Here is a 72089-nt window from a genome sequence, read left to right on the forward strand (position 1 = left end):
CGAACACACCTGATATTTCTTGCTCTATTTGTGACCCAGTTAGAGGGTGGGAGGGTAGATGTTTAGGGGCAGAAGTTGGGCAAAGCAATATTTAGAGTTGAAGTTGTTTAATGCTTGTTGATTTATTGGTATCTACTGGTTCTTATTCTCCTGCTACAATTGCTAGGCTGTGTCAAAACCAAAGGAATTATGTAAAGATACTTTCTATGTATTGTTATCTATTGAAATGCCAATAAAAACAATTTAAAAAAAAACCTGGACAAACCGGTCCTTGGTTCCCTGTGTTCTGGCTCAGGCAGAACTTGGCTGGGCAGTTCAGGCTGGACTGTTCTGATTTGCGCATTGTGAAGATTGGTTTGCATATCGCTGGGTCCAAACTGAGATGACCTGTGTGCAAAATTACAATGGATTGGGGTGCAGCCTGAATAATTACCAGTGGCTGAAATTAATTCAAGCGTTCCATCTATCACATTTTCATACTTCTGTAATGGATTTAAGCATCAACGTTTGACAATTGTGTGCACACATACCCATGTGCAGATCACCCTCTGAATTATAGGGTATGCACTCCATGTTTGTAGAATGGTTGCAATCTGTGAGGGCCAAGCAAGATATTCTTTTCTATCAGGATCCAGAGTGGGGACTCTGGGGCGTGTTGTTGCATGTAGTTGAGTTGTGCCAGGTGCAGAACAAGACTATAATGTTCCACCCAGGGGAGTTCCAGGCCTCCACATCTCCTGTGAGCAATTATTTTGGACCCCACCAGTCGTGGTTTCACAGTTCCCCAAATAATACTTTTGATGACCCTGTCTATGGAGCGTATGAGCAAAATAGGGGCCAAAAGAGAAAGCATGCCCAAAACCTAGCAAAAGCAGCTTGCTTCATGCCCCATAGCGACAGACTGAGCTTCGTCCATGTGGCATATTCTGCCTTGGCTCAGGCTATGAGTGGCTCAAGATTATTAGATACCATGCGTTGTGATCCTCTGTTAATGTACACCCCAAGATAATTAAGATGGGGTGGTGTACATTCAAACTGACAGCCCAGAATGACTGTCCTTGTCATGGTCTGCGACATGGGCACAGCCTAATTTTGTCCCAGTTGACCCTGTACCCAGCAATTGCCAAAAAGCCAGTAATGAGCCAGATGAGAGCTACAGAAGGAGGTAGTAAGGTCAGTAAGCATGAGCAGGATGTAATCTGCATAGAGGTTATATTATCACTGAGTCCGAAACTCAGAAGTGTCACAAAGAAGTATACCGACTTGATGTGGTCAAATGGCTTTTAATGGTCGAGTGGCAATGCTAGCATGTCCTCTGGCATATAAATGAGGAGCTATAGTAAGTTGGTCACAGTGTGGAGGTTATTTCAGAATGCCCATATGTGGATGAAGAATACCGGCGTATGGCAGATTAGGGTGGGGGTGTTCTGCTTAAATCAGGCTGCCAGTATTCCAACCCAGATTTTTACATTTCCGTTGAAGATAGGGAGTAAAGCCGGTAGCTGCTGCAGGTTTTTACCTAGTCCGGGGAGCCCTGTTATCAGAGCCCTGCAGTAGATCAAATCCAGACCACACCTGTCTGGTCTGCCTCTTAGTAAGCAACATATAGGCTATTGTGAGAAAACAGGGCTGATTGCAGAGGCCCCCTAACTTTTTGCCCCCATTTTCCACTTTTTGCTGGTGTTTTCCTGACTCTGATGGTGCCCTTGGTACTGCTAACCAGTCCCAGGGCCTGTGCTCTGTGTAAAATGGATATGCAAATTAGGCTAATTATAATTGGCTAAGTTAACCTACCTATAAGTCCCTAGTATATGGTAGGGCATGTAGGTTTAGGGACCACAGCATAGGTGATGCACTCATAGGTGCACTGCTGAGGTGCCCAGTGTCATTTTAAAGGCAGGCCTGCCTTGCTGGCTGCTTTTAAATTAAAGTTATATGCAAATTCGACCTTGGAATTAAAAGTAGTTCCAAAGTCTTAAACTACCTTATTTTTACATATAGGTCACCCCTAAGGTGTGCCCTATGTGCCCCTAGGGCTGGGTGCCATGTAACTATAAGCAGGGACTTTATAAAAATAGTTTTATAAGCCCTGGTGAGGTAAAAACAGCCAAATTCGTTTTTCCCTCATTGTAGTAAATGGCCTTCATAGGCTACAATGGGGAGACTTTATTTAAATTTTTAAAGTCTCCTTAAATGATGCATACCAAGAGTTTGGTATCAAATTAATTGTTGTAATAAATCCCACAACTTCCAGTTGTGGGATTTAATATAACTTGTTCAGGTAAAGAGTTTTAAACTTTACCTGAAAAGTTGCCAATTTCAGCCCTGCATTGTTTTTGCTGCTGTGCTCTGATTGGCCAGCCTCTAGCAAGCTTGGCCAAGCTGCCTTGATGAGGTGTGAAGTGGCCTGGCTTCACACAAAGGAATGTGCCTGTGGGAAGGAATCTCCCCTTAGCAGATGGTGAGGCAGGAAGGGGGAGGGCTGCCAAACTGGTCTTCAAAGGCAGAGAAGGACATTTGGAGCAACCAGCAACACCCCCACATCCTGCAACCCCAGACAACTAGGTGCCCCCTTGATTAGATTAGGAGAGGGCAGGAGAGGGGTGTGTTTATGATTTTTAGCCACACCAGTGGGTGGGCTCAGCCAGATGTAACCTCCAAAAATCAGATTCAGCCATGATGGATTTTAAGAGAATGTTGCCTCCTGGGACTGATTTTTGCCACACTTCCCAGGAAGTGGTCATCACAGGGGGAAGGACCCTGCACCTGATTGGAGAACCAGGACCCCCCTGCTTTTCACCCAGGAGCAAGGATAAAACTGGCAGACCTGCACCCACACCTCAGTTCCCTACCACATCCAACAAGGAAGAACAACAGAAGAAAAAGGACTGCCCTGCTGGACCCCTGGCCTGCACCTGGAACCTGCACTCAGAACGACTGCACCCGCTGCACACTTGGGCTTCACCACAAGAAGGACTTTGCCTGGCTTCAACTGGTTCAAGGAGGGACTCCCTGTTTGCTACAGGTGAAAAATTGCTATCCAGAGTCCCCTGCACCAACTCCTGAAGAAAGCGACCAGCTGACCACTGTCCAGTGGCCAAAAAGGAGTTTGCGCCAGGTGCTTTCTGGGAGTTGTAGTTCGCTACCCCCAAGGACCATCTCAGAACTTCTGGACCCTTGGGGTGAGCTGTGGACCCCAAAAGAACCTTAAAAGGACATCTGGGAGAAGCCCCAGAAGTTTGGACAACTTTTGTAAAAAAGCTCCATAGAGGGACCGACCCGCCGCGGCAACTCTAGCCGGCTTGCCTCAACCGCGACCCGGCCTGATTTGCTGGTTCGTCCCGGTAAAGAAAAATCTCCGAAAAAGAGACTAAGTCCGAAGGTAAAAAGTTGACCGGGACCTCCCAGCCAGCGTATCCGAGAAGGGCTCCATGGACGTCGGATCAAGATCCAGGTTTACCCCGGTCGAAGGATTTTCACCTCGAAAAAACGACTAAGTCCGAAGGTAAAAATCTCCACCGAGGATTCCAGCATTGCGTATCCGGAGAAGGGCTCCAGGAGGTCGGATTGGACTGTCAGGTTCGTCCCGCTGAAGAAAATCTTTGAAAAAAAGACTAAGGCCCTCATTCCAACCCTGGCGGTGTATGACCGCCAGGGTGGAGGGCAACGGAAGCACCGCCAACAGGCTGGCAGTCCTTCCAGGGCCATACTGACCGCGGCGGTAAAGCCGCGGTCAGAAAAGGGGAACCGGTGGTTTCCCGCCGGTTTTCCCCTGGCCCAGGGAATCCTCCATGGCGGCGCGCCACCATGGGGATTCCAACCCCCTTCCCGCCAGCCTGTTTCTGGCGGTTTTCACCGCCAGAAACAGGATGGCGGGAACGGGTGTCGTGGGGCCCATGGGGGCCCCTGCACTGCCCATGCCACTGGCATGGGCAGTGCAGGGGCCCACTAACAGGGCCCCATAAAGATTTTCACTGTCTGCTTTGCAGACAGTGAAAATCGCGACGGGTGCCACTGCGCCCGTCGCACCCCTGAAACTCCTCCGGCTCCATTCGGAGCCGGCTTCCTTGTTGCAGGGTCTTTCCCGCCGGGCCGGCGGGCGCCCTTTTGGCGGTCGCCCCCCGGCCCAGCGGGAAAGCCAGAATGGCATCCGCGGTCTTCTGACCGCTGAGCGGCCATTTGGCGGTTCCCGTTTGGCTGGCGGCGCCCGCCGCCAGCCAGACTTACAATGAGGCCCTAAGTGTGAAGGTAAACTTTTAACCGAGGCCTCCCACTGCCAGTAGCCTAGCAGGGCTCCATCGCGGTCGGCCTTAAACTTTGACTTTGCCCCGGTCGAGGTGCAACCAGATGACCCGATTGGCGCTTTTTGTTTCTAGGCGCTAAAAAAAAAAAAATTCTTTAAAAATTCATATCTCCGGTTCCCCTTATCTGATTTTATTCGTTTTGGTGTCATTTTAAAGATAAAAATATAATCTATTTTTATAAATTGGTTTTGGATTTTTAAACTGTTTCCTGTGTTTTATTTAATTACTGTTTTGTGATATTTGAATGCTTTACACTCTGTCTCCTAAGTTAAGCCTTGACGCTCGTTGCCAAGCTACCAAGGGTTGAGCTGGGTTTAATTTACTGAGACCTAACTGGACCTTAGTGGAGGTTGGTGGCCTATTGCTAAGTGTAGGTACCTACCTGCCCTTACCAATAACCCATTTTCCAACATTTTTGGTGAGCAGTGGTGGGATCCTGTACTTGTGTTCAGTATCACGTTACAGTTTTAAGTAAAACAAATTAAAAATCCTTTAAATTGTCCTAGTGCAAAAATTGTTTTTACATTTTAATTTGGATTAATTTCAATTATTGAAGTTTTGTGATTTTTCTAAATTCTTGTTTCCAATTTTTGCAAAAAGTTTTTGTTGACACAAAACTAGGGAACCATGGAGCTTGATCTGGCTAGCCTACCCACACTGACAGTAGTCCAGCTTAGGGGGTTGTGTACTGAAAGAGGGTTGCCTGCAACCACTGACCTCAGGAAGCATGTCCTGATCAAATCCCTGACAGCATGGGCTGAGGCCCAAGAGGTAGACCCAGAGGAAGCACCAGAGGAGGGAGAAGTAGGGGAGGATGCTAGCTCTCACCACTCAGGGGAGGGAGGGCATCTGAGCCTAAGTGAGGATGAGGAAGACCGGTCCTCATTACATACAGTCACTAGCGGCAGTCCCAAAGCTAGTTGGGGGAAGGGGGTCCCTTCAGGAGGAGAGAACCTGTCCCTCAGAGAAAGAGAGCTGGAAGCCCAGCTAGCATTCATAGCTTTGGAGGCAGAGAAGCTGGCCCTAGAAAAGAAAAAGTGGGCAAAGAGAGAGAAAAGAGATGGTGGCAGCGACAAAGAAGTTGAGGTGGCCCTGGGTGGGGGTTTTTGCCCCAGATTACCCAAAGGGGTGGTTCCTGCTTATGTAGAGGGGGTTGACATAGACAAGTGGTTGGAGGCCTTTGAGAGGGCACTCCAAATGAGAAGGGTTAGGCCTCAATACTGGGGTTCCCTTTTGTGGGAGTTGGTCCCCAACTCAGGGAGGGATAGGCTTCTGACCTTAAGGGGGGAGGAGGCAGATTCATACCCTAGTATGAAGAGGTGCTTAGCCAAGAAGTTTGGTCTGACCCCAGAGCAGTATAGAATGAAGTTCAGGGACACCCAGAAGGTCAGTACCCAGTCTTGGGTTGACTTTGTAGACACCTCACTTAAGGCACTAGAGGGCTGGATTATTGGTAACAAAATAAATACTTATGAGGGGTTATACAATCTGATCATGAGAGAGCACATCTTGACCAATTGTACCCAAGAAAGGTTACGCCAGCATCTAGTGGACTCTAAGCTGACCAACCCTAGAGAGCTAGGGGAGGCAGCTGATGAGTGGTTGAGAACCAGAGTGGTTGTCAAGTCCCAGGGGGGAGACTCCAAGAAGGGGGGTTCAGGTCCCCAAAAACCTAATGAGGGAGGTGGTAAGCCCACCACAGAGACTCCCTCTGTACCCCAGAACCCTAAGAAGGAGGAGAGTAAATCCCACTCCCACTCTGACAAGCAGAGACAGGGAGACCCAGGGATAAAAAAGCTCTTGGACAGTAAGGCTTGCTTTGACTGTCAGCAGACAGGTCACTTCAGAGGAGATACAGCCTGTCCAAAGAAGGTGGTTAGCACTGGGCTGTCCAGTGTAGCCATAGAGGAGGACTCCTCAGATGATGAAGTCCTCCTAGCATTGAGCTGGGAGACAGGACCAGATGGTAAGCTGGTGATTCCCGAGGGTGGGATTAGGCACTTCCACCCCATTCAGGTGAATGGGATCCCTACCACTGGCCTGAGAGACACCTGTGCCAGTCACACTATGGTGAGTGACCGGTTAGTGACCCCAGACATGTATGTCCCAGGAGAGACCAGGAAAGTCAGGATAGCCACAGGGGAGGTCACCTCCAAACCTGTAGCCATAGTGCCCCTAGAGAGGGAGGGTACCCTTGACTGGTTTAGGGTGGTAGTCAGTGCTGACCTCCCCTAGATTGCATCCTGGGCAATGACCTCCCAGAGGTGAGTCTGGTCCCAGATAGGGCGGTCGCCCAGGGCGCCCCCCCAACCCAAAGTCCTGGGGAGTCAGTCCCTACAGTTAGGAGACAGGGGTCCCCAAGAAAAGGAAAGAAGAAAAGGATGGGTAGGCCACTCTTAAAGAGAGCTCCAGGAAGCCAAAGGCCTTCTGCCCCAGTAGGGGGGGAGCCCAGAGTTGGCACTGGTGAGGCCTCCCCTGACCCCAAGGAAGTCCTGAGTAGTCAGGCAGCTGTCCAGATGCAGGGTGTTGCCCCTGCACTGACAGAAGGGAGAGTGGAAGGAGGGTGTCTGCCACAGGAGGTGGTAGCCCCCCACTCTAGACAGCAAGAGGGGTGCCAGGACCCCACAGTTGCCCCTAAAGCAGCTCAGCCACCTGTCAGTGGAGAGCTTAGGGTGTGGTTCTGGGTACTGACAGCTGTCAGTAGCCTCTGCTGGGTGCTAGCCTTCCTGGCAGCACTGTACTTGGCCTGGGAGGCAGACCCCAGGGCCAAAAGCAAAGTAGGCCCCCTGACCCTGTTGGTCATGGTGGGGTTGCTCAAGTGTTGGGTGACCTCTTTGGGTAAGCTAGGTGTTGCCCTAGCAAAGTTAGGAGTAGGGGAGGTGGGCACCTCACTACCCAAGTTGGCAGAGAGAGAGGAGGAAGACCCTCCTAGATGGAAGTTTCAGTTTGAGATGGGTCCTTTCACTGTTGGGGTGGGTTCACTACCCAGAGGGAGTGACCCTGACAGGAGGATGTAAGGCAGAGTAGGCCCTGCAAAGGGACAGCCAGTTTCTTTCACTGTCTTCCTCGCCTAACAAGCCAGGAAGACTCTCCCAGGGTTGGGCTGAGTCTCCTGGGCGTGTGGGCTGGGGGGGGGGCTTGTGTGAGAAAACAGGGCTGATTGCAGAGGCCCCCTAACTTTTTGCCCCCATTTTCCACTTTTTGCTGGTGTTTTCCTGACTCTGATGGTGCCCTGGGTACTGCTAACCAGTCCCAGGGCCTGTGCTCTGTGTAAAATGGATATGCAAATTAGGCTAATTATAATTGGCTAAGTTAACCTACCTATAAGTCCCTAGTATATGGTAGGGCATGTAGGTTTAGGGACCACAGCATAGGTGGTGCACCCATAGGTGCCCTGCTGAGGTGCCCAGTGTCATTTTAAAGGCAGGCCTGCCTTGCTGGCTGCTTTTAAATTAAAGTTATATGCAAATTCGACCTTGGAATTAAAAGTAGTTCCAAAGTCTTAAACTACCCTATTTTTACATATAAGTCACCCCTAAGGTGTGCCCTATGTGCCCCTAGGGCTGGGTGCCATGTAACTATAAGCAGGGACTTTATAAAAATAGTTTTATAAGCCCTGGTGAGGTAAAAACAGCCAAATTAGTTTTTCCCTCATTGTAGTAAATGGCCTTCATAGGCTACAATGGGGAGACTTTATTTTAATTTTTAAAGTCTCCTTAAATGATGCATACCAAGAGTTTGGTATCAAATTAATTGTTGTAATAAATCCCACAACTTCCAGCTGTTGGATTTAATATAACTTGTTCAGGTAAAGAGTTTTAAACTTTACCTGAAAAGTTGCCAATTTCAGCCCTGCATTGTTTTTGCTGCTGTGCTCTGATTGGCCAGCCTCTAGCAAGCTTGGCCAAGCTGCCTTGATGAGGTGTGAAGTGGCCTGGCTTCACACAAAGGAATGTGCCTGTGGGAAGGAATCTCCCCTCAGCAGATGGTGAGGCAGGAAGGGGGAGGGCTGCCAAACTGGTCTTCAAAGGCAGAGAAGGACATTTGGAGCAACCAGTAACACCCCCACATCCTGCAACCCCAGACAACTAGGTGCCCCCTTGATTAGATTAGGAGAGGGCAGGAGAGGGGTATGTTTATGATTTTTAGCAACACCAGTGGGTGGGCTCAGCCAGATGTAGCCTCCAAAAATCAGATTCAGCCATGATGGATTTTTAGAGAATGTTGCCTCCTGGGATTGATTTTTGCCACACTTCCCAGGAAGTGGTCATCACATGGGGAAGGACCCTGCACCTGATTGGAGAACCAGGACCCCCCTGCTTTTCACCCAGGAGCAAGGATAAAACTGGCAGACCTGCACCCACACCTCAGTTCCCTACCACATCCAACAAGGAAGAACAACAGAAGAAGAAGGACTGCCCTGCTGGACCCCTGGCCTGCACCTGGAACCTGCACTCAGAAGGACTGCACCCGCTGCACACTTGGGCTTCACCACAAGAAGGACTTTGCCTGGCTTCAACTGGTTCAAGGAGGGACTCCCTGTTTGCTACAGGTGAAAAATTGCTATCCAGAGTCCCCTGCACCAACTCCTGAAGAAAGCGACCAGCTGACCACTGTCCAGTGGCCAAAAAGGAGTTTGCGCCAGGTGCATTCTGGGAGTTGTAGTCCGGACCCCCCAAGGACCATCTCAGAACTTCTGGACCCTTGGGGTGAGCTGTGGACCCCTAAAAGAACCTTAAAAGGACATCTAGGAGAAGCCCCAGAAGTTTGGAGAAGTTTGGACAACTTTTGTAAAAAAGCTCCATAGAGGGACCGACCCGCCGCGGCAACTCTAGCCGGCTTGCCTCAACCGTGACCCGGCCTGATTTGCTGGTTCGTCCCGGTAAAGAAAAATCTCCGAAAAAGAGACTAAGTCCGAAGGTAAAAAGTTGACCGGGACCTACCAGCCAGCGTATCTGAGAAGGGCTCCATGGACGTCGGATCAAGATCCAGGTTTACCCCGGTCAAAGGATAAAGTCCGAAGGTAAAAATCTCCACCGAGGATTCCAGCATCGCGTATCCGGAGAAGGGCTCCAGGAGGTCGGATTGGACTGGCAGGTTCGTCCCGCTGAAGAAAATCTGTGAAAAAAAGACTAAGGGTGAAGGTAAACTTTTAACCGAGGCCTCCCGCGGCCTGTAGCTGAGCAGGGCTCCATCGCGGTCGGCCTTAAACTTTGACTTTGCCCCGGTCGAGGTGCAACCAGATGACCCGATTGGCGCTTTTTGTTTCTAGGCGCTAAAAAAATTATAATTCTTTAAAAATTCATATCTCAGGTTCCCCGTATCTGATTTTATTCGTTTTGGTGTCATTTTAAAGATAAAAATATAATCTATTTTTATAAATTGGTTTTGGATTTTTAAACTGTTTCCTGTGTTTTATTTAATTACTGTTTTGTGATATTTGAATGCTTTACACTCTGTCTCCTAAGTTAAGCCTTGACGCTCGTTGCCAAGCTACCAAGGGTTGAGCTGGGTTTAATTTACTGAGACCTAACTGGACCTTAGTGGAGGTTGGTGGCCTATTGCTAAGTGTAGGTACCTACCTGCCCTTACCAATAACCCATTTTCCAACAGCTATCTATGACTTCGGGCATCATCTGTGGAAACCTCTGGGGTGTAGAGGTCCTTGTACTATGCAGCAAATGTGTCACCATCCTGTACATAGCGCTTATTCTGCTTTGGAAGTCAAAAGTGCATTCAGCTCGATTTTAGTTTTTTTGAGTTGTCACCTGTGGGAATCAAAGGGATGGGCCAAGTATAGTTGTGTCTGTTCCCTTATTGCTGTGTCCGGGGGAACCTGTCATGCTGCTCTACATCTGTTGTTAAAATATCACAAGAGTTGTCCCCAGATGTTGTCACACCATAACTTTTGCCCAGATGCTTTTGACCCTTCATTGGGATTCAGATAGATCTTAAGGTGTGTTTTAAGGAGCTCTTTCTCAGTAGGTGTTTTCTAACAGGACGTATTAAGGAGCCAGGGCTTGCAAATTGGTTTCACCAACCCCAGTTTAATCATTAGACATGTCCGGGAGTGGTCCGAGATGGTACTGTCAAAGATCATGGTGTCCTTGACCAGTGTCGTTAGGGGCTAGGAGATGGGAAAGTAGTCCAATCTAGATTAGACGTTGTGAACGGGAAAAATATAAGAATACTCCTGCTGAGATGATGAAAGAGACGCTCAATATCAAGAAGGTTATGGACAGTCAAGATGTTACATATGATTGCTCTGTCAGGATTGTTGGCCATGTCAGTCAGTCATATGCAGTCTAAGATATCACCAGAGGCCAGATTCCAGTCAGCCCTGATGCTTGAGTCCCAACCGTTGCGTATATGGAGCCCACGCCCCTGCTTCTCCAATTCAGACCACTACAGAAATATGCCAACCTTCTGGGTTAGTCCATGGTATGAGCAGTGTGCAGGGGAGTGTTTTCAGCAGGAGAAGGGCCACCCCGCATTTCCTAGGTATGGGGGTGGCGCAACCCCATCTGTGTTGTGCAGCTGCTGAGAATGACCTTCCCTACCCAATCACGTTTGAGTTTGTCTGCTTCAACACTGGTGAGGTGGGATTACCGCAATAGGCAATGTTAGAATTTAGATTTACAAGTAATTCCTTACACTTACTATAATGTATGAGGATGTGCACCTTCTACGACAGGACGGTTGAAGACTTCGCTGCCATGGTGCAGGAGCATTCGGATTAGCTGGGGTGGAAAGGGCAACTGGTGGTGCCACTGGCAGGCCAAGCAAGACACAGTACAAGAATTAAAGGGGGGGCAGAGTGGTGAGGGGGGGGGAAGGCAAGGGGAGTAGGTATATAGGCCTGGATCTTGAGTATCAGTGGTTATGATGCTGTAGCTCTTGTTAACAGGAGTCAGCAATGCACACTCACCAAAGGGATGGATGTTACCCCCTAGGGTATCAAGAAGTGGATAAAGAGATGGGATTGGATATGTGGGTGTGGTAAGGGGAGTAGAGGGGGTGTATGTGGGGGTGGAGGGAAGAGAGGAAGGGGATAGGCAGGAAATCCAAGTTCTCTCTAATGTTGAGTGTAGAACTTTGATCGGTGGGACTAAACCTCTAGATCATCAAGATCCCAGAAGTCCACAAGACCCCGGGGAGTGAGGGGGATGGGAGGGAGGAGGGAAGGGGAATCAAGAAGTAACCATTATCTGTGAGGTCCGAATGGCGGTTGCCATGGGGATAGAACTGAGATGGTAACTCAACCCACCATGAAGTGTTGTGTCCACATTGGAATCCTGTAAGCTGTCCAGGAAGGATCAGTGGTCTCCCAGATCCAGAAATCTCTTGTATTTGTTGTCAATTATGATCCACATATGCACCAGTTCAAGTAGTCTGTATGTTATTTATCATTTCCTCAGCAAGAGAAAGGTTTTCCATTTCCCAGTTATTTCTCTGGAGAGGTCAGCTGATATGTTAATCCTGTGGCCTTTGCAGTCATACGGTCAGTGCTTGCGGACCGGAATCAAGACCTGGCAGGTCTGATCGTGACGCAGGAAGCATGCGATGATCAGGCAACCTCAATCCATGAAGTCCAGTATGCATGGGTGTATATGATGTGCCCTCTATATTTCAAGAGGTGGTGAGAAGGTGAGGCTCATGAGACGGAGGAGCAGGTTGCAGAGGAAGCCCCTGGCATCACCCCCGGTACACTTTTTCGTGAAGGCCATAGAAACGGACATTGTCCCTGTGGCTCCTGTCCTGTGAGTCAATAACCTTGTTCTGTAGATGCCAAATCTCAGCATCTCAAGGGTCAGAGTAAGCCATCCAACTTTCCAATGTGGTGAGATGATCATCCATGCCATTCAATTTGATGGAAGATCTCCAATCTCTGTTCAAATGGTCTACAGACCAAAGAAGGCTTCCTGGTAAAGGTGACGTGAAGATAATGGGGAGGGAATAATGCATTATGGTTGATTTCCAGAGTCAAAGCTGTGGGCCAGGTGATCATGGTCAGGAAAGCGTGGGTTAAGCATTATCCCCACTGGTTTCAGAATCTCAGCATCAGACAGAAATGAGATGTCCAGGATCCGTGTGTACTATAGGGCTCCCACACAGCAAACAGCAGGAGGCAGGGCTTGATCAGATGTCGTAGACGGCCACCTTCCTGATAGGGCTATGAGCTGAGGCACTCGTGTCCTGAGAGAGGGGGGCAGCTTCCAGTGTCCTCTCCTAGTGGGGAGGAGGGATGCCACAGTTCCATACTGCTTGAAGTGATGCAATGGGGCTGGTATGGGGAGGGAGGCAAAAGGGCTTCTCCCCATGCCCCTCTTCACCCCTGTGGTGTGCAGCAGTGGGGCCGGCTGGCAGCCCTTCCAAAGCTAGGCACGACAGGCCTGGGTTAGTGTGCCATCCATCTCCTCTCCTCAGTGGGGCGGGGCCTGTCTTGCAGTCATGCGGGACCCTGGGTTCTAGGAGCTAGCCCTGGGGGATCACGTCTCCGTCTCCACCAACTGAATAGTCACCTACCATGAGACCACGCTGCCAGCTCCCCCTAGACATCGCAGTGCTCTGGAGCCCTAGCTCTAGGTGGCTATCTTCATCGGCAAACAGACTCTGTCCCTCCTGCAATTAATTTTTAATGTAGGCTTCTTGAGAAGGATTTAATTTGTTCCTAGATATGAATATGAAATTAAATTATGTCTCATACCAAATAATTTTGCCCTACAATAAATATATGATATGCCTTATTTTGTTTTTTTAACGTTCTACTTGTGTTTTTGTACACTAATTAAAATTGGATACATTTAAAGTATACACAATGAAATTTTCTTGATTTTAGGGATATATCCCTTAAATCAATTTACTATGTTTATGATTTTTTATTGATTCATTTCAAACTGCTATTATTTACACATTATTCCATTAAATAAATAGCATCAGTTAAAATACATGCAATTTAAAAATAAAATAGTGTACAATCCAATTGAAAAGTTAAACAGTAAGACTTCACATAACATAAATCTTTAAATGCTACAAAATTAAAAGAAGTCATTCTTCTCCTAAAACATGAACAGAAATGCCACTGTTAATAGACATGAAGAACCACCCAATTGCAAAAACCTTATCAAAAGGCTGCATATAAAGTAATAATTTCAAACTTCCCACTAGTTCAACAACCCACATTTCTTTAAAATAGGTTTTAGGATTCCCTGCCTTCCCATCATAAAATACAACCAGTCCAATTAAATATGGAATTTAGTTAATTTCATCTCCGGTCCCCAATTACTACACCACCATTTTCATTTAAAAACATAGCGATCTTTGCACAAGAACAAAAGGGTTATAGACCAATTCTAAATCTAAGAATGTCCTGCCTCATTTACCGATTAGCCAAGGAAGATAAATACGGAAATGACACGTTATTATGCAAGCGTTCGATTATGGACTTCATGTTTAACAAATGCAAATATTCAGTATTTAGAACATGCTTTTTTAACTCACTGCCCACTTTAACTCACTTTTCACAATCACATTTCTACAATATGACAATATTCACCTGGACCTCAAAGTTAATTTCAAAATTTAAGAATGCCCTCTCGGACAGCCTGATCCAGAATATCAGCCGGTCTCAAACATTATCACTTAGGACACAGCTGATTTAAGGAAATCCAGAAAAAGTTTCAGGATCTGTCCTATATTTTCCCAACTCTGCATGCCACCCCAAAATAGAATTTCGGACACATTCTATATTTTCCTAACTCTGCATAGCACTCAAAAATAGAATTTCAGATCCATTTAAAAATTTAGTCTGAACCATTGCTTTAAATGCCATGAGCACCGGAATAATTTCCGATCCTGTGTTCTCTCCTAAATTTGCATCACCCTTAAATGTCAGGAGAGCATTTAGTTTTACCATTCTACTTTGTGTTTTTCAACTTAGGTTGGAGAAGAAATGCATAGTAAGGTATCTACAAGTGTCCACATTTTCAATCTTTGTTCTACTCAAGGACTACTCACAGTCTTTCTTCTGATGTCCAAACACCACAAATGTTGTTTTCACCACATTTACCACTATCTTCTTTTCTGTGTAGTAGCAAACAAATGCATTCCATATTTTGTGGAGGCATAAAGCAAACAGTATATATGTCTGCCTCCATAGTTCTGTGATAGGATCACAGGTGGATCTTTTAAATAAACTGCAAATACTGTTGGGCAAATAACCATGTATTGTCCTTATCTCAATCTAATCTGAAATATTATCATTGTTGTTTAATTCCTTTCTTGCCGAGTTCCCTTAGTGGAGTTCTCTCAGGATCCCTAGCCAACCCTCTTGAAAATCCAACTTTTTCTAAGGTATTCAACATAATCTCTCAGTTTACTAGGTTGAAGGGCAACCTGAAATCTACAAAACAACAATACAAGTTCACTATTTACTATGTTTATAAGTTTTACCATATGTATTTAATGTTTCTTTATTTTTATTGATTTCTTTTCAGTGGTGAAAGCTGGCCAAGCACAATCACAGCAGGCCACAGGGCACAGACGAACATTCTGCAGAAAAATTATCAACCACCAGTGAGAAGGAGGAAGCCCACACAAGTAGGTAGAGTGCACCCACTCAAAGACAAACAGGATTCATTACCAAAAACATCCAAGCAGAGGCTGCACAGAAAACTGTTAGGATGGAAGCTGTGCATAGCAACAGCCAAGAAGAAGCAGATAGAGAGTCCCCACCTGGCTTTTCTTTGAAGAAGATTGGCTAGTGGTGTCTGAATAGCAGGCCCCACTGCCACCTGAGCCTGAACCCCATCCCTACCTTACTTCAGAAGTCCCCATACCATTGAAACCTCTAGCTGCATGCCCTGCACAACCTTCATCTTCTCCTCAAAGTGACCGCACAGAAGAAGAATAACAGTAGAGATTTGCTTCAGCCACTTGTGTGTTGGCCAGTCCCTTCCCCACAGTACTTCACCTTCTCTGCCCTCTGATAGTTCCTGTGACAAATTGAAGAGGTTCAAGGATTGATCTCTTGGGATATCCAGGACTTATTTGGAGAGGTCTAGATACTCAGAACGTTAGCCACTGAACAGCTCTTAATTTATTGTGGGCTCATGACCTCTTTGATAGCAGGCCTGTCTTGTTTACCTTCCCAACCCACCCAACTCATGTTGTCCCTTCTCCTAGTCTTTCTGTGTTACTATTTTCCACATCTACCAATACGTTTTAATCTTCCGTGGGATGTCCGGACCTGCTAAGCTCAGCCATTAATCTCCATGTCTGAGGAGGATTTTAATACTGTTCTAATGAAGAGCGAGGATTGCCAGGAACTTTTGATGCCAAGCCAGTAAACTTGGCTCCGACACCTCCTCTGGCTTGGGACAATGACTTTATTAGTAACAGTAATATTAAAGTGAATTCTAGTGAAGTTCCCCATCAAGCATATTAAAACATTAAAACTATATTACAGTTGTACATATACTATTTACTAAGTTACACTAAGGCCCATATTTATACTTTTTGACGCAAATCAGCGCCAGGGAAGATTTGCGCTAAAAAGTTTACCGCCGCCTAATGCCATTCCAACGCGCCTGCTGGGCGCCTTATTTATGGAATGACGTTAGCTGGTGCTGCGGCCTGGTTTGCATCAAAATAAATGACGGTAACCGGGCAGCAGAGGTGAAGGGAAGAATGGGGGTTGTGCGGCAAAGAATGGTGCAAGTCAGATTAGAGTAAAAAATATTGGCTCTAACCTGACCAGTACCATTTTTTGAAGCACAACCCCCATGGAAAGGACTCCTATCTTAGCAAAGACATGAGTCATGCCCCCTTGCCCAATGGCCATGCCCAGGGGACTTCTGTCCCCTGGGCATGGCCATTGGGCAAAGTAGCATGTAGGGGGGCCCAAGTTAGCCCCCCTATGCCACTTTAAAAAAAAACAATTATACTTACCTGCACTCACCATGGATGGGTCCCCCCATCCATTGGTGTCCTCCAGGGGTGGGCTAGGGTGGCAGGGGGTGTCGCTGGGTATAGGAAAGGGTCCCGTGTGGCCTGCTTCCATGGTCTCCTACCACGGAAATGAGCCCACAGGTCCCTTAACGCCTGCCCTGACCCAGGCGTTAAAAAACAGCGCAAATCCGGCTGGGTGCCTTGTTTTAAGGCCCACCTCCTACTGTGCATCATTTTGACGCCAGAGGATAAATAAGGTGCACATGCCTTAGAGCCATTTTTTGCACAGGAATGCCTACCTTGCATGTCATTAGTGCAAGGTAGGTTTTCACGTACAGAAAATGACTCAAACTCCATAACTTAGGCGCTGGACGGGTCTAGCGCCACAGTATAACTATGGAGTTAAGTTTGCGCCGGATTTGCGTAAAAAAATATGACGCCAATCAGGTGCAAACAGAGTATAAATATGGGCCTAAGTATATAAAGCCATAGATTTAAAAAAATGTCACACAGTTTCCTGATTTAGAGTACATAATAGCAGTACTAGTTTCCACATTTCTTCTTTCTCAAACACTGTGATAGAAAAGAAACCTGACGACTCTAAACACAATCGAATCACTTGTCATGGTGGAGGAAAATCATCCGGGTAGAGCCACAGCTATTCGGATCACAGGTGCAGCACACCACCCTAGCTAGGAAGATGGAGCTATGGTGCAGAATCATGGAAAGGGTCAACACAGTGGGACAGCACCCAAGAACACAAGGCCCCCACCTCCTCCCCCACAACTAACAACATGGGAGGAGCAGGTGTTGGCTATACTGCATCCCGAGGGCCTCACAGGAGTAGCAGGAGGAATGGACTCTGGTAAGTCAAATCTTAACTATTACATCCCCCACCCTACCTGCATGCTACCACATACCCCCACCCTCGCCCTCACCCCCATCACTCCAACTCCTCACATATGTCCCACTATCACAAACCAACACCAAGCCCTGCATGCAACAACAAAGCATGGACACCCATCACCAATGCATGTCCACTACACATACCCACACAGACCCCTAACAAATTAGCAAACAAGGCCCTACACAGGAATGCAAGCACTGGGGTACAGGGTCACCCACCCATTGCACACGATGGCACACACAGATGCAAAAATCATGCCTTTACACCCCTGCAGGACCCCTACCCAATGTCACCGGACAGGAGGTTCCAGACATGTCCACTCCACCCACAGAAGAGGCCCACAGTGATGGCAGCAGCTTTGTCCAACTGGATCTAGATGACCAGCCCGGCCCATCTGGGACCTCGGGACAGTCGGTTCCCCTCACACTGGCACAAGCCACCACAGATCCTCCCCCCTCAGGAAACACCAGCACAGCACCCACCCAGCAGGCCCATACCTCTGTCCCCAGGACACGTCAAGCAGCAGTGTGTCCACCACTACAGGGAACCCTGGCTAACCCACAAACCCAAGAACAGCAGGGACCTGGGGGCAGTGGTAGTGGGCACATGGTTCAGGGGACAGAGGCCTAGGAACACAGGGGAACTGGGAGGGCTGCTGTGCGACACGGGGAGGACAAGCCCAGGGAACCCACTCTCCACGAGGCCCTCTCCAACATCATGGGAGCCTTCCATCATTCCCAGGAGACGATGGCAACGGTACTGGCCAAGTTTCAGGAGACCCAGCAGCTGCAGGAGGAACAGTATTTGGGGTTCAGGGAGGAACTCAAATCCATCAATACCACCCTGGGCACCATCGTAGGGGTGCTGAAGGAGATACTGAACACCAGGAGGGACACCGTGGCACTCCAAGGGGCCCCTGACACTAGCATGGACGAAGAACTGCCCACCACCTCTGCCGGCGCTAGTGGACAGGAGGCACCGCCACAGGACCACCACACCAGCACCCCACCCCCTGCAGACGGAGAACCACCCCGCAAGCGGTCCCTGAGATCCAGGAACAGGACAGAGCACGATGCCAAGACCCCCGCCAAGAAATGAGACCACCCTGATTGTCATCCTACTGTCCCACTTTGTAACCCTGTCCATATTGGAACTGCCCCAGCTCCACTTCCTATGCCCATATGGGCAGTGCACCTGTGAGACTAATAGACTGGACTCTGCCATGGACATTCCTCCACCATCACCCCTCACCATTTTACAACCCCCCTCCAATATTTAGCACTTCAATAAACACCCTTGAAGCACAAAACAATCTGGAGTCAATCTGTGATTTTGAAAATGTGTATTAGCAATGACAGTGACAAAATCCGTTCTCAAATGTAATGTCACCATACCTATGTCACACATCTCAAGTCCATGAGGAATGTAAGCAGATGACACACGTTGGTAACCACACCTGTGAAACCGTAATGGAAATGTACAACTCAGTTACCATATACTGTTTGAAATCGACAGACAGGATAGAGGTAGAAGTGGGAAAGTACTTGTAGTAGGCAGGAATGTGTACTCACCTGTGTTTCACTCGAAATATTACTGGATAACTGAGTCCCTGTTGTCAATGTCTTCTTCCTCTGCTTCCTCCTCATCACTGTCCACAGGCTCCACAGCTGCCACAACACAGTCATCTGGACCATCCTTCTGCAGAAAAGGTACCTGGTGTCGCAAAGCCAGATTGTGAAGCATACAGCAGGCGATGATGATCTGGCACACCTTCCTTGGTGAGTAGAATAGGGAACCACCTGTCATATGGAGGCACCTGAACCCGGCCTTCAGGAGGCCGAAGGTGCGTTCGATCACCCTCTTAGTCCGCCCATGGGCCTCATTGTAGCGTTCCTCTGCCCTGGTCCTGGGATTCCTCACTGGGGTCAGGAGCCATGACAGGTTGGGCTAACCAGAGTCCCCTAATAGCCACACACGGTGCCGCTGGAGTTGACCCATCACATAAGGGATGCTGCTATTCTGCAGGATGTAGGCGTCATGCACAGAGCCAGGGAACATAGCATTTACCTGGGAGATGTACTGGTCTGCCAAACATACCATCTGTACATTCATGGAATGATAACTCTTCCGGTTCCTGTACACCTGTTCACTCCTGTGGGGGGGGACCAGAGCTACATGGGTCCCATCAATGGCACCTATGATGTTAGGGATATGTGCAAGGGCATAGAAGTCACCTTTAACTGTAGCCAAATCCTCCACCTGAGGGAAAATGATGTAGCTCTGCATGTGTTTCAGCAGGGCAGACAACACTCTGGACAACACGTTGGAAAACATAGGCTGGGACATCCCTGATGCCATGGCCACTGTTGTTTGAAATGACCCACTTGCAAGGAAATGGAGCACTGATAGCACCTGCACTTGAGGGGGGATCCCTGTGGGATGGCGGATTGCTGACATCAGGTCAGGCTCCAACAGGGTACACAGTTCCTGGATTGTGGCACGGTCAAACCTGTAGGTGATGATTAAATGTCGCTCCTCCATTGTCAACAGGTCCACCAGCGGTCGGTACACCGGAGGATTCCACCATCTCCTCACATGTCCCAGCGGACGGTGCCTAGGAAGGACAACACCGACCACAGAGTCAAACAACTCAGAGGTATGTACCCACAGTCTACACAGAACACGAAACATGATCCAAAAAGTTGTCTGTATGTGTGTTGAGTCTAAGCCTAGGTATGTGTGACGCAGTTGAAAATGAAGCCATGTGGGCCCCTGAAATGGCGGCTGCCTGACCTCTAAACTGGGACAATGAGATGTGAGGTAACTGCGCTGGCGTTGTACACCGTTGCGGTAGGCGGACGAAGACCGCGGCGCAATGCTGCATTGGTTAACATTGGACCCTAAGGGTCCCAGGAGCCAATGACGAAGTGCGCCGGCGGTGATGATACGGAGAGGACCTACACTGCAAGTGCTGCTGTGACCTCGGTCTGGAAGAGACAATGGTTTGTGCGTCTGGGGAAAGGGCCCCTGCCTTCACTGCACAGGAGTTGGAGAAGCACGTGGACGGGGTCCTCCCCCAGTACACGCTACTCTACGGTCCTCCAGACCAACAGGTAAGTACACAGGGAGCAAGTTGTATGGGCTATGCCTGTGTGGAGAGGGCTGGTTGTAAGAAGGAAGGGGCCACAGTTCTGCGTGCATGAAGGACTGTGAATGCATGTGCCACATAGCAAGATTAGGGATGTGGGCCACTCACTTTGACGGTGCAGTTGGTAATGACTTCTCTTCCCCTGTACCCAGGGTCAGTGGTGGTAGGTCAGCACCCACCAGAAGAAGGATATTTGGCGTGCCATCGCCAAGGACGTCCGGACCCTGGGGGTCCACCACAGACGGAGCACCCACTGCCGGAAAAGATGGGAGGACATTCGCCGCTGGAGCAAGAAGACGGCGGAGGCTCAGCTGGGGATGGCCTCCCAACGTGGGAGGGGTGCCCGTCGCACCATGACCCCCCTGATCTTCCGGATCCTGGCGGTGGCCTACCCTGAGTTGGATGGGTGCTTGAGGGCATCACAGCAGACACAAGGGGGTGAGTACAACATCATTCTGCGGACTTTGTGCGCAGTGAAGGTGTCTGGGTGGCGGAGGAGGGCTGTGGGTTCCCCTAGGCCAGGGCGAGTTCCGTAGGCTAGGCCCCTCCGTAATGCAGGCCATGTGGCACTCCACCCCACCTCTGTAGAGTGGCAAGTACAGGTATACAATGCCCCTGTGTCATCTATGTGTGCTGATGTCCACCATAGCCATGTAGGCCATATCCCAGGAACTGCATCTGTAGATCCCAACAGTGCAGCGTAGAGCAGGGGGCTGCTGTGTCTGTATTGTCCGCCAACGGTAGTGGTAAGCCATGCACTCAACTTGTCTTTCTTCTGTCGTTCCCCCCCTTTTTGTGGTCTCCCTGTTCTTGTGTGCATCAGCATCATCAGGCGGAGGTACAGTGGCACCGGAGCACGAGGGAGCTGCATCCCACATGGCCATGGAGGGCCACACCACGGACTCGGAATACACCAGTGGGACGGAGGGCGAGGGGAACTTCACGGCGGTCACAGGATCAGCAACCAGTGAGACGGACTAGTCCTCCGATGGGAGCTCCCTTGTGGTGGCGGCAAAATCTGTGCCCCCCACTTCTATAGGTACAGCCGCCACCCCCCCACCAGCACTGCCCTCCCAACAGCCCCTCAGCCTTCGCCCCGTGCCAGCTCACCCAGGAGGGTGGGCATCACCTTTGCCCCAGGCACCTCAGCCCCTGCCCCTGTCACCTCTGCTGCCCTCAGTGAGGAGGCCATTGACCTCCTCAGGTCACTCACTGTTGGGCAGTCTACCATTCTGAATGCCATCCAAGATGTAGAAAGGGAATTGCAACACACAAATGCATTCCTGGAGGGAATTCATTCTGGTCAGGCTGCCCTTCATCGAACCCTGCAAACTCTGGCCTCAGTACTGATGGCAGCCATTGTCCCTGTCTCTAGCCTCCCCCCTCCAACTTCCTCCGCCCAGACCCAATCCCCTGTACCCCAGCCTATCCCAAGCACACCATCAGACCAGTCTGCATACACCTCAACACACAAGGGAAGCTCAGGCAAACATAAGCACCACACATCCCACAGGCACTCACGCAAGCATCACACACATGCAGACACAGCAACATCCACTGCCTCCACTGTGTCCCCCTCCTCGTCGTCTCCCTCCTCTCTCCCAGTGTCGTCTACACTCTCACCTGCATGCACTACAGCCACTAGGTCCAGCACCAGCACACCCACCACCACACCCCGCTCACCTGCACTCACCACCCCCACTACCATTTACACGTCCTCTGTGTCCTCTCCCAGTGTGTCTGTGATGCCCCCTCCCAAAGTACAGAAACGCAGGCACACACCCACCCAACATACATCCACCTCACGACAGCCTCCATCGCATGCACCTGCACCCAAAGCCACAAAAGTTACACCTCCTACAACTATCTCCTCTTCCTCCACTCCCAGACCCCCTCCAGCTACCCGTCCCAGTGTTCCTAAGAAACTTTTCCTGACCAAGCTTGACCTCTTTTCCACCCCCCCTCCAATTCATAGGTCCCGTACTAGCACCTCAGCCAAAAAATCGCCGGGACCAGAGGTGCCTGTTAGAGGTATGTGGAGTGCACCGGGCACCAGGGCAGCCAGTGTGACACGGAGCCACAGCACAGCCAGTCCCCCCCGTGAAGCACCAGAAGTTGGACAGTGCCCGGCGGGATTGGGGTAAGGCTCCAGCCAGCAAAGCCGCTCACAAGGGTCCCGGGGGGAGTGTCTACTCTGTGACTCCTCCCAAGGTGGGGAAGGGGCAGAAGAAATCGCCAAAGTCTGGGAAGAGCAGCATGGCGGAGAAGACCGCCATCATCCCCGCTGCCCAGGAGGCCACCGCCAGCCCCATCGTCACTGGCCAGGAGGCCACCGCCAGAGTCAGTGCCCAGGAGGGCAGCCCGATCGTCACTGGCCAGGAGGCCAGAGTCAGTGCCCAGGAGGGCAGCCCCATCGTCACTGGCCAGGAGGCCACCGCCAGAGTCAGTGCCCAGGAAGGCACCGCCAGCGACAGCCCAGCTGCCCAGGAGGGCCCCGGCAGCCACAGCCCAGCTGCCCAATGAAGGACCGCCAGCCCCAGCCCAGCTGGGCAATGAAGGACCGCCATGGCAAGCACCGCTGAAAAGGGCAAAGACCGCCATGGCAAGCACCGCTGAACAGGGCAAAGACCGCTGAACAGGGCAAGGACCGCCAACTCAAGCACCGCTAGCCCATGTGCGGCAGGGGCAGTGACGGAACTGGGACCGTCACGGGGAGAGTGATGCACTCTGGGCACCAGTCCCCCTCCAGAAACAGTGGAGACATGCATCCACTCCGTCTGTCCTTAACAGGATGAAGCACTCTGGGCACCAGTCCCCCTCCAGAACCAGTGGAGACATGCATCCACTCCGTCTGTCCTTAACAGGATGAAGCACTCTGGGCACCAGTCCCCCTCCAGAACCAGTGGAGACATGCATCCACTCCGTCTGTCCTTAACAGGAGAAAGCACTCTGGGCACCAGTCCCCCTCCAGAACCAGTGGAGACATGCATCCACTCCGTCTGTCCTTAACAGGATGAAGCACTCTGGGCACCAGCCCCCCTCCTGAACCAGTGGAGACTGTTATCCACTTGAGAGACTGTGGCTTTGCACTCCCCAGGAAGGTACAGTGGGCAACCCACCCACTGTAGAGACTTGAGAGACTGTGGCTTTGCACTCCCCAGGATGGTGCAGTGGGCAAACCACCCACTGTAGAGACTTGAGAGACTGTGGCTTTGCACTCCCCAGGATGGTACAGTGGGCAACCCACCCACTGTAGAGACTTGAGAGACTGTGGCTTTGCACTCCCCAGGATGGTACAGTGGGCAACCCACCCACTGTAGAGACTTGAGAGACTGTGGCTTTGCACTCCCCAGGATACATCAGTGGGCATGGAGCCCCCTCGTGGATCTGGCGTGGTGCACTCATCCGGATGAGGTGCCCCCCATTCCCTTACCCCTGAGGTGCCTGTTGTGTTTCTTTATGATGCCCCGGCAGTGTTCTCTCCGTTTTAATCAAGTATGTGATGTGGGCCTTGCCCATGCATTTTGGGCCCAGTGGTCCACGGACAATGAATGGTGCATTACCTGCACTACTAATCGTGATGTATATTTTGTTGAATGTGTATATATATATATATATGTATATTTTTGGTTACTGTATTTTGATATATTACAATGGTTGAACATATTTCCTTTTGTCTTTGCATTCTTCCAAGGGGGTTGGGGGTTGTTACTGTAATGTTTGGATATGCATTGGTGTGTGTTTTGTAGTGGGTGAGGGTCGGGGTGGGGGTGGGGGTGTTGCGTGTGTGTGTCCCTGACTTTTGCCTCCACCTCCCCTATGTCGTAGGTGCAGTACTCACCGTTGTCTTCGGCGCCGGCGTTGATGATGGTCGTATAGGAGCAGGAAGACTATCGTAGGGAGAATTTGGAGTTCCGGTTCCATGGTGTCCTCCTTCCTCGTTGAGTGTGTTGAGGTGAGCGTTTTCTCTTTGAAATGGCTGTTTCCGCCGTGTTTTTATCAACAGTGAATCCGCCCCAGAAAAGGTGGCGGATTGGTAGGTTGTGATACTGTGGGCGGTACATTGTCTTCCACCTGTCTGTTGGCGGTGACCACCTCGCTGTTTGTCTGTACCCCCGTGGCGGTCGGAGTGTTAAAGTGGCTGTCTTTGTTGGCGGTTTCCGCCACGGTCATAATTCCCATTTTTTTACCGCCGGCCTGTTTACGGTCTTACCGCCGCTTTAACAACGTCCGCCAGGGTTCTAATGACCCCCTAAGGCCCTAATTATAACTTGGGCGGTAAGTGCCACCTACCGCCACGGCAACAGCCGCCAACATGCCACCGCTGTGGCTACCAGCCGTCTACGTGTATTATGACCGTCGACAGTATTCTGCCAGAAGGCTGGCAGAATACCGCCGATGGTCATGGATGACGCCAGCAAAACACCGCCGACCGTATCATGACCAATGATAGGGCCTGGCAGTGTTTTGCTGGTGGACGCTGCTGCTGACAGCAGCGCTGCGGCCTGTCTCCAGCCGGAGGGCCCTCTGCAAGCAGGTAAGAGAGAGGGGGATGGGAGGTGTTGTGTGTATGTGGGGGGGGGTGTTGTGTGTAGGTGGAGGTGTGTGTGTGTGTATGTTTCGGTATGTGTGCATGCGGGTGTGAGTCGCATTGAATCAGTGCGTGAATGACTGAATGTGAGTGTATGTTGTGTGTTGGGAATGCATGTGTGCTACAAAGTATGTTGGTGTGTGTTGCGGTGTGTGGGTATGTATGTGGCCATGCGTGGGTGGATGTGGGTATGCATGTGTGCATGTGTGCATATGGATGCGCATGTGGGTGTGTACATGTGCGGTGGCGGGAGAGTGAGGGGGATGCAGGGGGAGGACTCTGGGGAGGGGGGAGACCTCTATCAGTGCCAGGGAAGGGATTCCCTGGCACTGATAGTGCCTACCGCCATGGTATTTGTGGCGATAAGATTGGCACGAAAACCATGGCGGTAGGCCAGGTCGTAATCCTGAGGGTGGGATTGTGATGGCCGCTGGGCTGGAGACCGAAGTCTCCAGCCCAGCGCCCGTTACCACCCTGGCGGTCGATGTGTTAAAGTGGCTGTCTGTGATGGCGGTTACCGCCGGGTTCAAAATCCCATTTTTTTTACTGCAGGCCTGTTGGCGGTATTAACGTCACTTTAACACCGACCAGCAGGGTCGTAATGAGGGCCTAAATTCTTTAGAAATTATAACCTTGCGGTGCAATTGCTTGATCTTGATTCTAAATCTATTTTATCGCTACCACTCACTATTTTTAAAAAGAAATTGAAAGAGGCAACATGGTGTAAAGCTTTTTCCCTGGATTTTGAGTGCTGTCACTTAAAGATGAGACTCATCTTATTAACCAAATCAGTGATCTTTAAACACCCCTAACCATACTTAGCGTGGATTGTCCCTCATGGGGTAAGGTGCTTTTACATTCTGTTGAGATTAGATAGAACGCCACTTAGAGACCTATCCTCCAAATGGGATGGATCCTCTAGTACCTGTGACCTTTGTCAACTGGGGGAGCAGAATCTTAAGCATGTATTATTTGTTTGACCCTCTTTAGCTACATTGTGGAAAAAATGTCTGAAACTCCTCTATTTGAATTTTAATATTCATTCGGCCGGAGAGGTATTGTATAATCCACCTAATGAATTATTCTGCTTTAGGATTTTAAAGTTTTTTAAGACTTTTTAAAAACTTTATTGAGTTTTACATGTACCGGTGGTTGTAAGATGAATTATTTTAAGCAAACGTCTTTTGCACTTTGGAGGCACTTTATACGAATCCTATTGTGAAATAAGTAAGAGGGGTCCTTACAGCATAGCAGCCTAAGATAATGGGGGTCATTCTGACCCTGACGGGCGGCGGAGGCCGCCCGCCAGAGTTCCCCCCTCCGAAATACCGCTCCGCGGTCGAAAGACCGCGGAGGGTATTCTAAGTTTTTCCCTGGGCTGGCGGGCGGTCGCCAAAAGACCGCCCGCCAGCCCAGGGAAAAACTCCCTTCCCACGAGGATGCCGGCTCGTAATCGAGCCGGCGGAGTGGGAAGGTGCGACGGGTGCTGTTGCACCCGTCGCGTATTTCACTGTCTGCCAAGCAGACAGTGAAATACTTGTAGGGGCCCTCTTACGGGGGCCCCTGCAGTGCCCATGCCAGTGGCATGGGCACTGCAGGGGCCCCCAGGGGCCCCGCGACCCCCCCTACCGCCATCCGGTTCCCGGCGGGCGGACCGCCGGGAACTGGATGGCGGTAGGGGGGGGGGCGGAATCCCCTCGGCGGCGCAGCTAGCTGCGCCGCCTTGGAGGATTCCAAAGGGCGGCGGTACACTGGCGGGAGACCGCCAGTGTTGCCGGTCCGACCGCGGCTTTACCGCCGCGGTCGGAATGCCCTTGGGAGCACCGCCGGCCTGTCGGCGGTGCTCCCGCGGTCCTCCAACCCGGCGGTCATTGACCGCCAGGGTTGGAATGACCCCCAATGTGTTTGAATTTATGGTTGATGGGCAGAGGGCTGGCTTTGTTGCACTCTACAGATTATCTATTACTATGGATCTTAAATATGTGTGTTGTCTCTGCTTTTTATGGAGGGAAATAGTATTAAGCGTGGGGAAAGTAATAAGATCGGCTCCTCTTAGGATACCATTCCCTTGCAATATATGATGCACTTTATAGGAAGTACACTGTGAAATGAGTTTATGGGGTTATGTTTTATTATTATTGTATATAGAAGTTAATTCTTCGGGTTAGATCCATTTTATATATTGAAAATATTGTTTGAGACTGACTGTGCAATACATGCTCGGTGGGAAGTATTGCAAATGTATTACATTTTATATATAATCAATGTTTTCAGTCAGCCTTTTGGAGGAATCTTTTGTTTACTGTCTTATGATATTTTATGTTTTATTTAGGCATGTGGATCTCCTATGAGTTCTGATTCATGAAATAAATAAATTGAAATTGAATTATAGAGGTTACCTCCTCCAGAGGCTTGGAAGTCAAATTAAAATCTCTTGCTACTACCGAAATATAATTAGCCGAATTTTATTCCAACCAGGACTCTAATAAATATAATGCAACTAACTCCTCAAGGTACCAACTCCTTAGTAGTTATTAATGCTAATCCTAGAGATCATTTAAATCACTGGGTAATTGCTTGAATTTGCAATCCAATTATATTTCAATCGAGTAGTGGACCTGCAGAGGGTAGACAAGAGCCCTTATGGGTGACCTCAATGGTAAAGTTTGCAAATTCTAGTCATTGTTGTCAACCAGGTCTCTTGAAATGTACAATATGGAAGTCTAAATAAAGTCATCATAGCTTGAATCTGATAATTTAGATGTCAGGTTGGCATAATTACAAGACAAAATACTTAGATTTGAGCTATTGTTTGCTTCATCCATGGAGTTAACATAAACTCCAGGAGTTTGCAGAAGGTAATCAGAAAGGGTCTCATAACAGCCATTATTTTGCACAGCTAAGCTATCTTCTCTCCCAGATGTGTCAGGGACTACATTACAAGTAACTGCTGCTGTATTAACTAACAGACACATGTCATTAATGAATTTAATAACAATTTGGACAGTAGACTTAATTTACTAATTTTTACTTTTGTAGAACTTTATTGATTTATGGACTTTTTATGCTTGTTTTTATTTATTATACCCCAGTGCATACTGAATGATTTATCAACATGTCCTGGTGCATTTTTTATATTTGCCCCCTCCAAGTTTGGATTTCCCAGCTGCAACAAGACTCTATTTTATTTCCTGTTGTCTAATCTCAAGGAGGGTTGTCTTTTTTTGCAAAAGATTATTTTAGGTAATATTGAATTTTTGATTTTATATATTAAAAAGAAAACACTTTTAAAATAATGTGTATTGCATTTCCATTAACACTTTTTTTATTGATGCATTTCATGTTTTGGAACTGACACTATTAAACATATGGCCAGGTTTGGGAAATAGATGAAAAAGGCAGAGTAGTAAAGATTTACAAAATATTTTATTTGCAGGGTTTATCCAATGACTCCACCTACCACAATACCGGTGGCGATGTTGGGTGCAAGTGTGCTTGTTTTGGGGGTGGCTGATATGGACTTGTTTGAACTGGTGGTAGTTGAGACTGTTGTGGCAGAGGTGATGGTAGTGCAGGTGGTTGGCATAGAAGTGGTATGTTTTTAGGAGGTGAGGCTCTCCTAGACAGAGATGGATCTCTATGATCGTGTGAATGTGTTGGCCCTGAAGACTGACAATGACATATTTTGTGTATTGCCTCTATCATTTTCAAGGTCAAGTCAAATTGCCTTGCACTCTCCTTCCTCAAACCACAAAGATTTTCTTGGTGTATTCTTTGCCAGGTCTTGGTAACATTTCACAATGTTATCCCAGGCACTTGTCTGTGTGATGCTCCCTGACGGAGTCCTGTAAGGCAGTCAGTGGAGAGTTGCCTCACTGCATAAATATCACCCCAGAAAAAGGACTTGGTTAGAAAAAATGTTTCTCAGAGGGCAGGGTGAAACCATGCCAACCCCGCACACACGGTTAACTGACATGTCCAGCAGGTTGTCCATCCCAGAAAGGGGTGTCACCTGGGCAGTAGTGTAAATGAGATTGATGAAGGGGGTGAGAGCTGTTCCTCACCCAGGGTGTTCTCTCCCTCAGATCAATGAGAGAAGACTAGAGATGCATCTTCAGGGGAGTGTTTAGGAGTTCTACAGAAGTTGGTTGAGGGCTTTGTGGAAGTGGATCTTGCTTAGGCCGAACAAATATCATGGCTGCTTAGGTATAGACTTGGGACTATCAGAAATGGCTATCATCAGAACTGCTTCTGGGTGATGTCTGCTGCCTGGCCTTCAAAAGTTCCTGCTAGAGATGTATGTGCAAAATACATAAGTATTACAACAGCTTTGCACTGTGAAGTGCTTTGTATGCAAAATGTGGTAGCAGATGTGATGTTCATCCTCCAATTGTGACCATTATGGAGGTTACATGAAGTGTAATCGTTGTCACTCTTGTGTTGCTTGCCATATGTACATACCGACCACTGTGGAGGGTGAGACATGCAGCTGTGTGCCGGCCCCTGGTTGACTTGCAATGATGGAAGAAGGCCACATCATCTCCAACTATCGTCTGAACCGTGCTACAATCAGGGATCTGTGTACCCAGTTGGAGTGTGATCTGTTGCCTGCCATTCAACAACCTACAGGCATTTCTCCAAACTAGCAGGTGCTATCCGTCCTCCACTACTTGGCCACTGCCTCAGTCCAGGGGATGGTGGGAATGGCAACAGGTATGTTTCAACCAATGTTCAGCAATGTGTTGAGGGATGTCTTGTCTTCCATTTATAAAACATGTGGAAAGTTACATTATATTCCCCCATACTATATATTTAGCCAGTGTGAATTCTAAATTCTATGCAATGGGACATATCCCCAATGTGATTGGGGCCATCATGGTACCCACATTGCATTCATACCACCCTGGGATAATGAGCAAGTGTATAGAAGCCATATGAGCTTTCACTCTACTAATGTGCAGATGGTCTTCTTACAGACCAGTACATCTACCAGGTGACTGCAAAGTTTCCTGGGACTCTACATGATTACTACATCCTCAGAAATAGCAGTGTCCCACGATTGATGGCACTTCTACAAAGAGAAAGAGCCCACCTCATCTATGAGTATGATGAGTGTTTGTGAAATTCTGTTACTTAGCCTTCCTACTTAGTTTGTATGTAACAAACTGGATTATAAATGTTTGTCTCCTCTCTCCATAGGTGATTCAGGTTATCCCAATCTCTCCTGGCTACTGACACCAGTGAGGAATCCAAGGACCTGGGCTGGAGAACAGTACAATGAGGCTCATGAGAGGACAAGAAGGGGGATTAAAAGGACATTCGGTCTGATGAAGGCAAGGTTCAGATGTCTGCACATCTCTGGTGGTTACCTGCAGTACACACCACTAAAGGTGTGCCACATTGTGGTGGCCTGCTGCATGCTCCACAATCTGGCACTATGGAGGAATACCCCTATGCTGAAGGAGGAAGAGGTGAGGGACAATCCGGTGGCAGAAGAGGGAGAAAATCTGAGTGACGAAGACATCTCTACATATACCATGTCTCACGCTGGGTACTTTGTTATCCATATCTGATATGAATAGGTTTTGGTCTCATTTGGTTATCAGATGAGAGTTTACAAGAAAGGTCTGTCAAGTAGGTCAGCAGTCCCACTGTGATGTAATCTAGTTCATCTGCTTGTGTTGCATATACTTCCGATATCCTATCTACTTATTTACACATTTGTGACTTCTATATTCTGATATCATATTATCACGTGCATAGGTTACTGCTTACTGTATCTTCGATTGATGCATATACTTGGCATCAAAAGGTGTGAGCTGTGTAGTACAACTACTTTCAGTGTGTATTACTCAGTTCATTACTGTAAGATGCATCAATAAACTTGTCTCATGTTACCTGAAGAGGATTGTGGTCATGTGTTCAATAGCATTGGACTGTCTTTATATGTATAAATCTACTTTGTAATTGGTTTAACCATCATAATTTGTAGGCACATATGGTTGACAACTGCGCTATTGATATGTGATGTACCTTCTTTGCTATCCATTGCAGAAGTGCTGTGGATGTTTTTTGACTACTCTTTCCTGTCTGCTACCTGAGAGCCCAGAGATGTGTGTACACTGACTTTGCTGCAGACAACCAGATGTTAGGATGATACATTTACATCTTCACTGTGTATTATTAGGCACTTTCTTTAACATGTCACAATTGGTTGTACTATTTCAATATTTAAACACAAAACACCATTACTTGTGTCTAAGTGTATTTATTGTGAATAACATAGGGAAGGATAGGGTGCAAAGAAATGGGACCATGGTGTTCGTAGATGTCAGTCTGTTAGGCCAAGCAGTGGGTAGCACAGGTCCAGTATCCAAGTGGCATTAGACAATGAGGCTATGGCAGCAGAGAGTCAACACGGTGTCTCAGTGGCACACAAGGGAGACAGTTCTGGTGAGGCTCATTTCCTGGCAGTGGGGTTGGTTTTGGCTTCAGTCCCTGCAGGATGTCTGGCTCTGCGACCATGTTTGCAATGAGGCTATGGCAGCGGAGAGTCAACACGGTGTCTCAGTGGCACATAAGGGAGACAGTTCTGGTGAGGCTCATTTCCTGGCAGTGGGGTTAGTCTTGGCTTCAGTCACTGCAGGATGTCTGGCTCTGCGGCCATGTTTGCGTGGGGTTTCCTCAGCTACAAAGGATGGCTCAATAGTGGCTTGCGAGTCCTCAGGCATGGCCACCATCCCACTAGCTACAGCAGATGTAGAGGGCTGGTCAGTAGTGTGGCTCATGATAGGGGCCTGGTGGTGGGTGGAGAACTCAAGCAGGACTGTGATGAGCTCCTGCATCAAGCCTTTCATGGAAGCCATGGTGGCATTGAGGGCATGCCACTCCTGCATGGCCTCCTGGTGCTACTCCCTCTGCAGCCTCAGGTTTTCCCCCAATATGTCTAAAATCTGGCCCATCTTGTCCTGGTATATGTTGTATGGTCCCAGGACATGTGCTATTGCCTCATGGGCAGGTGGCTCTCAGGGTTGCCCCACCCTGTTGCCCCTAGATGCCCTCCCACTGGCCATAGCCCCAGGTGCCTGTGTCTCCGGCACAGTGTGCCCACTCCCACTTACACCAGGACCTTCATTGTCTTGTGTGGTGGGTGCTGACTCAGGTCCCTGTACAGGTGGGCACACTACAGATTGAAGTGGCCTGGAGACACTGGTTTGTGGGCGTTGGGCAACAGGTGTTGTGGTGGCTGAGTTTGTGGGGGAGCTCTATGGTTTCCTAGGTGAGGCTGGTTGAGGTGGACTGCCCAGAGAGAGCGGATGGACCAGGAAGATCTTCCCATCCCAGACATCCTGTGGAGCTGTCCTAACTGGGATCTTCATCTGGTGGAGGACTAGCTCTACGTGCCACTGGTTGACTGATGACATTCTCAGTAGCACCTGTGGATAACAGAGATTGTTTTTCACATCTACCTGATGAACTTTACAGGGGCTGCTTGGTAAGTTCTATATATCATGCTTCAGTAATCAGGTGTAGTTATAAGAGGGGAATGTGCATTGTTAGGTGACTAAAGGTTGATGCATTGTGGAGTTGTAGTGCTTCATGCTGTACATGCATTAGGTGCATTTGGGAGTGTAGACTTTGGGATTGGTGTCAGTGGGGTACGGCGGGCATGCAGGGGATGGGGGTGCATGCATTACAGGTATACTTCATACTAGGGGATTATAGGTGACTTATCAGTTTCCAGCCCTCTGGGGATTCCACTGAGACCCTCAGGATGCAGGATCACCAAGACTTTCTCCTTCCATGATGTGATCTCCAGGGGAGGAGGTGTGGGCCCACTGCCAGTCTTCCTGAGGGCGATTTGATGTCTGGACGCCACGGACAGGGCCTTCCCCCTTAGGTCGTTCTACCTCTTCTGTATGTCCTCCCTTGTGTGTGGGTGGCTTCCCACTGCGTTCACCTTGTCAATGATCCTCTGCCATAAGTCCATCTTCTTTGTCATGGACGTTTGCAGGACTTCTGCCCCGAACAGCTGATGATTTCGTCCACCATGGTCCTTAATTCCTCATTGGTGAAACAGGGGTGCTTTTGTCGGGACATGGTGAATGTGATGTGTGTGTGAGTGACAGTTATTTTCAGTGAAGTGAGATGCGTGAGAGGGCTGCAATTGCCTGTGATGTATGTGTGAAGTCTTGCAATGTATGGTAGTTGTTTGTCGTTGCAAAGGATTGTGGGTTGTGTGTGTTGTCTAGTGGTGTGCGTGGGGATGTGCTATGTATGTGTATCAGGTGTGGGGCATTCCGATTGCCCAATGAGGTGTTGTGTTGTAGTAGAGGTTCCATTTCGACCGCTGCGCTGAGGGTTGTAATAAGGAGGGCTGTCTTTCTCTGGCATGGCGGTGTGGGTGGTGAAACCACCTCTCTGCCTTTGTTGTTCAGCCTGCTGGTGTTGGATTTGTGGCGGTATTCTGGCAATTTTGTTTTTGTGAGTCGTCTTTTGGCAGCTGCCAGCATGGCGGTCTTTGGGAAAAGACCGCCAAAGTCGCAATGAGGGCTTAAGTCTCTGGCACAGTAGGGAAGGAACTGAAAGGTAACAGGTACACAATTGCCTTTTAAAGAGGATACAGATCACAACGGAAGGCAGAAAACAGGTGAAGAATGACACTTTTCCGAATTCTTAGGTGGGGGCAGAATAAATTCATGACAGTGCATTGAAGAAATAGTGGTATAAATGCGCTAGAGCGGAAATTAAGTGCCGGGGACAGTCTGAGATTCTAGATAATCAAATTAAGGGGAAACAAAGTGCAATCTCCCACAAAGGGATTAAACAAGTGCCTTGTTAGCTGAAACATGAGTTCACAAACCTAGGTTCAACTCAACTGCAATGACACAAAGCAGCTGTGTTTCTCCAGAGAATTAATGCTATATATTTAAGCATCAACTCAGATAAAACAATAGCATTTGAGTAAGCAGACCCCAATAACACCTAAGATAGTTGCTCCCTGAATGAGCTATACAAGTGAGTATTCTTGTCAGGGTAAAATGAGCTAATTGGGGAGCTGATCTGCAGCAAGATGGGTGACATGGAAAAGGATGTCAATAGAGAACAGCATTATCAAACTGAACAGATCCATAGGGGGCTGAATTGAAAGGCCCACTGTGACCATCACCCATCCCAAGGGAAAGGTCACTAGCATGGTCTCCAGTGCGCAAAGTGTATGGAGGACATGGGTTGATACAGTTCAGTGTAGGAAGACGAGGCTGTCCACACGGAAGGGCTGTGATACGATCCAGACCTCCCATTGGCCAGACCATGCAGCACGTGCACCTATCTATTTAGTGCGTGTCCATTTCACTTGGAGTACCCCACATAGAACAAACTGGAGACACCAAGTTAAATCAACACCAGCCTTTCTCTACTGGAGGGTGCTCAGCTGGATCCTATGCTGACCAAAGTGCACCCTTTGTTCTACTGCTTCTGTGAATGTGTAAGCCTTCTGATTGGAGTGTTACACAAAGAAGTGAGTGCCCTGAGCACATCAGTACATCGAAACAGACAGTCTTAGGTCTCTCTAATGACCCACTGTCTATCTGCATACCTGCTTAACATGCTGCACCTGGCTGCCCCTCCACACCAGTGCAGTTGATCTCAGGAATGGCACATTATCACTGCTGCCCTAGAAACGTATCTAAGTCTGTCAGATGAATTTTAACATTCTTGCCCTCGGTACCTGCCTAATACACCTCATGAAGACTTTGTCTTATAGCCTTTGACTCATTAATCTCCTGATGTCCACGAAAGATTGTGGAGGGGTACTGCTCATTGACTTCCATCTCCGTTTAGAAACTTTCACAATGTCTCTATTCCTGGATGTCCTTGAGGTATAATGATCAATGTTACTTACAATTACTCAGAAGGAAGATATTCCTGGCTCTATGCCCCAGGCTACAGTGAAGAGATGTCAAATAAAGACTGCTGGATCCGAGGGTCAGAATGTTCTAATGGGAAAACTATGGAACATACTGAATCTCTTGAATGATCTGCACATAGACACTGTGATTTCAGTGCCATGCTTCCTGAAGAGAAGGTATTTTTTGCCAATTGCTCCATACACTTAGATTCTCTATCAGCAGGAGTTGTAGGAAATGATCCTGGAGCTGATTTTGACGAGCAAGAAGCTTGTACCACCAAGCTTTCAGGAGTTGGATGCTGACTTAAGAACTGCGGGTTACCTGGCACAACTCTGTACCCCCTGGCTATGGATTTAAAAACTGAAGGAGTAGTAACAGGCTTCTTCCATATCTCCAATGCTGGCTCCGACGATGCCTCATTAAAAGGAAGAGTGGGCTCTGATGACAAGGTAGAGAAATGTAGAACCTCGGTCTAAATATTTGTTTTCAACTCTGAAGCAGGCAGAGGCTGAAGAAAGCATACCTCAAGGTGATAAAAATTCCCACTCAGGGGATGTAGCAAGTCCACTTGCTGTGTCAAGTACTTAATAATCATCAGAAGGCACTGGTATCTCTCCTTCCTCAAGCTGCTGCTGTCCCTTCAAATACTGCTGTTCCTCTAGCAGTCTCAAAGCTTCCCTTCTTCATTTCAGCCTGGATTCCAGGCGCTGCATCAATAACAAATTTATCGACATCGATGAAGCCTGCAATGGCAAAGGCAAAGCTGGAAGCGGCGACTGATTCTTGCTCCATAGTAGATTGAGCCAATGTCTATCAAGGTCTATCTGAAGCCGGAATTGGCACCACTGACGCCGTCATCTCCGATGGAGGTGGCGTCTTCTTCAGCACCGATCCAGTTCATTCATACGAAATCGAGGGGAGGAAAAGCATGAATGGAGCCTGCTTATATGGGGCCGGCATCCCAAGCATGAAAGCCAAAGGACCCGTGGGGCCAGCAGGCGCACCAGAAGGAACCATTGTTCTATGAAAAATGTTAAACATAGCATTTAAGAACATGGACGGATCCACTCCCGGAATCGGGAAGGCTGGATACTCTTGTTTGTCTTGTGGAGGTTGGACTTGATCTAACGCCTGACCTTGAGTGGATGCAGGAGAAAATTGAGCCACAGGACTCAAAGGCGACACTGAAATCTCCACTAAAGATGGCGCTGGAGATGCCTAAGGTGACTTCGGTTAAGGCGATAGAGTTGGACTCACTTCCCAAATCACGCGACGCCGTGATCTCGAAGTCAGATATACTGACCGAGGGCTGTCATCTTGGGAAGAACGACGTCTTGACCCAGGACAATGTTGCTTCTTATGCGATCTTGACAATCTATGCAATGAAGTGTCCTTTCTAGGTCTGGATCTGCGTCGTCCTCTCTTCTCTTTCTTGGTCTTTGAGAGAAAGAGCTTTGCCTTTCTTTCTTTAAGAGCTTTTGGATTTATGCTCTGGCAAGACGAGCAACCTCTGACGTTGTGGTCTGAACATAAACTTAAACTTATGCGAGTAAGTCACCAGCATATGACCCCCACACTCCCTACATGCCTTGAAGCCAGATTTTCTAGGCAGAAGCATCGTACAGTTGCAACACAACGAAGAGGTAGAAAAAACGTTAGCGTCGAAGGCACAGAAAAAAGGGAACTGACATCAGCATGCCGGCGAGGACTTCTTATGGCTCTGATGACGTCAGAGGGAGTTGCATGTGGAGCCGTACTATTGTGACATCTTCATCGATGTAGAGAGCTAGAAAGAAATGTCAGTTGAATGCTACCGCATTGGGAGAACTCAAGAGCTGAGGAGTGCACAGGTAGATGTATCCTTCAGAACTGCACTTTATTCTCTTTCTTCTGCCAGCCAGTAATTAAACTGTAAATGTAAATGTATTTAATTAGCGCTTACAAACCCTGGTGAGGCACTGAACTGCTTTTTCATCTAGTAGCACACTACTCCAGAACCCAACATTAGTAGGTAGTAGGATAGTACAACTTTTTCTTGTGCATTAGTTGTGTTAGGTTTGTGCTTTTTATTTCTTGTGTGTTGAGTTTGGAGTAGGGATAGAATGACAGGAACGGAATGAAACAAGAAGTTTGGAGTAGGGTTAGAATGATAGAAATGGATTTGAAAAGAGGAAGTAGTAAGTTGTTGTTTTGAGTAGTGTTTGTATGTGTTGTCCATAGCATCTGAATAAGCGTGAGTCCAGTGTGACAGGGACTAAAGGCCTTGGATATGGGGTGCTGTTACTGTGCCCTTCCCAAGTGGTCAGTGGGCTAGGCCGAAGAACTTGATAAAACTTCAAAGAGACCAACCCTGTCACAAGTATATTTAGCTAACACAAGCCCTGTACCCTTCTTTTGTCCCCAAATCCAGACCTGCCTGAATCACAGTGGGTATCCTGTTGATGTCACATTGACAGATTCTGCTGGATTTCCAAGACTTTTTGACAGGTCTGCTAGGCTTACATATAATCTTTGGGGTGCACTTCATAAAGAGAGAAAATGAATGCCAAAACAGTTTGTGTATATCCACTGACTTGTTTCTGAAATCTCAGATTTGTTCTACCAGACTTCTGTCCCTGAGTTTGCAGGGGGTACAGGGACTGCCTAAAACTGGAATTTAGTGTTAGATGTGGGAGGAAACAAGGATTACCACAGGAAACTCTCCCAAACAACCCCACTCCTCAGAGACCAGGTTTTGTGGCCAAAAATTTGAGCAATCTTGAAAATGCCCAAAGTGGATAAGGATAGCCCCAGAACCTTTTACACCATTAGTTAGAATATCCCCAGGAATAATACCCACCCAATAGCTTGTGTCAGGCATAAATGTGGCATCGCCAGGCAACCAATTCTTAACACTCAGATGAGGATTGAACCTGCTTTCTGAGACCTGAGAAGAGCCCTAAATAATTGTACCTGCTCTTCCTCTTGTATCCAGGACACAGAAGTGGACTTCATGTTTCATAAGGCGGTCCTCTTGTTAAAGTTAGAGGGACATAACAAGCTAACAGTGGCCTTCTCTTTCAACTGCTCTTCTGGCCAGTGTCAACTTGACCTGTACGGGACTCTCCTGTTAGCCTCTCCTTGCAACCCTGTGAGTCTCTGAGAGCCTTCCCTGAGGTCCTGGGTGGCTGGGGTTTTCATTTTTCTTCTTGTTTGGCAGACAAAAGAAATGTAGAGGGAAAGTCAGTGGCCATCAGAGGGCCTTACCAGATATAATATCTTCTGGAAGACTAGTTCAAAATGAAATACTCCACCTTCTACAAGACTGTTTCTTCCCAATCTTGTGTATACTTCTATCCAATAATTACCTTATTCTTTGCTTACTTTTATCAAACATAAGTGACAACAAACTGGGGCACAAGTTAAATGTTTTTCATCATTTTATCTTTGTTCCTCTTTCCTACCCTGTCTCATTCTTCATTTCTTTCAGCGTTCTGGTAGACACTCTATGTTTGTTTTTTTACTTTTGATTTTTACTGTCAGTTTCTTCTCTAAATTCTCAGCCTCATTTTTTGTGTTGCCAAACATTATTGCAGTTTCCAGTGCCTTTTTTGAAACAGTAACAGAGTTTTAACCCTATTTCCAGTTGGGATACTACTGGTACATGAGGAATTTGAATTATACATCTGGGTCCTCTCATTACTGCTTTACACTGTTATGGTCCCAGATTAAAGGGTCCAAAGTGAACTGAAGGGCATCACACTTTTCAGGTCTGTGAAAAGCTTGCATTAAAAACTGGGCTATGATAGTTGAGAAGTCTCTGATCTAGGTTTGCAAGAAGCTGAAGTGGGTAGGCTTTCCTTTGCACACTCTGCCTGCACTGTTATAGATAGGAATGACAAGGCATTATGCCTAATGGTCTACATCTTCAGATAAAAAAGCAAGCATACTGCACGTGTAAAAGCACAGGTCCAAGTGCTGAAAGCTGCCAGCTGTCCATGGGTTCATTTTCTATTAATGCAATAAACAAGGTATTAGAAATATTATTAGACATAATATTTTGTGTAGTTGGTTCTGAATAGAGGTGGACCAGGACAGTTGCCAAGCCACTTGTTGCTTAGATATACCATGCAGGCTATTATACCTACACTGGAAATGCTTTAGCCGTTTTAATATGTCTATTATTTCTGCTAATATGGTACGAGGGGATCTCTACTCACTCCCTACACAGGCTTGCTCTCTATCAGGCAGGAATAAAAAATATTCCCCTGCTACACTTGTTTGGCCTCCCTGAAAAGAAATCTTTAAAAATTAGAAACTATGTTAATCAATCTCAGAATTACATGGTTTCATCATATCCATATATTTCCATGCATTACACTGTACACAAATACAGATTGTATAATCCAATTGGAAATTTGCTGGTGTTTTTTTATTACATTTTTGCCACCAGTCTAAATACTCTTGAAAAACCCCGTTTTTTTTACTGTTTCATGCAAGTGAAGAAAGAGGTTCATTTTCCAGCCATTGATATAGACCATGATGAAACAAAAATTTTAATATGCATTTACCAGACTGAAAGACAGAACAAGTCTACTGTTGCCTTTGAGTCCACATGCTAAAAGGATTGTAGTAAGCTTTCCATATAATCAACTGTTAAGAATGAATTATTTCTGATGAGTTACAATATTTGATAAGAGAAACATACACTTGTGACAGTTGTTGAGCTCATTGTTACTCTAAAAAAAGCTACTAAAACCGCAGGTAAAAAATCGTCCTGTTGTAAGAAATGACATCTTAAAGAGAATAGCAATATGTGGAGTTATCTGCCACTGCAAGGAATAAGACGTCTTGCTAAAGTCTGGATTTATCTTAAAATGATTTTCCAGGAGAACTTGATGTTTATTTTAAACCTTGCCAACTGTTGTGAACAAGTCATTCATGAACTGTGCAATTTACATTATACAACTAATTATATTCATTAGTTAAATAGGCTCATGTCATGAGACATTAGCCTATCATTTACAGACTTTTATTAGGCTGTGGCACTTACTGAACATTGCATTCTAGGAAACCCTGTACTTTGTACTTTCAGTGTTAACGCTACTAGACCCGTTCAAGTCACTTCAGAAGCAAGCAGTTGAAGAGGTATAATTGGAGACTTGTATTCAATCATTTTTAATTTCCACACAGGTCATAGTTGAGACTGATTTCATGTTTTTCATTGCATTCAGTTTCCAGAAAGAAGAGAACATTTTGTTTATTCCCCATGAAACGCTTTTGCACTTTAATTTAGGTAGCCATCCAGGTCTCAAGCCCCTTTTAATATGCAATACATATTGCATCCAATGAAACAGAATATCTCATTGTCAGGTTTTTATCACATGCGATAATTATTGCCTCCAAAAGTGCCTACTAATACTCCTATCTACTTTCCCTCCTCCTCCATACCAGAGGCACCAATCACAGCTCTCAATGTGAGAGGGGGAGCAAGCTCATCCCATCAGTACAAATAGTATTTCTCTCTCAACACAAGTCTCTGTAGTACTGCAGCAGATAGGATGGATAATAATTAGTGACGCAAAAGGGCATCCACAATGTCCTCCTCGAGTAGTGAAAAAAATGGAAAAGGGGCAGTGAGCGTTGTGAACACATTCTTCAGAGCCCCATGTGAGCATTGTGAGCACATTCTTCAGAGCCCCATGTTTCACTGTTCTGACGTCAGATGAGTGAATAACTTAAGCTCATTTCAAAACTCGTATTCAAACTAATATCGCTTGCAATCAACTGAATTTGGTTATATTCTGTCATAAAAGGAGAGTGAGGGACTTTTCCTAAACATGTAGAATTCTTCCAAGAAATACAACAAAAGCTATATTTATGAGATGTATTATTGGGAAACAATATACATGATTCATTATTCAATCAGGCTGGTAAGATATTATAAGAAGCGTACATTCCTCACCTAATGAATACTCCCATGGCGCCAGCATTTGACGGAAATCTTCTTACTAGTCTCTGCACGTCGACGAGGACGTCACTCTAGCCCACGCGACGCCGTCTGACGTCATACAGGCAATAAGAAGTCCTCGCCGACGTGCCGATGACAGTACCAACATTTTTTACGTGCATGAGAATAATAATAACCCAATGCAATGAAAGAGCAAAGCAACATCTCTTAATATTGTAAATCACACAACATTGCAATAAAATAGCTGTAGATTTAATATAACCTTTTTTTTTTTTTTTTTTTAAACAAATAAATATATTTATACATACGAATCATGTATATACCCAATATATATATAGATTTATATAAAAATATAGACATATATACAAATATCATACATGCAAAATGTATTGCAACTTTGAAGACCAAAAGGAGCACACTCAAGGATTGCTTGGAGAGACCAAAAAGGCAACGGGGAGGCGGGTGGGACCGTGAGGAATCCACAGGTAGCTAATGTATCCACCAGAAAAATCGTTACCGAAGGTAAGTAACTCATTCTTCTGATGGATACAACTACCTGTGGATTCCTCACCTAATGAATAGAGTCCCAAAGCAGTACCACGCCCGGCGGTGGGTGCCTAAATGGTCAAACCAAGAAATCCTGCAGCACTGACCGTGCAAAATGACCGTCCCTTCTGACCTCAGAGTCCAAACAGTAATGTTTCACAAAAGTGTGAAGGGACGACCAAGTTGCGGCCTTGCAGATGTCGACCACAGGAACACCCCTGGCCAATGCCGAAGAGGCCGACTTAGCTCTGGTGGAGTGAGCTCTAATGCCCTCAGGCGGATCCTTCTTTGCCAAAGAGTAACAGATTTTAATGCAAAGAACAACCCACCTGGAGAGTGTTCTCTTGTGGACTGCCTTTCCTCTCCTCTTGCCCACGTATCCGACAAACAGCTGATCCTCCAGCCTGATATCCTTCATTCTGTCGATATAGAAGCTCAACGCCCTTTTTGGGTCCAGGCGATGTAGTCTTTCTTCCTCCTTTGAAGGATGAGGCGGAGGATAAAACGTGGACAAAGTGATTGTCTGAGCCAAATGGAAGGGTGAAACAACCTTCGGAAGGAAAGCAGCCTTGGTCCTCAACACCACCTTATCCCCATAAAACGTTATATAAGGGGGTTTAACCGATAAGGCCTGCAACTCACTCACTCTCCTTGCAGATGTTATAGCTACCAGGAATACTGTTTTAATAACCAAATACCTTAAGGGGCAAGAATGCATAGGCTCAAAAGGGGACCCCATAAGGAAAGTCAGGACCAAGGACAAATCCCATTGAGGCATAACGAATGGTTTTGGAGGATATTGATTCAGAAGACCTTTCAAGAATCTGAGAACAATAGGGGATTTAAATAACGATGGTTGGTCTGGAAGACAAATGAAGGCTGACAAGGCCGACAAATAACCCTTAATGGTAGCTACTGCACAACCTTTCTGCGCTAGAGACAGTGCAAAAGACAAAACATGTGACAGATGAGCATGTAAGGGATCAATCTGTCTCTCTCCACACCACATAACAAATTTAGACCACCTATTAGCGTAGATAGATTTAGTGGAGTGTCGCCTGGCCGCTAAGATAACATCCACTACATCAGGCGGGAGAGAGAAGGAACTCAGGTTGCCCCGTTCAATCTCCAAGCATGTAGGTGCAGACTCTGGAGGTTGGGGTGTAAAACCTGCCCCTGCGACTGCGAGAGGAGGTCTGCCCTGAGAGGGAGACGGAGCGGAGGGCACAGTGAGAGTTGGAGAAGGTCGGAGTACCATACCCTCCTTGGCCAATCCGGAGCTATTAAGATGACTTGGGCCCGGTCTTGGCGAATTTTCCTCAACACTCGAGGAATCAAGGGTATGGGGGGAAACGCGTAAAGCAACTGGTCGCACCAGGTTATCTGAAACGCGTCCCCCAACGCTCCCTGCATCGGATACTGGAGGCTGCAGAATAACGGGCAATGCGCGTTCTCCCGAGTGGCAAACAGATCTATCCGAGGAAACCCCCACATCTGGAAGATTAAACAGACTTGATCTGGATGGAGGCGCCACTCGTGGTCTGCCGAGAATTGGCGACTGAGACTGTCCGCACGTACATTCAAGACCCCGGCCAGATGATTTGCCACCAAGCAAATCTGATGGTCCTTTGCCCAGGACCATAGCCGAAGAGCTTCTCTGCAGAGAAGGTACGACCCTACTCCTCCCTGTTTGTTTATGTACCACATCGTGGTAGTATTGTCCGTCAGGACCTGTACCGACTGACCACGAAGGGATGGGAGGAAGGCCTTGAGAGCCAAACGTACAGCCCGTAACTCCAACAGATTGATATGAAACACCTGTTCCTCTGGAGACCAAAGCCCTTTGATCTCCAGATCCCCCAGATGAGCTCCCCATCCTAGGGTGGAGGCATCCGTTATTACCGTGGCCACTGGTGGCGACTGCGCGAACGGCTTCCCCTGTGAAAGATTGTTGCCCGCAATCCACCACTTCAATTCCACAGCAGCATCTCTGGAGATCTTGACAGTACCTTCTAAATCTCCCTTGTGTTGAGACCACTGCCTTCGGAGGCACCACTGAAGAGCCCTCATGTGCCAGCGAGCATGCGTGACCAACAGAATGCAGGAGGCGAACAGACCGAGCAGACGAAGGACCTTGAGGACTGGAACTACCGCTCCATTTCGAAACATTGGAACCAATTCCTGAATATCTTGAATCCGCTGAGGCGGAGGAAAGGCTCGACTCAATGTTGTATCCAGTACTGCCCCTATGAACAGGAGGCGCTGAGAGGGCTCCAGGTGAGATTTGGGCACGTTCACCGAAAAGCCCAGGTCGAACAACAACTGGGTTGTTGACTGCAGATGATGCGACACAAGCTCCGGGGACTTGGCTTTGATCAACCAGTCGTCCAAGTAAGGGAATACTGCTATCCCCTTCCTTCTGAGCTCCGCCGCAACCACTGACATCACCTTTGTGAAGACTCGAGGTGCTGAAGTAAGACCAAACGGGAGGACCGCAAACTGATAGTGCTGCGACCCTACCACAAACCGGAGATACTTCCTGTGCGACTTGAGTATCGGGATATGAAAGTAAGCATCCTGCAAGTCGACAGACACCATCCAATCTTCCTTGTTCAACGCCAAAAGCACCTGTGCTAGGGTCAGCATCTTGAACTTTTCCTGTTTGAGGAACCAATTCAAGATCCTCAGATCCAGGATTGGTCTCAACTGACCATCCTTTTTGGGAATCAGGAAGTATCTTGAGTAACAACCTCGACCCTTTTCCTGCTCTGGGACCAACTCTACCGCGCCCTTTGAAAGGAGGACTTGAACCTCCTGTTCTAGCAACAGGAGGTGTTCTTCTGAACAATAAGATGGGCGGGGCGGGATGAGGGGCGGGAACTCCCGAAAGGGAAGGGCGTAGCCTTTTCCCACAATGCCGAGAACCCAAGTGTCCGTTGTGATAGACTTCCACTTGTGGAGAAAACGCTGTAATCTTCCCCCTACAGGAGAGGAGTGAGTGGGAAACGGTGGAAGCCTAAGGCTGCTTCCCCTGCTGCACCCCTCCAGAGGACGAGGAAGAGGCAGAGTGCTGTTGAGAGGCTCCTCTGGTACGGACCCCACCCCTCCCCCTCCCTCTGAATGACCTATAGGGGAGGGAAGAGGCGGGTTGCTGGAACCTCCCCCGAAAGGAAGAGGAATAAGAGCCACGCCCAAATCCCCGAAACCTCCTGAAAATTCTAGAAGAGGCAGAGGAAGAAGGAGCTTGCAGTCCTAACGATTTGGCTGTGGCTCTGCTCTCCTTAAATCGTTCCAAGGCTGAATCTGCCTTGGCTCCAAACAGTCTGTCCCCATCAAACGGGAGGTCCAGCAGGGTCGACTGCACATCCGCAGAGAACCCTGAGTTTCGGAGCCAGGCCTGTCTTCTTGCCACCACAGCCGTGCCCATCGCCCTGGCCACCGAGTCGGTCGTGTCCAGCCCAGACTGGATAATCTGGGTCGCGGCAGCCTGGGCGTCCGAGACCACATCCAAAAGACCCTGGGGAAGCTCCGTGAATGAAGACGAAATATCATCCATCAGCGCATGGATGTACCTCCCCAGAATGCACGTGGCGTTGGTGGCCTTCAACGCCAAACTGCATGACGAAAATATTTTCTTGGACTGCGCATCCAGTTTCTTGGAGTCTCTGTCTCCAGGCACCGTCGGGAAGGAACCAGGCGCTGACTTTGAGGAACAGGAGGCTTGCACCACCAAGCTCTCCGGCGTAGGGTGTCTAGAGAGAAAGCCAGGGTCAGATGGTGCAGCTCGATACCTCCTGGCCACAGCCCTATGAACGGCCGAGGAAGACACCGGCTTCTTCCACACCTCCAACACCGGATCCAGCAAAGCCTCATTAAATGGCAAGAGAGGCTCAGCTGCAGCAGAGGCCGGATGCAATACCTCTGTCAGCAAATTCTGCTTTGCCTCTGCCACCGGCAAAGGCAGGTCCAAAAAGCTCGCTGCCTTCCTCACCACAGCATGAAAGGAAGCAGCCTCCTCCGTATATTCCCCTGGAGATGAAAGGTCCCACTCAGGGGAAGTGTCCAGCCCACTGGCTGTATCCAGACCATGCAGTCCGTCTCCAGAGTCCTCAATCTCTCCCTCTTCTAGGACTCGCTGGTACTCTTGCTCTTCTAAAAGACGGAGAGCACGCCTCCTCGAATGAAGTCTCTCCTCGATACGCGGAGTCGACATGGCCTCCGCCGACGTCGAAGAACGGCGCCGATCTCCAGAAGCATCTGACGCCGCGTCCGGCGCCACAGGCAGCTTCGGCGCCGAGGCAGGAGCCGGAGGACGAGGTCTTGGAACCGATGGACCAACCGGAGTCACAGGGCAAAATCCTGACTTCGACGGAGGGGCAACCTCCGGGGCCGAAACATCCGAAGCCACCGGAGCGGCCACCGACGCCGGCACCGGCGCCGAGCCCACATTCCCAAAAGGGAGAAAGGGCATAAAGGGTGCCGGCCGAAGAGGCGCAGGATCACCCAACGAAAAGGCCAAGGGCCCCGAAGGACCAGCCGGAGCAGCTCCTGGAGCCATCTGCTGAAAGATGGTATACATCGCATTAAGAAACGCGGTACTATCGGCTCCAGGAGTGGGAAAAGCCGGATACTGGGGTGCCTGGATCGAGGGCGACCCCGACGCCGGCCTCGACGTCTGCGACGCCGGAGAAAACACAAGAGGCTGCACCACCTCAATCACTGACGCCTGACCAGGTGAAGCCGGTGACGCCGGAGAGGGCAACGGCGTCGATGGATGCGGCGTGACCGTGGGGCTGACCTCCCAAGTCCTCCGACGCCGAGCCGAAGGTGACCTCGAACGAGACTCCTTGCTGGAGTGACGTCGTGAGTCTCTACGGCGCCGGGAGTCTCGATGACGCCGGTGAGACCTTGGCGAAGAAGACTTCTTATGATGTTTCTCCTTCTTCTTTGACTTTGCCATGAATAACTTGGCCTCGCGCTCTTTGAGGGCCTTCGGATTCATGTGTTGACATGAATCGCAAGTCGAGACGTCGTGGTCGGAGCTCAAACACCATAGACAGTCGGAGTGAGGATCTGTAACTGACATCTTGCCCCCACACTCTCGACAGGGCTTGAAACCCGACTTCCTCTGAGACATTGTTACCGCAGAGAAGACTACGCAGCAGACAATACACTGTAACCACGAAGGTAACAGTAACTCCCTCGAAGATAACCGTTTCGAATGCACGGAAAAAAGGGAACTGTCATCGGCACGTCGGCGAGGACTTCTTATTGCCTGTATGACGTCAGACGGCGTCGCGTGGGCTAGAGTGACGTCCTCGTCGACGTGCAGAGACTAGTAAGAAGATTTCCGTCAAATGCTGGCGCCATGGGAGTATTCATTAGGTGAGGAATCCACAGGTAGTTGTATCCATCAGAAACCCATAAATCTCTCAACGTGCACGTGGAAAATGTCCCATTATTAAGTTGTCTAGTCCTTCCTTCATATTTTTTCTTATACTTGCCATCAACTGGCAAAATCAACTCTGTAGTCATGTTACATAATTGTTGCAGTCATATGAATAATAACCAATAGTGTTGGATTTATAAAAAATACAAATATTAAATGCCCGTGGAATAAAGCTAATCAAACATAATTCCTTCTTACTCCCAAATAATGGGTTCAGATTGGATTAATGTTATAGCCATTTCGTACAAAAAAATTGCACTGGTTCTCAAGTCTCTCAATCAAATATTTATAATTATTTTTCAGCTAGTACGAATTAAAGAACTATATAGGAGGAGATGGAAGTAGAACTCTGTAGCTGAATAGACTTAGCATCTTGACAATGGAGTGTCACAGGCATGCGATGCTGTAGCTGTGCTGCATATAAAGGAGCAGCTACCCGCCCAAAGACTGGTAACTTTCCAGGGTTCCCATTCCCAGTTGTTTTGTATAAATTATATGGTACTCTAATCCTGCAAGAGACGGTCGCCATTGGGTTGTACAAGCTCTACTTTCTACTGAAAAAACATTTTTTGATTTGCCTGTAACATTTGAACCCCCACCCCCATACACGAATCCGCACCAAATTTGTCAATCTATTCATGTAGGTACTAAAGTCCAGAATAAAAATAATGGTGAAAGTCCATCTGTGCACTTCGGCTTCAGTGCTGAGTGGGCAGCTAGCATAAGGGTTTTCACTGGAACAATTTGAGAAACCACTGTTAAAAACCCTGTGTTAATCAAACCTCTAAATTAGGCAGACTAAGTACGAGTTTTATCAGGCAGAAGATCAGACATTTTATGGTAGGACTCTCGCTCTGTCAATCTCTAAATGATGTCTTAAGAATTGGAATTCAGCACTCGTTTCTTGCTTGACGTTATATAGGCTAGAGAAACATATAGGGCCATATTTATACTTTTTGACGCAAAGCTGCGCCGGCGCAGTTTTGCGTCAAAAAAATTACCGCCGGCTAACGCCATTTCGATGCGCCGTGCGGGCGTCAAATTTATACTTTGACGCGCGGCGGCGCAACCAACAGGTGGCAGTCATTATTTTTGGACGCACACAGCGGCGTCAAGTCGTAAAGGAAAACAACGTTAACGCGACGCAAATGACTGTGGGTCGATTTACGACAGCGCAACCCGGAAAGCGCTGGTTTTTTTTACGCAATAGCGTCAAATTCACCCGTGAACACTGCCCTTTCAGCAGAGGAGAGTCAAAATGGATCCCAGATGCCACAACAGACCCCAGGAAGATGACAGCAGACCAGGAACCAGCCAGGATGATCCACACAGGAACCAAGACATATATAGAAAAAAAAGAAAGTGTCGCTTCAGTGCAGAGGAGCAGGAAATCCTGGTTAAAGAGGTGACGGAACACCAGCACCAACTGTTCATCACCTCTAAGTTGCCAATCAGCAGGAGAGAGGCCATATGGCAACAAATTGTTGACAAGATCAACAGTGTGGCTGAAGTACGCAGGACAGTCACCGAGTGTAAGAAACGCTGGCATGACTGCAAACGTAGGACAAAGGAAAAAATGGCCAGGAACAGGAAGGCAGCACTGCAGACTGGAGGTGGGAGTCCAGCACACCAGGAGGCCCTGGACCACATGGAGGAGATGGTCGCAGCCGTCATCCCTGAGGAGATCGTCACAGGGATTCAAGGACAGGACAGCGCAGACTACCACAAGACAACGCACATGCAGGGTAAGTCGCATGGGGAATTATAATGCAATAATGATAACTGCAACCGGGGTGGGGAATCTCTACTACAAAATGCATGTAAGTCAGCATATATATGGAGTGGCATGGGTAAAGGGGCACGGCAGGGGGGCATGCCCAGCACAGACAGAAGCTGGGGCACGACATAACACAACACCAACAACAGTCCCATGGGGGCATTCTGTCATGACAACAATGGAGCTAAGGGAAAGCCTCAACAGGTGGGAAGGCCACTATGTCAAACTTACATCCTGGCACTCGTCAGTCAAAAAAGATCCTACATCAACTAGGTCCCTATCAGTAATCCAGTAGCCAAAACAACAACTGCAATGTAACTGCAACAACAGTTGACAATAACACCTCTGATCCCTGTGCAGCTATAGTAGCCGATGGCAGTAACCTCCCCATGGAACATACATACCCAAATTAGGGGGTGAGAATGACATCTGCAACAATCTCCAGAAATAAGACAAAGGCATCAGTACACTCAAATGTCAATGCCCATAGTTGACACATACATCAGCCAAAGTAAATAGCAATAGGAGCCACACAGCACTAAGGACACACACATGCTGCATACGTCAGGGTCCCTCACGTGCCTGGCTAAAAAGGCAACATCACTAATGTCATACTGCTCAGACAACAACATTGAGGAGGGGACACATGCAACTGGTCACTGACACACACCAGCACAGTCAGAGGACCAAATAGGACATTGATACGATAAACAGGGCAATCCAATTAAACACACATTACCCAACATCAGCTGGAAACATCAACAATGTCTACATCCATATCACATCGTAACATTGCCATGCATAGGATATGCCACATAACAATTACAATTAGGTCAATGTGAACAAACAGATTTTGGGGCAGGTCCTGAGAGGCAAGTGCGCTGCCAGGGCAATCACAACACCCACAGCCAGTGAAAGGTCTCACCATAAGAATAGATATACACGGAGGGTCGAGTAGGACAAAAAGATGGCTATTCCCTATTTGGTACAAAGCAACACCTAGAGGCGATTAGGCAGACAAGTCTGATAACTCTATATCATACATGTGACACACAGGTGGGTCATAGGCCTATAACAATGCCCATATGAAGGACAGCAGATACCAATACCAAACAAGATCACAAAGTAAAGTCATCAAAAGGCTTGCATGTTACTTCAAAACTGTCACAACACAGACACACTAATTGTACCCTGTTTCATTGCAGAGGAACATGGATCTCCTGCCGAAATGCCTGTCCCTGATTTCCCTGATAACATGGATGACGAGCACATAAACATTTCCCAGGAGACCATCCAAAAGGTCCTTGAAACCCTCCAGACCCCACCTTCAGTCACAAGGAGGAGCACAGAACAAGCAGCCATCACAGAAGAACCACCCACCACCCCAATTCTAAGACCTGCCAGCTCCAATACAGCTGAGGACTCTGACGACACTGGCACCAGCTTTGAAAGAACTGTAGTTGGTGTACAGCGGGAGCTGGCCAAGGAGGTGCGGGTGGGGATGCAAAATATGGCAGCCAGCCTTGAGGGGGTGCGCTCGTGCATGTTGTCATCTGCAGATCAGGCAGCAGCTATGCAAGCCCTAACATCCATACTGCAAGGACTACAAGAAACCATAAAGGAATTCACCACTGCGGTAAGGGAGTTGCCACAACACCTCGCACCCCAAACTTTCCACTGCATGCACGAATGCAATCATGACTCCCTCAGGGCTGACCTGGCTGCCTACCATCGTGATGTGGCTGCTATTCTCAAAAACCAGCAGGCCCTCCTTGCAGCAGTACTGCCCTTAAGAACTTCACAGGGAGAAGCCCCCGGGATGTCTGACTCCACATCTTCTAACACTGAGGTGTGTGTTGCCCCTTCACAACCAACAACAACAAGGACAAACCAGGCAACACACACATCAGAAGAAGAAGACATGGAACAGATCACATTCTCACGGAAGAGTACCCGGAAGCACTAGTCCCTGCACCATGGCCTACTTTGACCAAGGTCCTACGTTTTGTCGAATGCCAGTCTCACTACAACTACACTCAATGACTGTTCTGCTAACCACTGTATGACTTGTCACCATTGCCAGTGAATGTCTCTCTCCTACTATTTGGCAAATCCTGTCCCTCTGCACTGTCGGTTACATCACCCCAGCATGTCAGGAGCATCATCCACACCCCTTCTGTAGGATCACCATGTAAGAATGCACCAGAACGGACTCAGCAAACATGGACAATGGACATTTTGCACTACAGCACCTATCAATAAATAGCACTTGCACACCTAATATGTCTCTGTGTTATTTGACACATAAACTGTGCAGTAGATAACTCTAAAGTGCCTGTGTGACAACCATGTAGCTTGTCAATACAACTGTCCTGACATCATGTAGTCTGATACATCTGTGCAGTGGCCAGGATTGCATCATAGCCTGACCATCCTGAGGAGAATAACTGATGAAGGGACAAACCACAGACAATCATGCTGTCTTGGACAGAATAATGCTCCATCTATAGCAATTCAAGTCAACTAATGGTGGCTGATAAATGTAGGCACCATGCAATACTAAAACATGAAATTATGCAGCATAATCTAAGCAAACACAACTAAACACTACATCAATCACCCTTTCTGAGTATACTTCCATGAAGGGAAGTCATGCAGAATTTTTACACACATGATCTATGTCAGCAATGAAGGCAACAAGACAAGAGTGTTAACAACACCTCATCTACAAAGATCTCCCTGAACATCACACTGCAGTCCGACCTAATAAATTACCCACAATACCAAGACTGGAAGCACACTTTGTGATGTAGAATACCTACTCATCAACACAAATCCTTGGTGATCGATGTAAACTACCAATGGTGGGTCTACCAAATGGTGGATACTTACCAAGTTAGCATACAGGTAGCTGCCATGTTAAAGCTCCATGGTCTGTGGTGTGTAGCATAGGACACAAATGTCAGAGAAAAACATTCACCTACACTGATGTCAAGGCCATGATCAAGTAGCAGTTAACGCATAATGCAAAGGGTTAACTATATGTTTATTCCTATGTATTCACACCAGAGGCAACTAAGGGAAAAGTCATACCTACACTAATCTAACCTGACTACTCCTAACCCACAACTGTCCCTAACTAACCTAAGCTAAACTTACTCTACACATATAACAAATCGATCTAAACATCAACCCCCCACCCACCATAATGAGACAGGACACATGCAGGACAACACATACTAACCTACACACATACTATACTATCGTAAACAATCATATATTTTTTTGTAATTTTTTATTTTTATTTTTAGAATTGTTTTATTTTTTATTTTTTATAAACAAACAGGAATCCCAACATTGACCCCCACCCACCCACACAAAAATGAAAAATAGAAAGAATAAGGACCCCCACCCTCCTCCCTAACACTAACTAAGCTAACAACCTACACTAACCTAACACTAATCCCCAAAACCCAACTATCAGTACAAAAAGGAAAGAGGAGAGAGGGGAGGGGTAAATGTAAAAAATGCAATAAAGTCTTAGAGGTTGGCCCTCCGTAGGGTCCGCCTGATGGACCGAACCCTTTTCTTAATATATGCCACATCCTGGCTTAGCTTGTCCACCTTTGAAATAAATTTGTCCATTTTCCGGTTTAATGCCAGGAATGCCGCTGGGTCAATAGGAGGGGCTGCTGCAGTCTGTGTGCTGGCCGAGGTGCACGGTGTGGCAGTAGTTGTTTGCCCACTGGACTGTCCTGCAGCTTGGAAATTGCTGGGGCCAGGTCGTGCTGACGAGGCAGGGTCAACTGTCCCCGCCGTTGCTGGGGCCACTTGGGGGGACCTGGTGGATGTGGTGGTGGTGGCTGTTGTGGGCAATGTAGGGCCCCCCTGTGGTGAGGCCCACCATGCCTCGGAGGCCCGATCGGCTTGGTATTTTCGGGCCATCCTCCTGAACCCCGACTACACCTGCAGGATGTGCTGGTATCTCATTGCACGCCTTTCGAACTGATGTCTCTGTGCGGCACTCATGTTTGCAGCTGTGAAGAGATATGGCAACTATTTACCATAGGAAATGCATTGGGTGGAATAGCACAATGGGTCAATTGCACATTACTTGTACTGTATTTGTTACAGCGATTTTCACAACATAGTTGATTGAAAGTCTCAGAGGAAGTACATGTGAAGCCTGCATACAAAAGGGCATCTCACACCTAGCATATCCATGTCTCAACATGATGGGTGACATCAGCCTAAACTTCTCATCCAAATAATGGGTAATGCAGCTGACATTATGGCTGAACCTCTTCTGCATACTGACTTCACTACATATGTCACTCTATGTGATAACTATCACAACCCTCAATCAATGCCCTTTGTAAATGTTTTTTGCAAATATTGAACTCATGTGCCATAACCGAATGTGTACACTAGGTTCTAAACAAAGTTGCAAAAGGTCACAAGTATGTCTAACATACTGGTTGCTACAGTGCTAGGTACCCTATTCCCAATCACATGGCAGTCTTTGAGGGTGGGGTGGGAAGAACAACCAACGATCCCAGATTCAATGCATATATATAGAAAGCTCAACAAGTATTTGCCTCCACACACAACACCAATGAAGGGCTAGCAACAAATTGGAGTCAGCCAAACCTTGTCCTATCCAAGGTTCACACATGTCAAAATGCACTGACTTAAGCCAACATCACATACTACCAGTGAGGCATATTTTAACACACACACAGAGGAGCAAGAACACCCATGATCATGAGTAGAATGAACACCTTGGCCATTGCACTCTAGTCCCACACACTCCTAGTTCAACTTGTGGAAGTACATGCCCCCGGAAGATCCAACCTACAGTGTACTCAGTCCATCCTCAACTAGGGAAGCTGCATATTTAAGACAAGCCTTTTGCAGAAGCTATCTGGGAGAATGTCAGTCTGAAATGCAGACTCAGTCCAAGCCAAGTCCCAGAGCAACTCTTACATTAACCAGTGTATTCCACATGACTCATCCCATTCCTCATAGCGGGGCCGACTGGAATGACCTACAGCCCCTAAATCTGAGAGATGGATAAGCATTGGTCTATTGAAACTGAAGTGATATTTGAAATCCCACTAATGCAACAATACCAATGAATGGGCAGCGCATCAAACCTTGAAATCTGTTGAACACACAGTAGTCCATCATGCATCACTAGCAAACAATAAAAATAGCACTCATGCCACACTCACTGTAGGTGTCGGGGTCCTCAAAATGAGCCACCTCTCCCACGGTGTACGGTGCAGGTCCACCTGTAAAGCATGGAAGGAAGAATATACTCAGACTCCGTGCACTGACAAACAATTGCACTTACAAAGACAATGTGAGAATATGACATGCGTAATGAAACACTTTCACACATGCTCATACTGCATGGAAGAATTCTTAATCAACAGTTACATTGGATGAGTCTCCTGCTACAGTTACACACCCTACTACACACATGCAGTGGCCAGGACAGTCAAGTGGTGTCAAAGATACACCTCCATTAGTATGCCCCAACAATATCGGGGTGCATTCATCTCATCATGTGCATCCCAGAGAGACATCCAAAAGCTGGTTACTTGAGGACTGCATGACCCCTCAAACTCAAACAGCCTATGTGGTCATTTTCAACACACACCAACCAGACACACATGTGACATATGTGTGGACAACATAGCTAACTCCAATTGACGTGAAGGCACCACTCATATATAGAATCATATTGGGTTTACAAATTTCTGTCTAGCTATGGCGTCTACATATGTAGGTATGATGTTTCAACATCCATTTTTCACTGGCTATTATGACCTGTAGAGTTCAAATAGAGGCATTAATGTGTCGCTTGTCTGACACAAAGGCAACATTACATTACATACAGCTACAGGCATCCGGTATGTGTAGGAAACATGTGCTATCTGACTGCTAGCATTTGTCTTCCTACACATTGTGCAACAATTACCCAGTAGGTTTCCCTAGCATTACACACAGTCAGCTACTTATCTAGCAGATTGGGTAACAATCATCACATGTCCCCACACAGCTTTCAATTATTCACATGTAATTGATTTGTACTCACCAACATGGCCACCAATCCTGATTCCCAGGTGGTCCAGCAGATCCTGCTCCCTGGATATCAGATCAGCCCAGCGGTGCTTGAGTTGATGGTCATTCCTCAGGCTACCGTAGACACGGACCAAGTGATGGCGCACCTTCCCCCACCGGACTTTACGCGCCTCCGTGTGATACCCCTGTATCACACGGCCCCCAGCCTCCATCATGAGTGGGAGGAAATGGCAAACAAGCCATATAAATCCCCCCAATTCCTCCTCACCCATCCTGGCAAGCCTTGGCCTACCTGACATCTCTGCACTTACAAAGGTGAAAAAGTTGGACAAAAAGGAAAAGGGGGAGATGGGGAAAGGTAGAGTAGTAAAAAAGAAAAGGAAACTTAAGAATAAGAGCCCAACTAACCCCAAATTTACACTACCCAGAACAGACTCCCACAGACAATAAAAGAAACACTGGACTTGACAAAAGTATACAAAAAAGACTCAGACAGTATTAAACAACAAGACAATGATTACAAAAGCACAATAGAGAAGGTACACTGGACACAAAAGCTCTAAAACACAGGACAACACTTTCCACACAGCCACACAGTCTAGAATAATCTGAGACTGCAAAGTGAAAGTGAAAGTACACCCACAGTACAGAATCTGTAAACAGGATATCCTATTACATCACATCCTGCATAAAATGGCCGCCGTTTTTATTTTTCCATTATGCGTCATATTTTCACGCATACAGATTGTGCGTCATATTTTTTGACGCATAACAGTGCACATAATGCAGAGTCCCAAAAAAATTCAACATTGTTCCCTTATATTTGTGTGAGGCTTATTTTACAGTTCTAGAGTTTAAATTTAAGCCGCTGGCAAATATGATGACCAGATATGAAAATTAATTTTGACTCTGCATTATGTGCACTCCTGTACGTCAAAAAATTATGACGCCCAAGTTGTATGCGTGGAAATATGACGCATCATAGAAAATATGGTGGCCATGTGATGCTGCTTATTAATATATTAATTTTAAAAGGATATTTTTTGACTCTGCATTATGTGCACTCCTGTACGTCAAAAAATTATGACGCTCAAGCTGTATGTGTGGAAATATGACGCATCATAGAAAATATGGTGGCCATGTGATGCTGCTTATTAATATATTAATTTTAAAAGGATATTTTTTGACTCTGCATGATGTGCACTCCTGTACGTCAAAAAATGATGACGCCCAAGCTGTATGCGTGGAAATATGACGCATCATAGAAAATATGGTGGCCATGTAATGCTGCTTATTAATATATTAATTTTAAAAGGATATTTTTTGACTCTGCATGATGTGCACTCCTGTACGTCAAAAAATTATGACGCCCAAGCTGTATGCGTGGAAATATGACGCATCATAGAAAATATGGTGGCCATGTAATGCTGCTTATTAATATATTAATTTTAAAAGGATATTTTTTGACTCTGCACGATGTGCACTCCTGTACGTCAAAAAATTATGACGCCCAAGCTGTATGCGTGGAAATATGACGCATCATAGAAAATATGGTGGCCATGTAATGGTGCTTATTAATATATTAATTTTAAAAGGATATTTTTTGACTCTGCATTATGTGCACTCCTGTGCATCAAAATTTATGACGCCCAAGCTGTATGCGTGGAAATATGACGCATTTTGACAAATATGTCTTTATTTTGTCAAATTGTGAAAGGAATGTTGTCATGACCAAACGGTGCTAAGTGATACACATTTGGGGTTAGCTATGACACATGTCCCTTATAGGATGTATAGAAGGCATTCACAGTGTAATAGTAATGATTGCTCAAAATGGTTATTACCCATATTTGTACACATATTTTGGGTAATTGCTGATGGCTAATTTCAAATGATGAATGGGATACCACGATGTATTCCTTAGCAACAATGTGTCCACATTTATCACAGTAATACAATTATCTATAGTCCAAACATGTAGTGCAATTGTCACTTACACTTTTTATGGGGTAACCATGTCCTAATTATGAATTTGTGTATCTTATATGTGTTTTACTTTTGACATGTAGGCCACACATGCGCCTTATGCATGTGTGTACTTCACATGTGCATATTTCATGTATATTTGGGGGGCGGTAGAGGTGGACTTAGGCCCCCAGCACCCTAGGGTTTGCCCTTCCAGATTTGCTAATTTATCCAAGGGTTTCATTTATTCAGTAATGCTAAACTTGGAGCAATCTGACATACCATTTTGCATTGAAAGTTTTTGCTAAATCTCGGCGTTCCTCATGTGCTGATGACAAATAGGTTGTTGATGTATGTGGCCCTTTATGCATTACCTGGTTTTGTGGCATGTTTCATTCTTCCTGCTAGGTTCCAACTGGGACACTACTGTGATCGGCTGCTTGCAAATATTTGGTTGATTGGATGGCACATGTTTATATGTGTGGTCCAATGTAGATCCACTATCAACTGTCTGGGTGTATGTTGTCACTGTAACTTCCAGGTCTCCTCATGAGTAAGTGGCAGCTAATCGTGTTCCAATTGGGCATTGTTTGTAGCAAAAATGGAGAGAAGCCATTAAGGACATGGTCACCTACACATGGATGGTCCCACCCTGTCACTGAACACGTGTAATGAGACTTTCACATGAGCTACATTTTTGTGCTGAGTGAGAGAATGTCTCAGGTGTCTGGATCAGGCATGTGTCATTGCCACATTTGTACTCCTGTTGGCCTCTGTGGATGGTAATGTATCATGAAACATCATAGCCTCTGTGCAGACGTAAATGGCTGGTATTCAACACACAACTCATCTTTAGCATTTGAAAAAAAATGTTACTCAGCGTTTTGAACAGTCAGGGTCCTCATATGTGTTGACTTTTCATGGACATTATCTGAGGTTGCTGGCTTTGATGGAGGCCATTTACACCATCATACACTATGGTCCTGGTCCACTGTCACACTTTAAAGTTTAGGCAATAATGAAGGTCAGACAACGGAAGGGCCAAGATTTGCCTATTCATGGGTACTGTCACAAATCTGATGCAAATGACAGTCAGATGATGCACTACTATGTATTTGCGTATACATTGATGAGGCTAATGACAAATGATTGTCTGAGGTTCAAAAGGTATTGGACAGCATGTGTGGTCCATAGTTGGACCCCAGGTATCTGTAGAGTGACCCACGGACAGGTGCCAGTCAGGCTGACAGGATGCTGGGTCAATCAGGTGCACGCTCTTTCAGTAATTACATGATCACGTGTTCTGACTAGGACTGGTCAGAGGGTGCATTAGACAGTTGAGATGTCACACTGTGTATGTCCTGTGTTGCTTTGAAGGTGACACATGAACCCTGATAAAGTGTTACACGGCAACATTAGTGTCAAAGCTTAATGATGTAATGGCTCACATTCAAACATGTATGCGGTAGGAGGCATCTGCAGGGACAGGGCATGTACATTTGGGTGGTGTGCATGGAGGGGATCACAGGTGTGGCTTCCATCTGTGTCTCACTAGTCCTGTCAGATGGGATTAGCTGATAAATAGCCTACAGTACCTTTCACAGAAGAATCAATCTACAGGTGATACCAGGCCTTATAAACTCCAAGGCAGTGTATTATATGAGCTGGGCTCCATGCAGTGAGATGGTAGTATGACAATGGTCGGCATAGTAAAGGGTGTGGCACACTGGATGACTCTTGTGAGTGTGTGTGTGTTGATGAGGGAATCTGAGTGTACACAAATCGGCATTCCAGGGACCTCTTCAGACAGGTGGGGTGTGAGCAGCTGCAAGTGTGTGTATTGTTTTTAGAAAAGGGCTGACATGTAGATGGGATGTGATGTGCTGGGTGCTTGTCATAGGTGTAGCACTTGTGCTGTTAATGTTCTACTTATGTGTAACTCTAGTGACAGATAGTCATTGCAATGATAGTAAGTAGTTGGAATTACTGTTGGCAAGAGTCTAGTACTACTTTCCTGTTCCTGAAGCATTAGCATGTGAACTGGCTGATGTATGAGGCCTGTTTTCCCCTAGTTGAGTGATGGTGTTTTAGTTGTGTGCCATCTGCTGCGATGATCCATGTTTCCTACATGTATGTGAGTCATATGTGTGGTCCTCAGCTATTGCCCTTCAAAGGTGAACTGTACAGGATGTCTGTCATTTACATGGTGTGTGTATTTGACCATTGTATGGTGGCCATTACATTTGTGGTGTATATTTTTTGTGTGATGAGTGTTATGTCATTATTGCTCAATGAGACGACATTTTTCTTCAGCAATTTCAAACTAAAGGTGGGCAGAAATGAATAGGCCAAACCATGATGTGGTGTTTGTTATCTGTGTTTATTTACAATTGTGCATTAAGTGGTGATAGAAAAAATTATGAAAAGAAATTATTTACAATCTGTTGGCGCCTACGCACTCCAGCAGCCATGTTTGGTTGTTCCCCCTCCTGTTGCAGGCCAGCATCCTCCTCTTCGTCGTCTTCAGGCATGTATGGGTCTGGTTCTAGGAGGGGAATTTTCCTTTTTACACAAATGTTGTGCAATATGGCACAAGTGAGTATGATCCTACAGACCATCTCTGGGGAATATAGTGGGCTACCGCCAGTGATGTCAAGGCAGCGGAACCTTGACTTTAGGATCCCAAAGGTCCGCTCGACAATGCTGCGTGTCCTCTTATGGGCGTCATTGTATGCCCGCTCTGCAGCAGTAGTCGGGTTCCCAAATGGTGTCATTAGCCACGGCTGGATGCCATACCCCTGATCAGCTGAAAGAAAAACACAGAATGGGATCATGTAGATGTAGCAGGCACTCTTGTAAAGACCTTTAATGGCAGTAGTAGTCTTGTGTTGTCTGTGACTCTTTTGTGTACTAATGTGACAACCTATAGTTGTAGGCTATAACTTTTGCTTTGTGTTTTTTCCTTGGCTGAGCAAGTGTTTGTCAGCTAACCGTTTGTCAGCAGTATGTTTTGGGAATTGCAATAGAGTGTGTCCTCCCTAGCATTGTGACTTGTGATACAGGTGTCTGTGTGTCTTCACTGGGGGTGACATGATAGTTCCATGCAGAGTTAAAATTGAAAGTGTTGTTAACACGTTCATATGAAAGTACCCTGGACATCCCATACCTTAAGACTTATGCAATGTATTAATGTACAGGTTATTGTGACACTTACAATTTGCAAGGTGACATTTAGGCAACCACACTCATTAATGTCTTCACATTAAGCTGTACAGTAAATTCCAATGTGTGACAGGTTCAATGGTGAGTTAAGAAACATGGCTAGTGATGTCAGGACCTCAGTGTGTTCCTGTTCACATGTTGCTGTAGTGGTGTATGTGTTGTGTGTCCTAGAGGGTTGCTGTGCAGTGTGTATATAAGTAGGTTTCTGTACTTACCAACAAGTATTCCATTGCCATACCGTCCATCCTGGAAGTGTTGGTTGATGGTGCTGTGACAGAAGATGAAGGAGTCATGGACACTCCCAGGATATTTAGCCACGATGTTGGTGATCAATCCCTGGTGATCGACTATGGCCTGCACGTTGATGGAATGTGTGTGCTTCCTGTTGCGGTAGAGGTGTTCTGTTGCAGCAGGGGGCACAAGGCGTACGTGTGTGCAGTCGATTGCACCAAGGACATGTGGGAAGCCACTGATGGCGTAGAACCCCTGTTTAGTTTCCTGCTGCTTCTGCAGTGTGTTAGGGAAGCAGATGTGGAGGGGTGTCAGTCGAATGATGGCATCCAGTACTTTTGGCAGAAATGCAGAGAATGATGGTTGTGATATTCCGCCAACCAGGGCACCAGTTGTTTGAAACGAGCCACTTGCCAGCAGGTGAAGTACGGCAAGCAGCTTTGTTTCTGTTGGGATGGTGCGGGGTGTCACTAAAGTGGGGGCCAACTGCTGTTCAATGTTTCTCAGCAGCTGCTGAATGGCCTGCCAGTTCAACCGTTACCTCTGTATGATGTTGTGTTCCCTGAGGCCATGCAGGGTTGTTCTTGGGCGGAATATCCTCTCCTGCCTTCTGCGCTGCCTTTGGGGTCCCTGCTGTTGTTGTTGTAGCTGCTGTTGTTGCTGCAGGGCTCTGCGTCTACGTGCACGCTGGATAAAAATCACCTCCATGTCTCCATGTCTCCCTGTTGCTGCTCTGCTGCTCTGCTGCTCTGTTGTTTGTTCTGTGTGTTCTGATTAAATACAGGTGTGTTTGCCCCATTTTAACGCCTGCCCTGACCCAGGCGTTAAATTTTGACGCACATCGGGCTTTGCGTAATTTTTTTGCTCTGCCTCCTGGCCGAGAGTCATTTTTGCCCGGAAGCATAAATACGACGCACGGCCGTGTGCGTCATTTTTTGGACGGGAATGCCTACCCTGCATATCATTAACGCAGGGCGGGTTGCCGCATCCAGAAAATGACGCACACTGTGGATTTTTATCGTCTGCGGGCTCGGGCGTCAGGGTTTAAATATGGGGCAACTTTTGCGCTGATTGTGCGTCAAATTTTTTTACGCACATTCGGCGCAAACGGAGTATAAATATGCCCCATAATTCTGTACAAACGCATTTGTCACCAAATTAAAGTATATTTTACTTCCTTAAGTGGGTCGAATCCTACAAGAAAAAGAAAGACAACCCTCACTAAATACCTGTGTTGAATTGTAAAGTCAGTGATTCCCAGTTTAAGTTCACTTATGATGTTTTACCAAGGCCATTACTAAGTAAACACCTTTCATAGATTAAAATATTATTGTGATCATCTGGTCCCATAGGCCTTTCAGCTGTATTGGCAGTGCTGTTTCTAATTATGTTCCAGCTACTTTTTATTTTACACGTAAAGCAATGCAAATTGAAGTCTCCTGTGGCATTTGTGGCAATACAAAAAATCAAGAAGCTTCCCTAAATATGCGTCTATTAAATTGACATATTTATGTTTTCCGTATTACAAATCCAGTTGCATTTTAATACAATGTATATCTTCGAACAATTCTTTATTTCACCTATTAAAAGTTAAACATAAAGTCATTAGTGTTATTTATGGTGTTCAGAACAACTTGGTATCTCATCAAGGTGTATTTACTGGTGTCTCAATGTGATATAAGTTTGTTTAAGTGCTGAGGTACAAGGACACAAAAAGTTCCCATGAATACCACATGTCTTCAGAGGTAACCATTCTTTGGGAAATGTGCTAGTAAGTATTCTATGAAACAATATTTTGAAATGGGAGAACTGACATACATATGTGTATAACTCTAATAAGTGCAACTTACAAAATGATGATACATAAATTAACAAGAATGTAATGCGAGGAAACCTCAATTTATCTTGAAATAACATAATTAATCACAAAAAATCCCGATCACAAATCTCTATTTACACAATAAAGATCCAAGGCACAATGAATATTCTTTCATATAAACACTGGTCTCAATCCATTCCTTGGCAGAGGGGAATTGTTGCCTCCTCTTCACCAGATACCGCCACCATGCTGTCAACTACATGGTTGTGTGGAGCTAGGGATAACATCAATTATAATGCACACAACAATATCATCAATAGGTACAGACAAAATATACAATTTCAGTGCATAGCCAATAACGAACAAGCTACTTACCTTCGGTAACGCTTTTTTTGGTGGATACAGTAGCTACCTGTGGATTCCTCACCTAATGAATTCTCCCAATGGGCCAGCATTCCACGGAAATTTTCTTCCTAGCTCTACACGTCGACGAGGACATCACAATTGCATGGCTCCGCACGTGACTCCATCTGATGTCATTGTGCCAATAAGAAGTCCTCACCGGCGTGCTGATGTCAGTTTCACCATTTTTTATGTGCCTTTGAGGCGAACAGGTGAATACCGACTTCACAAGAACAATATATATACCAATCCAAACACAAATATAAACCACAATATTTGTTTGTATAAAAACACCAAAAACGTATATACAACTATAGTTAAAGAAGTCTTGGTATGAGCAGACAGGCAACAGGGAGATGGGTGGGACCATGAGGAATCCACAGGTAGCTAGTGTATCCACCAGAAAAGGCGTTATCGAAGGTAAGTAACTTGTTCTTCTGATGGATACAACTACCTGTGGATTCCTCACCTAATGAAAAGAAATCCTGCAGCATGGACCGTGCAAAATGGCCATCCCTCCTAACCTCCGAATCCAAGCAATAATGCTTTGTAAAAGTGTGGAGGGATGCTCAAGTTGCGGCCTTACAGATGTCAACCACAGGAACACCTCTAGCCAAGGCCGAAGAGGCCGACTTAGCCCTGGTGGAATGGGCTCTAATTCCAACAGGAGGAACCTTCTTTGCCAAAGAATAACAGATTTTAATGCAAAGAATGACCCACCTGGATAGTGTTGTCTTGTGGACAGCCTTGCCTTTCCTCTTCCCCAAGTAACCGACGAAGAGCTGATCCTCCAGTCGAATCTCTTTCGTCTTGTTGATGTAAAAGCTCAACGCTCTTTTAGGATCCAGTCAGTGCAGCCTCTCTTCCTCCTTTGATGGATGAGGAGGAGGATAGAAGGACGAGAGTGTTATAGACTGCCATACATGAAAGGGTGTAACAACCTTCAGTAAGAAAGCCGTCTTGGTCCTCAACACCACCTTGTCCACATAAAAAGAAGTGTGCGGGGGCTTAACACAAAGCGCCTGAAGCTCACTCACCCGCCTAGCAGATGTAACGGCAACCAGAAAAACAGTTTTCAATACTAACAACCTAAAGGGGCATGAATGCATCGGTTCAAAAGGCGAACCCATCAGAAATGTTAGCACTAAATTTAAATCCCACTGAGGCATAATAAAGGGAGTGGGAGGAAACCTATTAGTTAGGCCCTTTAAGAACCTTAAAACTATAGGGGACTCAAATAAAGAGGGTTGTTTAGGAAGACACAGGAAGGCTGACAGTGCTGACAGATAACCTTTAACAGTCGCAACTGCACAACCCACTTGCGTCAAGGATAACGCAAATAATAAAATGTCAGACAAGTGGGCACGTAAGGGATCAATTTGCTTCTCTCCACACCAAGTCACAAATTTAGCCCACCTGCTAACAATGATAGATTTGGTGGAGTGTCGCCTGGCCGATAAAATAGCGTCCAGCACTTCTGGTGGGAGAGAAAAGGAACTCAGATTGCCCCGTTCAATCTCCAGGCATGAAGGTGCAGGCTCTGGAGGTGGGGCTGTGGAACCTGCCCCTGCGACTGCGAGAGGAGGTCTGCCCTGTGAGGGAGACGAATCGGAGGGCACAGTGAGAGCTGGAGAAGATCTGTATACCACCCCCTTCTTGGCCAATGTGGAGCTATCAAGATAACTTGGGCCCGGTCTCAGCGAATCTTCCTAAGAACCCGAGGGATCAAGGGTATGGGGGGAAACGCATAAAGCAAATGGCGGAACTAGGACATCTGAAACGCGTCCCCAACGCTCCTTGCACCGGATACTGGAGGCTGCTGGACGACGGGCAGTGCACGTTCTCCCGAGTGGCAAACAGGTCCACCTGAGAAAACCCCCACATCCAGAAGATGTAAAGGATCAGGTCTGGATGGAGACGCCACTCGTGATCGGCCAAGAAGTGCCGACTGAGACTGTCCGCACGTACATTCAGAACTCCGGCCAGATGGTTTGCTACCAAACAAATACGATGGTCCTGAGCCCAGGGCCAAAGCTGCAGAGCCTCTCTGCAGAGAAGGTACGACCCTACTCCTCCCTGCTTGTTTATATACCACATTGCAGTAGTGTTGTCCGTCAGGACTAGGACCGACTGACCGCAAAGGGATGGGAGAAAGGCCTTAAGAGCCAGACGTATTGCCCGCAATTCCAACAGATTGATGTGAAACATTTGTTCTACTGGAGATCAACGACCTTTGATCTCCAGGTCCCCCAGATGAGCTCCCCACTCTAGAGTGGAAGCATCTGTTATGACCATGGCCACCGGAGAAGGTAGACAAAACGGCATTACTTGGGAAAAGTTGCCTTCCACAGCCCACCATCATAAATCCACTGCAGTTTCTCTGGAGATCGTTATCGACTCCTCAAAATCCCCTTTGTGTTGAAACCACTGCTTGCGGAGGCACCACTGGAGAGCCCTCATGTGCCAACGTGCATGAGGGACCAACAGAATGCAAGAAGTGAACAGACCGAGCAGACGTAGGACCTTGAGGACCGGAACAGCTGCTCCCTTTTGAAATAGTGGAATCAACGCCTGAATGTCCTGAATCCGTTGAGGCAGAAGATATGCCCAATTCAATGTTGTATCCAGTACTGCCCCTATGAACAGGAGGCGCTGATAGGGCTCCAGGTGAGACTTATACACATTTACAGTAAAGTCCAGGTTGAACAACAACTGTGTTGTCATTTGAAAGTGATACAGCACGAGCTCAGGGGATCTGGCTTTGATCATCCAATTGTCCAGGTAACGGAATACAGATATTCCCTTCCTTCTGAGGTCTGCTGCAACCACTGCCATCACCTTCGTGAAGACTCGAGGTGCGAAAGTAAGACCAAAAGGAAGGATCGTAAACTGGTCGTGTTGCGACCCTACCACGAACCGAAGATACTTCCTGTGCAATTTCAGTATGGGGTTATGAAAATAAGCATTCTGCAAGTCGACAGACACCATCCAGTTTTCCTTGTTCAATGCCAAAAGCACCTGTGCTAGAGTCAGCATTTTGAAGTTCTCCTGTTTGAGGAACCAATTCATAATCCTCAAGTCCAGGATAGGCCTCAATCGACCATCCTTCTTGGGAATCAGAAAATATCTTGAATAGCCAAGAGTCCAATGTGACTAACTCCCACTTGTGGAGAAAATGAAATAGCCATCCCCCTACGGGAGAAGAATGATTCAAGATGGAGATGTTGGGAAATGGGTTATTGGTAAGGGCAGGTAAGTGCTACACTAAGCAATAGGCCACCAACCTTCACTTAGGCCCAGTTAGGTCTCAGTAAATTAAACCCAGCTCAACCCTTGGTAGCTTGGCAACGAGCGACAAGGCTTAATTTAGGAGACAGAGGGCCTGATTCTAACTTTGGAGGACGGTGTTAAACCGTCCCAAAAGTGGCGGATATACCACCTACCGTATTACGAGTTCCATAGGATATAATGGACTCGTAATACGGTAGGTGGTATATCCGCCACTTTTGGGACGGTTTAACACCGTCCTCCAAAGTTAGAATCAGGCCCAGAGTGTAAAGCATTCAAATATCACAAAACAGTAATTAAATAAAACACAGGAAATAGTTTAAAAATCAAAAACCAATTTATAACAATAGATTACATTTGTATCTTTAAAATGACACAAAATACAAATAAAATCGGATAAGGGGAACCCGAGATATGAATTTTTAAAGAATTATTGTTTTCTAGCGCCTAGAAACAAAAAGCACCAATCTGGTCATCTGGTCGCCCCTCGACCGAGGCAAAGTCAAAGTTTAAGGCCGACCGCGATGGAGCCCGGCTCGGCTACAGCCCGCGGGAGGCCTCGGTCAAAAGTTTACCTTCGCACTTAGTCGTTTTTCTGAAGATTTTCTTCAGCGGGATGAACCTGCCAGTCCAATCCGACCTCCTGGAACTCTTCTCCGGATACGTATCGCAGGAACCCTGTGATGACCACTTCCTGGGAAGTGTGGCAAAAATCAATCCCAAGGGGCAACATACCTCAAAAATCCATCATAGCTGAAAGTGATTTTTGGAGGTTATATCTGGCTGAGCTCACCCACTGGTGTGGCTAAAAATCTTAAACACACCCCTCTCCTGCTCTCTCCTAATCTAATCAATGGGGCACCTAGTTGTCTGGGGTTGCAGGATGTGGGGGTGTTGTTGGGTTGCTCAAAATGTCCTTCTTGGCCTTTGAAGACCAGTTTGGCAGCCCTCCCCCTTCCTGCCTCACCATCTGCTGAGGGGAGATCTCCTCCCACAGGCACATCTCTTTGTGTGAAGCCAGGCCACTTCACACCTCATCAAGGCAGCCTGGCCAGGCTGCCAGAGGCTGGCCAATCAGGGCACAGCAGCAAAAACAATGCAGGGCTGAAGTTGGCAACTTTTCAGATAAAGTTTAAAACTCTTTACCTGAACAAGTTATATTAAATCCAACAACTGGAAGTTGTGGGAATTATTCTAACATTTAATTTGATACCAAACTCTTGGTATTCTCTCACTTAAGGAGACTTTTAAAATTAAAATAAAGTCTCCCAATTCTAGCCTATGGAGGCCATTCACTACAATGAGGGAAAAACAAATTTGGCTGTTTTACCTGACCAGGGCTCATAAAACTATTTTTATAAGGTCCCTGCTTATGGTTACATGGCACCCAGCCCTAGGGGCACATAGGGCACACCTCAGGGGTGACTTATATGTCAAAATAAGGTAGTTTAAGACTTTGGAGCTACTTTTAATTCCAAGGTCGAATTTGCATATAACTTTAAGTTAAAAGCAGCCAGCAAGGCAGGCCTGCCTTTAAAATGACACTGGGCACCTTAGCAGTGCACCTATGGGTGCACTACCTATGCTGGGGTCCCTAAACCTACATGCCCTACCATATACTAGGGACTTATAGGTAGGTTGACTTAGCCAATTATATTTAGCCTAATTTGCATACTGATTTTACACAGAGCATAGGCCCTGGGACTGGTTAGCAGTACCCAGGGCACCACCAGAGTCAGGAAATCACCAGCAAAAAGTGGAAAATGGGGGCAAAAGGTTAGGGGGCCTCTGCAATCATCCCTGTTCTCTCTCAGTAGAGAAAACTAGGGCTGCTTTCCTTGTTGGGTTCCCCAGAGGATGAAGATGAGGCGGGAGGCTCATCATGTTCTAACCCTCCCCTATAAGACCTATAAAGAGGGTTGGCAGGCTACTACATGCTGGACAGTGGCATTCCACGAAAGAGGACCCACGGCCAAACCCCATGAACCTCTGAAAAAATCCAAAGGGTGTAGACGCTGAAGCCTGGAGCCCAAAGGACTTTGCAGTAGCCCTGCTATCTTTAAAATGTTCCAAAGCAGAGTCAGCCTTGGATCCAAACAACTTCTCGCCATCAAACGGAAGGCCCAACAAAGTTGTCTGAACATCCGTAGAAAAGCCAGAAGACCTAAGCCATGAATGCCTCCTGGTCACCACCGAAGTGCCCATAGCCCTGGCAACTGAATCAGCTGTATCCAAACCTGACTGGATAACCTGCTTGGCAGCTGCTTAAGTCTCCAACAGGAGCTCATCAAACTGACCCTGCACATCCTGAGGCAAGCTCGGCACCACAGCTCTTACTGTGTCCATCAGGGCATGATTATACCTCCCAGCACACAGGTAGCATTGACCGACGTCAAGGCCATACTGCATGAGGAGAAACATTTCTTAGCTGCTTGCTCCATCCTCTTAGACTCTATATCTGACGGAGTAGCAGGGAACGAACCAGGTGCAGATCAAGCAGAACACGATGCTTGCACCACCAAGCTCTCAGGGGTTGGATGCTGAGACAGAAATAGTGATCCCCAGGAGCAACTCTGTATCTCCTAGCCACAGTCCTGGAAACCTCTGGAGTTGTGACAGGTTTCCTCCAAATGGGCTCAGTAATGGCATCATTAAAAGGGAGTAGGGTTTCCGCAGACGTAGAGAAAGGATGCAACACCTCAGTCAAGATGTTCGTCTTCACCTCCGATGCTGGTAAAGGAAGTTCCAAGAATTCAGCAGCCTTCCTTATAAAACTTTGAAGATGCTGCCTGCTCTGTGAATTCCCCCGGGAATGAAAGATCCCACTCAGGGGATGTATCTAGGCCACTACCAGAGTCCAGACCCTGATATTCCCCCATAGGCTCGGTAATCTCCCCTTCCTCCAACAGCTGTTGCTCATACTCCTGCTCCTCCAAGAGCCTCAAGGCCATCCTCCTTGACCTCAGTCTGGCCTCCAACCGTGGCATTGACAGAAAATTAGCCGACATCGATGACGCCAGTTTCAAAGCAGATGGATGCTCTGGCGGAGGAGATAGTGGAGATATACTGCGTCCCGATCAGGATCCATCCGGCGCTGGCATCGACTCCCTCGACGTCGTCGGCAAAATCATCTGGGGCGACGACGTCATCGGCGCCGAACCAGTACCTTCAGCTGGATACAAAGGTACAAACCGAGCCTGTTTGTACGGCGCCGGCGAACCCAGAAAGAAAGTTAATGGACCTGTGGGACCAGCTGTTGCACCAGCCGGGGCCATAGCCCTGTTGAAAATGCTAAACATAGCATTAAGGAACACCGCTGGATCCGCTCCCAGAGTCGGGAAGCCAGGAAACCTCTGCTCATCTTGAGGCGTTTGGGCCGAATCCGAAGCTTGTGCCACCGGCTCCTGAGTTAACACAGGTGAAAAGTGAACCGGAGGACTCGCCAGCGACTTGAAGACCTTGATCAACAACGGCACCGGAAAAGTCTGTGGACTCTGAGGCTGAGGAGGGACCACTGGATTGACCTCCCACACCATACGGCGCAGTCTTGGAGGGGACCGAGACTGAGACCGATCTCCGGAAGAATGGCGTTGAGAATCGTGCCGGAGCTGCTTCTTATGAGATCTCGAGGACTTATTTGAGGAAGAGTCCCTCTCCTTAGATCTTCGATGACCCTTCTGCCCCTTCTGAGCTTTTGCCAAGAAGGGCTTAGCCTCTCTCTCTTTCCAGGCCTTCAGGTTCATCCGCTGGCAGGACATGCGCCCTTCCACGTCGTGGTCCGAGCTTAGGCACCACAAGTAGTCCTCATGAGGACCTGTGACCAACATGCGACTCCCACACTCATGACAAGGTTCAAAATCTGATTTCTTCGGCGGAGACATTGTAACTAGTACAACAAGAACACCTTCGAAACAGTAACTGTTCGAGAGCCAGGAAAAACCATTAGCGTTGAAGGTGCGGAAAAAAGGGAACTGACGTCGGCACGCCGGCAAGGACTTCTTATTGCCACAATGGCATCAGACGGAGTCGTGTAATTGTGACGTCCTCATTGACGTGAAGAGCTAGGAAGAAAATTTCCGTTGAATGCTGGTGCGCTGGGAGAATTCATAAGGTGAGGAATCCACAGGTAGTTGTATCCATCAGAAACTTATTTATATAGTTTCACAAACTAAAAGTAGAATGAAAGTAGAAACACATGTTATACATACCAACCACTGAGAAAGTATTGACCAACAAAAGTGCAAACAGTGAGTGAGGAGTTAAATCATTCAACTATGTTCATCGAGGACTACTCATAATAAGAACTACACACAAATATACTTTGAAACCCATCATCATACCTTAATAAAAGTTATGTTTCACCAGACTACTTCCTAATGCAGTAGTAGTGCATGTTTAGTTATAACTGGCTGGACATTTGAGTTAACTAGGAGGCCCTCAGATGACTCTTGTTTGGAAACAAAGCATTTAGGATAAGATCATAGAAAGTAGTGCCTAAAGAGGTAGTCTTTTAGTTGTCTTCTGAAGACCTGTGGGGAGGTGGTGGTGCGTATTTTAGGTGATATAGAACTCCAGACTTTTGGAACAGAGCTGGAGAAAAAAAAGTTCAAAGTAGATTTTTTGTTGAATGCAGGAAGAGAGTGAAAGGTGCAAAGTTGTCGGGATCCACCAGAGATCTTCAGTTTCTTAGGGAGATAATGTGATTGTTCATAATTTGAGTTGGTAAAATATGCAGGCCTATTTAAAGGTGAATCTGCCCTCATTTGCAAGCTATCTCAGAGAGTGTAAAGTAGGGGTGGCAACAAGAACAACCAGCTCCTAAATTCAGACAGGCGTCTGTATATAAAGACACTTTGATGGGTGGAAGATGAAATTTTGGGTTACCATGTTGTGTAACATTTCTATAGTTTAATCTTGACAGCACCAGAGCTTGGATAGTTAGTTTAGTGCTTGTTCTAGTAAGAATGGTTTGATAACCCTGATGCATCTAAGTTAGTGATATGCATTTTTTGGCAAAAGATTGGAAATCTTTGGCAGATTGAGGCGGTCATTCTGACCCTGGCGGTTGAAAACCGCCAGGGCAGAGTGCCGCGGAAGCACCGCCAACAGGCTGGCGGTGCTTCAGGGGCAATTCTGACCGCGGCGGTAAAGCCGCAGCCAGAAAAGGGCAACCGGCGGTTTCCCGCCGGTTTACCCCTTCCCCAAAGAATCCTCCATGGCGGCGCTGCTCGCAGCACCGCCATGGGGATTCCGACCCCCTTCCCGCCATCCTGATGGTAAAAACTGCCAGGAACAGGATGGCGGGAACGGGTGTCGTGGGGCCCCTGGGGGCTGCCTAGCAGACACTGAAAATCGCGACGGGTGCCACTGCACCCGTCGCACACCAGCAACTCCGCCGGCTCCATTCGGAGCCGGCTTCATCCTTGCTGGGGCTTTCCCGCTGGGCGGGCGGGCGGCCTTTTGGCGGTCGCCCGCCCGCCCAGCGGGAAAGTCAGAATGACCGCCGCGGTCATTTGACCGCGGTGCGGTCTTCTGGCGGTCTCCGCCCGGCGGGCGGCGCCCGCCGCCCGCCGGGGTCGGAATGATCCCCTGAGTCTGTTATCCAAAATAAAGCATAGAATTTTTCGTGTTTTTATGATAAGGGGAGAGCAGACTAGCGCATTAATGGGACCTAGCCATCCTTGCGCAGACTGCATGTTACCAAGAGTTAAACCAGGAAAGAGATATCAACAGGAAATGAAACATTCTGGTAGAGCATTGTGCTATTCCATTATAGATTATATGATATGCCAGATGTACTTTTATCACAAAGAGCTTGAAAAAGGCATTGAGGCACCTTTGAGGTACAGAAACTTGCTTGGAAATGAAAGGTTCTCATTTAATCAACTATATCCTGTTAGTTAAATATGATTGGAACCTGTTCCTTCGAAGCCTGTGCTATCTTTCAACATGTGAGCAGGTTTATTGTCAATGCTTAATGTGAGCTGGTGGTTGCCAGTGGGGCCCACTAGCTCTTGTTTTTTGGGGCCCACACATATTTTTCCTCATCAGATAATGACCACAAGCAAGAAAGGGAAAAACACATTAAGGGGGTGATTCTAACATTGGCGGGCGGCGGAGGCCGCCCGCCAATGTTCCCTCGACAAAATACCGCTCCGCGGTCACAAGACCGCTGAGGGTATTTTGAGATTTGCCCTGGGCTGGCGGGCGGCCGCCAAAAGGCCGCCCGCCAGCCCAGGGCAAATCTACCTTCCCACGAGGACGCCGGCTCCGAATGGAGCCGGCGTAGTGGGAAGGTGCGACGGGTGCAGTTGCACCCGTCGCGTATTTCAGTGTCTGCTTTGCAGACACTGAAATACTTTGCGGGGCCCTCTTACGGGGGCCCCTGGAGTGCCCATGCCATTGGCATGGGCACTGCAGGGGCCCCCAGGGGCCCCGCGGCACCCCCTACCGCCATCCTGTTCCTGGCGGGAGACCCGCCAGGAACAGGATGGCGGTAGGGGGTGTCAGAATCCCCATGGCGGCGGAGCGCGCTCCGCA

This window comes from Pleurodeles waltl, chromosome 1_2 (genome assembly GCF_031143425.1).
Source record: "Pleurodeles waltl isolate 20211129_DDA chromosome 1_2, aPleWal1.hap1.20221129, whole genome shotgun sequence".
Classification (NCBI taxonomy): Eukaryota; Metazoa; Chordata; class Amphibia; order Caudata; family Salamandridae; genus Pleurodeles; species Pleurodeles waltl.